This window comes from Akebia trifoliata, chromosome 3 (genome assembly GCF_017979445.1).
Source record: "Akebia trifoliata isolate Shusen 1 chromosome 3, ASM1797944v1, whole genome shotgun sequence".
In the NCBI taxonomy this organism is placed as follows: Eukaryota; Viridiplantae; Streptophyta; class Magnoliopsida; order Ranunculales; family Lardizabalaceae; genus Akebia; species Akebia trifoliata.
Window position 1 is genome coordinate 3,884,061 of NC_141377.1, and position 60,706 is coordinate 3,944,766.

At 32.0% G+C, this 60,706-nt stretch overlaps 4 protein-coding genes across 7 annotated transcripts; 2 read left to right on the plus strand and 2 right to left on the minus strand.

The window, feature by feature from the left end:
- The first annotated feature begins 1,554 nt into the window (after positions 1–1,554).
- LOC147405602 (uncharacterized) lies at positions 1,555–2,768 on the plus strand. Its single transcript, XM_086433398.1, has one exon. The coding sequence runs from the start codon at positions 1,618–1,620 to the stop codon at positions 2,518–2,520; it is 903 nt and encodes a 300-aa protein (XP_086289524.1). The 5' UTR covers positions 1,555–1,617; the 3' UTR covers positions 2,521–2,768.
- A 5,190-nt stretch (positions 2,769–7,958) lies between these two features.
- On the plus strand, positions 7,959–14,584 carry CA2 (carbonic anhydrase 2). The gene is made up of 9 exons (XM_086433399.1): positions 7,959–8,113; positions 8,659–8,728; positions 9,155–9,298; positions 9,671–9,719; positions 10,988–11,104; positions 11,246–11,299; positions 12,270–12,355; positions 12,863–12,968; positions 14,215–14,584. The coding sequence occupies exons 2-9, from the start codon at positions 8,676–8,678 to the stop codon at positions 14,377–14,379; spliced, it is 774 nt and encodes a 257-aa protein (XP_086289525.1). The 5' UTR covers positions 7,959–8,113; positions 8,659–8,675; the 3' UTR covers positions 14,380–14,584.
- A 4,716-nt stretch (positions 14,585–19,300) lies between these two features.
- Positions 19,301–25,025, minus strand: LOC147405604 (uncharacterized). Its single transcript, XM_086433402.1, has 9 exons — positions 24,866–25,025; positions 24,669–24,743; positions 23,963–24,049; positions 23,193–23,249; positions 21,208–21,300; positions 20,316–20,388; positions 20,073–20,148; positions 19,853–19,943; positions 19,301–19,711 (listed from the first exon to the last, which is right to left on the minus strand). The coding sequence occupies exons 1-9, from the start codon at positions 24,917–24,919 to the stop codon at positions 19,592–19,594; spliced, it is 726 nt and encodes a 241-aa protein (XP_086289528.1). The 5' UTR covers positions 24,920–25,025; the 3' UTR covers positions 19,301–19,591.
- A 909-nt stretch (positions 25,026–25,934) lies between these two features.
- Positions 25,935–35,391, minus strand: LOC147405605 (protease Do-like 1, chloroplastic). 4 transcript variants are annotated; one of them, XR_015176009.1, is made up of 9 exons: positions 34,886–35,390; positions 34,395–34,517; positions 30,678–30,849; positions 28,999–29,036; positions 28,659–28,857; positions 27,950–28,102; positions 27,694–27,828; positions 26,639–26,766; positions 25,935–26,193 (listed from the first exon to the last, which is right to left on the minus strand). XR_015176009.1 is itself a non-coding variant. In XM_086433400.1 (8 exons), the coding sequence occupies exons 1-8, from the start codon at positions 35,320–35,322 to the stop codon at positions 26,116–26,118; spliced, it is 1,335 nt and encodes a 444-aa protein (XP_086289526.1). In that variant the 5' UTR covers positions 35,323–35,390; the 3' UTR covers positions 25,935–26,115. The 4 variants fall into 4 exon arrangements, 1 of the variants encoding a protein (XP_086289526.1); XR_015176010.1 differs by lacking the exon at positions 26,639–26,766 and having other exon boundaries at positions 27,921–28,102; positions 34,886–35,391; XM_086433400.1 differs by lacking the exon at positions 26,639–26,766.
- Between the last annotated feature and the right edge of the window lie 25,315 nt (positions 35,392–60,706).

Consider the following 60,706-nt stretch of genomic DNA (forward strand, 5'->3'; position numbering starts at 1 on the left):
ATAGCGAATTAAATCAAAATTAATTATTAAAATGATCAATTTAAAACTTAATTGAGTTCGGCTAGGGTTTCCTGGCAAGAACTAGATTAGGATTTTGGCGTAGTGTCGTTATTTGAAATTGCTAGGGTTTTTATAGGGTTAAAAATGTTTGATCTTATGATAAAAAGGTACACTTCAATATGAACAATTTTAAATCTAGAAAAATATTGAACTAACTTCATACAACATTGTGTTGACGTGGCAGTGTGCATAGAATCATAGATTGTTTTCTTTATCTCGAGGAAAAAATTATGGTTTTGTGCACACTATAACATCAACGTAATTTTGAAATTGATTGTGGTTCTCTTTCAACTTTCCAAAAATCCAATCTTGTTTTTAAGGTTTAAATGTTAAACAAATTAGAAATTTAAGATCGAACATAGATTGAAAGTACGGAGCATTGGAGAGAAAGATCAATGATTTTTGATAAGAAGTTGAAGATAAGGGCATTTAAATCATTTTCCATTTGTCTTATACACAAGAAAGAATGTCTATATCACCCAATTTATTTTATATAATATATTGAGTCTAATAACTCACAAGTTGAATTAGGTTAGTTAATAAAGTATATGTTAAAATTATTTTCATTTTATCCTATTTAATATTTGAGAGGTGCTATTAGCATCCCAACTTTTACTTATTATAACCCAATTTTTTTTAACGTTATTTATCACACTCCAATTAAAGATTAAAACACTTTTCAAAGTCTAAAAATTGCAAAGGTTTTGCTAAATTATAGACTAATGTAGAATTGACCTCAAGATTGTACCTTACATCACACATGTTGACGTGAAAGTGTGTAGGAATCATAGATGCTTTTTGAAAGTGTGTTGGAATCATTGATGGTTTTTGACTCGTATCTTGATAAAAATCATCTATGGTTACTTCACACTTTCACGTCAAGATGTATGATATAAGGTACAATCTTGAGGTTACTATAGCACGACCCCAAATTATAATGCAAGATTATAGTAGATTAAGAGCATCTCCTATGCAACACCATCTACGTCTTTTAGGTACTATGGGTAGTAATTATGGGTATCCATGTGATATGCATTCTAGTCGTACTACCCATAAATTATTTAATAATTTTTTAATTTAATTCAGATTTAAGTTTTTTTGAAATTAACTCATTTTTAATATAATTACCTGAAATTTTTTTCCTCCAAAAAGGATGGGTAACCAAGTGGAAGTATCATTTTTAGGTATCGAAAATATCAAGACCCAAAAATTGGCGAGGGATGGGTCTTGGGATGGAGACACTAGTTTTGGACTTCATTACCCAAAATAGCAATTGGGAGGGGATTGTTAGAGGGATGGGTAATGCGTTGGAGTTGCTCTTATAACATGTTCAAACAATTTCAGGAGTTGTTTACAACTATTTATTTTTAATTAGCCTGTAATAACTAAAAGTTTTGGTGCCAATAGAAGCTCTCTAATTAGTAGATTCCTAGGGATGAGTTTCCATTGAGAATCCCTAGAAACTATCTTCCTATAAAGCCTCCTGCATCTCTTTTCAACCAATATACTATCTGCCCCGCCAAATTTAGAGGTTTTCCTCTAAAACCTTCGCTCCAAATGCAAGAAAGTTCAGTTCTCACGTTTTCTCCAAGCTTCACCAATTACCCCTCAACCAAATTTGCAGAAATCGCCGCTAAAATTAGCGAAGAATTCCTCAAAGAAAGGGAAGAATCGGGATTACAACCTAACATCAACGCAAATGGCGCAAAAACAAAGCCAAATCCATCAAACCATAAACAACATGAAGAAGAATCAGAAGCACAAGCGGAAGGAGACAGCAAAGATGATTTCGAATTCTCCTTTGTTTGCAGAGATCACGAAGCGTTAACGATTTCCGCAGATCAGATCTTCTCAAACGGTCAGATTCGACCGATTTTCCCGATTTTCAATCGAGATCTTCTCTTCTCCGAAGAATCTAAACCTACAAATACTTTATCTCTTCGCTTTCCTTTAAGAAAACTCTTAATGGAAGAACGAGATCGTCGGTCACTATCTTTGTCCGAAGCCGAAGAACTCAAACAAATCCCAACAGAAACTTACTGCTTGTGGACTCCAAAATCGGATACATCTTCTTCTCCAGAAAGATGTAAGAAAAGCGATTCGACTGGAACTTCGAAGCGATGGAGATTGAGAGATCTTATTAATCGAAGCAACAGCAGCGATGGGAAGGAAACTTTGGTTGTATTAGCTCGTTCATCGACTTGTTCAAGATCGAAGAAGATTGGTGATGAGAAATGTGAGATTTCGAATTCGAAAGAGATGAGAAATTCAGGGAAATTGGCGAAGACGAAGAGAATCTCAGCAGGAGAGACTTTAGGTTCAGCTCATGAGATTCATTATGTGAAGAATCGAGCTTTGAGAGAGGTTGATCGAAGAAAGTCGTATCTTCCGTACAGGAGAGATCTTTTAGGCTTCTTTGCGAACATGAACGGTTTGAGTAAGAAACTCCATCCATTTTGATTTTTTTTTTTTTTTTTTGAGCATTATATATAGTTATATTTATATAATATTTCCTCTATTTTAGTTATTTGTTTATAATATCTATTTATATATTAAATTTTTTTTTTTTTTCTGTTTAAAGGTTTTTGATTGGAGCAGAATTGGCTTTTTAATGTTTTGTGGTGATTTATGGGCTGGAATACATGACCAAATATTGTTAATTAAGGGAATTTTATTGGTTAAATAATCAACAATGGGTTCGATTTGCATTTTTGATCCATTGGATGGGATCCATAAGACTTACGAAAAAAAATCATATGTTCCCGCACATCATGATCATGTAAATTTGAAATCCAACTAGTTGGATAAAAGATGTATCTCAAAAATATTTCACAGATCTCTAGGATAAATTTTGATTGTTAAAATTTATACCCATCATGATATTTATATGTAAGGCTGGTAATGAACCGATTTTTACCCAATATCTGATCCGATCCAATCTGAATAAATAGGATCCGATCAAATTTCAGATTGGATTCGAATCAATCCCAATCCAATCCTTGGTTTTATATTAAATATAAATACCTTTAGTCTCCCACGGTCCCACTTTGTTAAAAAGTGATTCTTTTTTTTTTTTTTTTTCTTGAAACAGCAATGATAAATTGACAACCCCATCACTCTCTCAACACGGCATGTGCATATAACCATACAATTTTTTCCTTGGGACACACAACTGCACGTCACCATAAATATGTGAAAATATGTATCTCGAAGAAAAATATATGATTTTATGCACATATCACGATAAGAGAGTAGAGGGGATTATGCAGAGGGGGAGTTAGAAAATCACGACTTTGATCCAAAAGGTAGGGGTGTCAATGGGTTGATTCCGGTTTGGTTCTTAAGGGATTTAGAACCATAACCATTAATATTAATTCGGTCCGGTTCTTGTTGGTTTCAGGTCCGATTCCAAAATAAATGAAATCGAAACCGTAAAAAATCACAGGTACCCATTGGTTCCGAATCTCTAGAATCGAATGAGAAAAAAGTATTTCAAATCATTATAACAAAAAATTAATATATTATCAATAAAATTATTAACTTAGTTATAATTTATTATACTAAAAATACAAACTAATGATTTTTTTCAAAAGAAATTTTTTTATCTTTATTAAAAGTAATAAATTTTTAGAAGAGACAGCTTCAATCGATAATTTATATGAAAAATGGAAGAATTGTATATAACATGCATTTATTTTGAAATAAAAAATACTTTAAATCTTCTATAGTATGGAAATAAATGACAAAATAAATCGATTTTGGGTACCAACGGTTCAGTTCCGGTTCCATTTATTTTGGAACCTAACGATTCCGGTTCCGGTTCTTATCGATTTGGTTTCATTTTAGACCTGGTTCTGATCAGTTCCAATAAAAAGGGATCTGGAGTCGAGGTTTTCGGTTCTTGTTTGATTTCGGTTAAATGGGTACCCATTGACACCCCTACCAAAAGGGTAGAAGTAATAAATACAAGTAATAATGATTAGGCTGAGTTAGAAAACCTCGGTTTTGGATTCCATTTTATTAGAACGTATTAGAATTGAATCTCTTGATTTGAGAACGGTTTGAAAATAATTTTTGTGACGAATATGTCCCATTAATTTGAGAATTGGAACTGATAAAATTTAATGGTTCTGGTTGCAGTTAAGATTCCGATTTCTTGAGAAACTGGCCCATTCCCAACCCTAGCCCAACGAATTTCGATAATTGGTGTGAATAGGTCATGTTGTTGGAGTGTGATCACCTAAAAATGGCAATAAAGACAAATATATGGATCTATTGGGCTGCAGGACTGGGCTCTAATGAGACCTCAAAATCTTAGCCCCAGCTTGACCCATCTAATGGTCGGGCTGGGCCAGGTCGAACCATATTAAAATTCACTTATTTCCAACCCAACCCATCTCACAACTATTCGTTCTATTTACGGGCTAGTACAGGCCAAAAATTATATATAATATTAGTTTTTGGACCAAGCCATACAAGAGTTCAGCGCTATGGGCTTAATCCTGCCCAGCTAATTACCAAACAGGGTTTGGACCACTACCCAAACCTGATCCATGAATTGTCCAAAATCTGGCCCATTGACAACCATGGACTATCAAGTGAGAAATAGACTTTAATTTTTTTTTATTTTTTTTCCAAAAATGTGATCTTACGTGATAAAAGTGTTATTTTTTTTCCAAAAATGTGATTTGAACTTGACAGTGGGCCACCTCACATTATTTGGTGTGAACACGACATTGTTGGAGTATTTTTGTCTTGAAGCAATAACAAATTTCTAAAAATAATTAAATCAGATGGTGGACCACATTGCATTATCTGGAGTGACCTTTGATGGAATGTTTTCACTTTAAAACTATTTGACAAGTTTGGACCTTTTAGACTAAAGTGAAAAATCAAAATTACAATCTTGAAAATTTTAATTTAATATTTCTTTAAAAAAAAATAATAATAAATGAACTTGTAAATGGCCCACATTGCCGCATCTGGTGTAGCCAAGTAGTTTCCTTGCTTTAAAATTAGAGGACTATTATTGTCACACCAATTTTTACTAATGCCACACCACTTATGTGCAATTCTTAGATGATTTACATAAGAATTGGTGTGGCATTAGTAAAAGTTGGTGGCAATAGTAACTCTCTAAAATTATAATAAAGGTACATGTGTTGGACCTATCATGTATTAGGTGGTTACCAATATTTATAATTTTGGGAAAGATAATTAATTTTTTCTTAAAAGTATTTTGAAAAGGTCGTGGACTACATTTCAATAATTAGTGTGACATGTGGTGGTAGGGGCGGAGTGAGGATTTTGCTTATGTAGGGGCAACTAAGAGTGGAAAAAATTTTGTGGGGGCAACAAAGAATAAAAAATTAATTTGCGAGGAGGCAAAGGTTGAGTGGAAAAAATATTTGTGAGGTTAACTGAGACATAATTTTTTATGTGCCGTTGACATATGCCACAACTGGTATAGCTCTATAGACTTTAAAAATTTTTGTGGGGGCAATTGCCTCTACATGGTGGTGAAGTATTTTTTTTTATTTAAAATATTAAAAAAAATTATATTTTGATTTATTTGACTATTAAAAAAAGAAATTACCTTTTTAAAAAAAAATATTTCAACAACGTTATGGGCCATGAATTATTTATGTCCAATTAAAGTTCAACGGATTGGATTATGACTTGTTAGGTGGCATACTCAAATGACTTCATGACGTGACAGGTTCGGGTATCGTAAATTTGAATGTTTTAGGTTTCGGGATACATGACTGCACTTTCCCATAAAAAAATATGTATCTCGAAAGAATCGTGTATCTCAAGGTGTACGTGTCCATGTCATTGAGTCATTTGAGTATGCCACTTAGTGAGTCATATTATGAGGACTCAATTTAATATTTTCAAGAAAATATTGGGCATAAATTGAGAATTTAGATTCCAATAAGTTTGATTACTTATCATATCTGTACCATGTCCCAGTCCAATGGGGCCGTTCGGACAAAACAATAAAAGTAAAACAAATATATATATATATATATATTTTCTGGATAAAATGAAAATTTGGCATCGTCAGCCACCCCGATGTATTCTAGAATTTACATGCCCAAACGATGAAGCTAGGACTGCACCTTTGTTTTTACGAAGTCAACGTTCGACATTGGTAATGACTTGACTTGACTACCGAGAAATCCGCAAGCCATATTCATCACGTGAGAGTGTCTATTTGAGTGGTGTTGAAGTGACCTCATATTGCACATCCTGATGTGAACGCGTGTAGAAATCATAGATGCTTTTTTAAGTCGTATCTCAATGAAACACATCTATGTTTTATTGACTTTCACGTCAGGATGTGCAATACGAGGTAGAATCTTGAGGTCAGAGTTTAAATCAGCATTATTATTTTTATTAGCACACCAACTTTTACTTGTAACGTACAAATCTATATTTGGAAAATTGACTCAATTTCAAAACGATTAACACACCAACTGACCAACTATATTTCAAGTTGACTTGACCATCGAGAAATCCGCAAGCCATATTATTCACATGAGAGTTTCTATTAGCTCACCAACTTTTACTTATAACATACAAATCTATATTTGGAAAGTTGACCCAATTTAAAAACGATTCACACACTAACTGACCAACTATATTTGAAAACAAGTTGGCTTGACCATCGAGAAATCGACAAGCCACATTATTCACATGAGAGTTTCTATTATGCACACCAACTTTTACTCATAGCATACGAATCTATATGTGAAAGTTGATCGTTTCAAAAGGATTGGTGTGTTGATCGTTTCAAAAGGATTGGTGTGTAGCAAGTAAAAATGAGTATGTTCATAGTTCTCAAATTCGAGTTAAAAACTTGAGTCAAGTTAAAAACTCGCAAGTTGACTTGAATGAGTCAAATGCATATATCACATTTTTTTAAAAGAAGATTACTCATCCAGGTCCATGGGACATGTATTTGATGATTCCATTCTATATAATAAAAGATTATAGTGAGCTTCACTCCTTTCATCCTCGCATGCAAAGTATAAAACAATTTAGTAAAAAAAAATAAAAATTGCATACAACACAAGAATTAAAGTTGTTCGGCATTGGGCTTACATCCACAAATCAGATCAAGAATAATTACTATTTTCTTTTCTTGGTCTTACACTTTTAAAGATATTTATTTATAAAATTAGGAATTGTTAAAATCCGTCTATCTCGCTAAAAAATATAGAAAATTTCTTTAAGAAAATATTACATAATTACCTTTATAATAACCCTAATTTTTTTATCCAAGGATATCGTAACTTAATGTATCACCAACAGAATATAAGACATTTGCACAATAAATAGGGGTCATGATTTAATCTAACGATGAATCTTGAGAATAATCTTTAATTTTAATTTTTGTTTTTATGTTCTTTCAATTTTATTATCTTTCCCTTTTTACCCTCTTAACACTAAACTAGATTGTTTAGTCGATAGGTACAATCAAACTCCATTACGATGATCTAGATAGAAGATATCGGGTCATTTATTATTTCAACGAAAGATTGACGGTTTAAAATTAAAATATTTGTTCTCGATCCAAGTGGTGCATTTTCAACCTGACTCAGTTGACTTGGTCATTTGATGAGTTGACTCATTAATGATAAAAATTGAATTTTGAGGTCCAGTCAAGTCACCTTAAAATCAAATTGAGTCGACTAGACCTAGTTCGAGTTGAACAGGCGGGTTTTAAAATTATTAAATTATCACGCCTTTTAAACTGGATAGAAGAATTGATAGAAATGGAACGATTGAGATTCTCATTCACTGATCTCTATGAAAGTAATTACTTTTTTATTTCCTTTCAATCTCAGCCGTTCGTCGAATACTTGAAAAAGTCCGAACTGAAAATGACTATAAATAGAAGACTATTTGATGGGCGAAATAAATGTGATCCGATTTGTGTGCATGTGTGGTTGCTGAGGTGAGTCTATAAAGTAAGGATTGGGTGGCAGAAGATTATCCTCTGAAATTACAGACCGAAATCTCCAGAAAGAAGTACGATTCAGAGAGGGTAAAAAATTTCTGACTCAATCATGGCGTCTGTTTGTTTGATCTTTTTTTGTCTGATTCAATTTAGTTTTTAGATTAGATTCTTCAAGTACAAGTTTGTTTTTTTAGATTTTTTTTCCTCCATTTTTCTTTAATTTTATGAATTTTTTGAGAAAATCCTACCGTATTTGATTTGATGAGATTCAAAGATACTTTCGTTCACTTGTAATCGTCTCAGATCATCATCTTCATCTTTGTTTAATTCTGAGATTTTTAAAGCAAAATTGATACGGTTTTGATGATTGATCTCTAAAGCAACCTAAAATACTCGGATTTTTCAAACAATTTGTCGGTGGATTTCGCCAAAATTTCTCGTGAATTAGTATCGAAAAATCGATTAAAAATAGTTCAATTACGCACTTTTGAATTCGATCTGATAAGCAGATCACTCCGCTTTTCACAATTTCAGCTTTAAATATCATAAATCTGGTTAAATTTCATCATTGATAATTAACTTTGATTTTCTGATTTAAAAAAAAATTATATCCTAATTTCTCGAAATTGCAGAGAGACAAAGAGAAAAGATGGGGAACGATTCATACGATGCAGCCGTTGAAGGACTAAAGAAGCTTCTTAGGTAATAATACATAAATCTGGTCAATTTAATTCAATAATAAAATCGAAAATTCATTATCTCTAGGTCCGATGTCCGACAATAAAGTGCAAATTCATGTCGGAAAATTATTTTTTTCTAATTAGAAACTGAAAGATTTCTGATTTCTCGGCTTCTTCTGTGAGAAAATTATTGTTCAAAGTTGTTTGCACGCTCCGCGTCTTTTCTTAGTTAATTGCAGACTTTTGTTGACCAAAGCTTTCCGTGTGGGCCCAGCTGAGAAACAATTGACGTCAGCCGTTCGTTTTGTTTCTTCTGCAATCCCACTCTGATAGACAAATGTAATCGTTCCATGTGAACCGTAGCTAAGCGTGTTGCCTCGATGGGTCGTACTAGGACTGACTCATGTAATAACTCGGTCTTGATTTTGGGCTTTTGTTTCGGTTTCAGTGAGAAGAAGGACCTCGAAACGGTCGCCGCTGCAAAGATTAATCAGATAACGGAGGAATTAAACGCGGTCAATGGAAAAGAAGTGTTCGACCCGGTCGAGAGGTTGAAAACCGGGTTCACTCATTTCAAGAAAGAGAAATACGAGTAAGTACAGCTGTTACAGTACTTTTGCTCTGTTATAACTGAAAAATTCTCGAATCTTCGATTTTTTTTTTGGCCTTTTTAACCTGATCTAGATTCCATTTTATAGGGTTTTTAAGGGAAATTTTTTTATAAAATCCATTTAGTGGACCCCACTAAGAAGTGTCGATGGTTGGGATGATTCAATATCTAATGTTCTTTTGGGTTTTGCCCATAGATTCTACAAGCTTTTTTGTTAGAAAAAATGCCAATCTGGGAATTAGTTCTGAATGAAATGACCAAAATGACCTTTATTTTCGTCATAATGGCAAAAGGTTCGGTTACTGTAACATGCAAAGTTTCTTTTCTAATATGTGATTGTGTTGAATTTTGCAGGAAGAATCCTAACTTATTCTCCCAACTTTCGGGGGGACAGAGCCCTAAGGTAACCCTCGGACACTCAACTTTTTATTTTCTAGATTCAGTGGTACTTTTGTCATTTCACATGATAATAGTTGAATTTTAAAATATAGATCATTGATTATTAAGGTACCGTTTGTTTGTTAATGCGTTTGGAATCTTGCTTTCCTATTGGTGGTGCTCATAAGTGCATTTGGCATTTTATTCATAAAACGCTTACTACCTTATAGATTCTCACTTCCATCCAAAGCCAAAAAAGTTAAAATTGGATAGAAGCTAATAAGTGATTAGAATTGTTTTTCGTGTTGAGTCGCAATCGATGCCCCGTTCCAATGGCAAGATACTATGTCTATAAGTGATTAGAAGTGTTTTTTGCGTTGAGTCGCAATCGATGTCTATAAGTGATTAGAAGTGTTTTTCGCGTTGAGTCGCAATCGATGCCCCATTCCAATAGCAAGATACGGTGTTCATAAGTGATTAGAATTACTTTTCGCATTGAGTCTCAATCGATGCCCTAGTCCAATTGCAAGATATAATGTCTACGTGATACTTTTTGATTGGAGATTAAACACATTGGCTAATTATTTCGCTTTCGCATTTGAGGGAAGTAATTTTCCGGTCAAATGTACGTGGAACTCCAATTTAACCCTTTTTATTGAGAGCTTCTATTAACACAAACTTTACTTATAACACACCAATCTATGTATATACAAATATTTAATTTCAACAGGATTGTGAATTATAAAAAAAAGGGTGCGTCAATAGAATTACTTGTTCTATTTCATAAAAAAATATATCTAAGCCCATATCATCCATTATTATTCACATCTTTCTTCAAATTTTAAATGAAATTACTAAATTATCCTTTTCATCCATGATCATTCTAATTTTTCGGGTCATAAGTAGCATTAATGTTATTCTTACACAATATAGCGTACGTGAAGTAGATTTTACTAGACGATCAATCTCGTTTCTAAAGCTCAAAAAGCATTTTCTAAGCATGTTTACCATATAACCAATTATGCAACCAAAATTCCATTGGACTCACCACTGCCCCCAAACAAGGCCCATGTCACTCTAATGCAACAATTGCATTACCATAGATGGGTGAGTCTAAGTGTAATTCCATCCTTTCCTAAATTCAAGAATTATGTGTGTTTCTCCACCAAATATAACCTTACCCAGTCGATAGCCTGTTCATCAAATTATCTCGTTGACTTAAGCTCTCTATATTAAAATACAAAATTATTGTAACTGATTAATTAATTTTTTGTTCATTTAAATTATGTACAGTTCATGGTGTTTGCTTGCGCTGACTCGCGCGTGTGCCCCTCGCATGTTCTCAATTTCCAACCAGGGGAGGCTTTTATCGTCCGAAACATAGCTAACATGGTCCCACCTTACGATCCGGTTTGAACAAACAATCCATTTTTACTGTATATATATTAAATGCAAAGTTTTGATTTATATTCTTCTATCCTTCCTTGTTTTATATTTATGATTTTAAAATTAAAATTCTAAAGAAACTGGTGTGGACTTGGTTAAATGCAGACAAAATACTCCGGAACTGGGGCTGCCATAGAATATGCGGTTCTGCATCTCAAGGTTTATTTTTTTATTATTATTATTTATATTTTACTATTTTGGAGTCTTCTTTATGCTTATTTATTGGAGGAGATATTGTGGACGGAAGTAACGTGGGGTGTTCAAGTCTGTAGGACCACCACCATCACCACCTTCGTTGCATCCACCTCATACTCAACTAACCCCAAATAGAAAGGTTGGTCTTCTTGGTTGTAAGGCTTTGTCTAGTATATGGATATAATACAACCAAGGTCATGATGTTGGGCCCACACCACTTTATCCACTAAACAATAATTAGAAGGAAAAAAAAAAAAAAAGGCTAATTTAGACATACCTCTTCAAGTTTTGGAAAATATTTGGAAAACCTCTACATTTTCGATACGGAGAGATACCTCTTTGATCATGGTCTTGTGTGAGAGACTTAGGGAGAATGACTGAAATACCTTTGTGTTCAACCTCTTGCCAACAATAAGCCATACACCCTTTGTCTAAAACTTTGGATTTAGGTGACAAGAAGCCACTTGCTCTCTTGTTCTCTGCATGATTTGACTAATTACTTGATTTTCTGTAAAAATAATTGGTCTTCAAAATCAGTGAGAAAAAAAGATAAATAAAGTTTTTATCTTGAATGACTATCAAGTAAATCAAGAGTTTTTAGGTGAAAAAGGTCAAAGATTGCCAAATAAATCTATGTTTTTACTCTAAAGACTAAGAGGTTGAATAGACCACAATCAAGGCAATATGTCATTAGCTTGAAAATGTAAAAGTGTATCAAATATTTATAAAAACGATCTCGATGAAAAGCATCTATGGTTCCTACACACTTCCACGTAACCCCCCCCCCCCCCCCCCAATGTTACCTTAGCATTCTTTCTCATAATATACACCCAATTGGACTTTCTTTGTTTTTTTTTTTTTTTCATTTTTTTTAATATATTTTATTTGGGAGGAGTTTTTTGACTACTAAATGAAGGAGACTATGTGGGTTTAGGTGGAGAATATAGTGGTGATGGGACACAGCTGTTGCGGTGGGATAAAGGGCCTCATGTCTATCCCGGAGAATGGGTCCACTTCTACGTAAGCTCTTATCATCTTTCACAACTTATCATTTAATTTTATTTATTTATTTTTCGTTCTAACTTTTAGCTTTAGATCACTTTTATAATGTCTCCCCATCCACACTTTAGTAATGAAAAAGTGTGTTTTCGTGATAACCGGTCCAAAGTTAATAAATCAAGTACTTATAAATAAATAAATAAAAGTTTAAGAAAACAAGTGTTTCTAACTTTAGCTTTGTATTTTCATGGTCTATGAGCTTTTGCCATCATAGATGGAGTAGAGAGTATAAATGAGACATTCCCCACTAAGCATTTGATTCGACTTTTGTTAAAGAAATAAACTTTCTTTGAGAAGTTGCAACTTTCATCTTTTCCTATCTACAATCCTTCTATACGAAGTTCTCAACATTACATAAAAGAGCATTCTTATATATATAGATAGATAAGAGAGTAGTGTTAGCAAGAAAATAACAATAACTTATAACTTACTATTAATTTCTTGTTTACTGTATGTGAATATTTGCAGTGAGTTTATAGAGGAGTGGGTGAAAATCTGCTTACCTGCCAAATCCAAGGTGAAAGCAGTGGCTAGTAATTCTCCTTTCCACGAACAATGCGACAAATGTGAAAAGGTAACCCCACCACCCATATGTCTTGAGTCGTTGATGGGTCAGTCTAGGGTTGGGCTTTTCCATTAGACCCACTTGTCTTGGTGCGATGGATAGATTGTTTTTATAGTCCACTAAATGATTGGCCAAGATTGGGCCTTTCTTATAGTCAAGTAAAATAAAATAATGCTTAAAAAGTGACCTCAAAGATTGACCACATTTGACACTTTCCTGACGTGGAGGTGTGTACGAATCAAAGATTTTTTCACTCGTTTTTCATCATTGTTGTGTGCACCTCCATGTCAGGAAAGTGTGAAATGAAGTCACTCCAGCATGACTTAAAAAAATAATAGAGATTCTATTGGCACACCAACTTTTACTTTCAACACACCAATCCTTTTGTTGAGATTACATATTAATTGGTGTGTTGGTAGAATCTCTCAAAAATTTAAAGGGAACTTTTATTGACACAATAGCTTTTACTTTTAGTACATTAAAAAAATGAAATTAAATATTAACCCCAAATGAGATTAAAGAAACACCAGTCACCTCTAGGATTTCTTTAAAATCTCAAAAAAGGGGAATGGTGAGAACATGAACATGGAGAGAAAGAAGGAATTTGACATCAAAAACTATTACACTAATGCTGGGGTGACACAGGATTTACTGTGATTCTCACAATTTCTGACATGGAGGTGTGTAGATAACCGTAGTTTTGTTTCCTTGTGATACAAGTAAAAACCATCTACGGTTATGTGCGCACCTCCACGACAGAATTGTGATAATCGCAATAAGTCCTGTGTCACCCCAGCATGACTCAAACTATTATTCCATTAAGGGATTTAATTAAAAAATGTTTGCCTGTTGTAAGTAAAAGTTAATATGTCGATAGAAGTTATAAAAAAAATAAAAACTTTAATAAAATATATTGAAAATTCTGGAATGACACAAACAGAGATACAAAGGTGACAAAAATGATGTGGTGGCGTGCACATAACCATATATGATTTTTTCTAGTATCTCGCAGAAAAGCATCTATGGTAATGTGCACGACACCACATCGTTTTTGTCATCTTTGTGTCTCCGTTTGTGTCACCCCAACATGACTCAAAATATATATAACCTCTAACTTAGTATCTTGAGATAAACTAACCAATAATTGGGCTAAATATTTAAAAAAAAATGTTTAAATAAAAAAACTATATCCCCAATCTAAGGGTTAGAGATCACTATTTTATTTTAATTTTTGCATGTAAATGTAATAATACAGGAGGCCGTGAACGTATCGTTGGGAAACCTACTGACATATCCGTTCGTGAGAGAAGGCCTGGTGAAGAAGAGCCTAGCACTGCAGGGTGCTCATTATGACTTTGTTAAAGCATCTCTTGAGGTCTGGTGTTTGGATGTGGGCCTTTCTCCTCCTCTCACCGCATGAATGCATGAAGATGTAGAGATTAAAAGAGAGCATAGCATTACCCTTGCTTTGATGAAGCTCATGTAAAATAATAAGAGAACTAAAATAACCCTACTTTTCTTGTTTTGTATTTGTATTTGTATTTTTTTGTTGTGCTAAGTATGAATGCTTTGTATGTGAAATAGCTTAAAATGAAAATAATATAAGGTGGCTCTCTTCTCTTTTATTAATTGGTTTATGGACATTACAAGAATTCTTCCTATCATGCATGGTTTCAAATCTCGGTTTGACATTTCCTCTTGTTCACAGACGAGAACAAGTTATCTTTTAAGACTCATTTCTTCTCAGACAGACCATTCAATTAACTTGATTTACAATTATTTATTGGGTATATTTACATATAAAATATGTTGTTGCATTATAAGATAATAGTCACAAGATCATTTTTTTATTATTTTTAAACTATAAATATAAATATTTAAAACATAAAAATAGTTATTTAAATAAAAAATACAAAATTCAAGTTGATGTAGTCGAGTTTTACTGATTAGGCTAAGATTTTCAAAATATTACCCGAGTCATCTCATTTGTCTTGCAGTATTTTTTTTATCATCTGTTTCAATAGGATAAATCTCAACCACATATCTCACAAATCAGATTAACTTTTTAAGCCAAGATTTTTAAACCTTTACAAAATAGCAAAGTCTAAGGTCAACCATTGTAACACAAAAAGATGGTGCCCAACAGCTTCCCCTCATTGGTAAATGAACCTATTTACCCTAATCACATTGCTACAATATATGTACATTACAGGAAAGTCCAAAATCAACTAATTCCATGAGATTTAAAAAATCTACATTACTACAAATACAATTAGGGCTGGTAATGGGTTAAGATAATATCCACCTACCCAACTCATTCTACCTAAGTTATTCGAATATGAATACAAATTTTTTATCCGAATATTTTTAGGGTTAGATATGAATATTAGTCATATCCAACACGAATATTCGTTTATCTAAGTTTAATATCCTAAATTCAAAACAAAATATAAGTAAAGTTCAGGTTTTTCCATCATCTTTACAATAAGGTATATATATCCGACTTGGATATCCGCTTGAAATTTGGGTGCAAGTTGGATATGGATATACTTTTAAAAAGTGAATAAATAGTGGGATATGGATTTTCATAGCATAAGAAAAAAAAATCAGATATGGATAATCAAATATAGAGTTGGATAAGGATATGGAAATAGTTTCATCCACCCACACCCGACCCATTGCCAGCCGTAGCGTACATTATAGGAGCATGAAATACAAATTTTTACACTTGTGTAAGCATGTGTGAGTTAAAGCATATTCTGAAGCTGAGTATTTCTTTAAGATTAATATTGGAGTGACCTCAGTGGGGAATACATGAGGACATCTTGATGTGGTGGCATGCGTATGCCTTTAGATGCATTTTCTCCAAGATATGACTCTTCTTTTCAAGAATTAAGGTGAGTGATTTCCTTCATCGCGATCAGTGATTCCAACCTACCACATTGAGTGATTACTGGTTATCTACCTTGTTTATGCGAATTTCTCTATACAATTTTCAGGTTTGAACTCTCTTATCATCTAAGATAATTTTTCTTCATCCCTCACTGTCAAAGTTACAACTCATAAAACTAATTACAGTGCAAACCTGTGCAATGTTTTCCCAACACTCTCGAGTCAACCACTTCATCTTAGCATCGTATGATCTAGGGTGACGTGGATGTCATTTTTCTAATTTAATAGATTATTGGTCCAATAAAAAAGAGTTGTAAATCTTTTGTCATATTTCTTTTTAGGGAAAATTACTTAAAGGACCCTCGTGGAAGGTTTTCTTTCTGAATAGTTCCTAAACTTCGACGGTAGCTTGGGAGGACATTTAGTAAATTTTTTCTTTTTAAATGGTCCCTGGACTTCATATCCCACATTTCTCACGATTTATTGTCCTAACCATTCGAAATCATTGTTTTCATCAAAAAATTGGATTTTTGATATCTCAATCGAGTTTCAGAGACTCCATTCCGTCGAAAAGAATTTAAGAAAGAAGAAAAAGTCATTTTCAAGGGGTTTTTTTTTTTTTTTCTTAGTTTTTGAATGAAAATCTATCAATAATAATTCTTTTCAGTTGAAATCATCTAAACAAGTCGTTATCTCAAGCTTTTGGTCGATCTTTTCATGTATTTTACTTGAAAAAACTCAAAAATTGAAAATGGGTGTGAGTTTTACCAATGTCGAGGTCTACATTTTATTAAAAACATGGTGATCTCGACAGTAAATAATAGTGAGTTCGATAGTAAAAACTGTGAACTCGACACTAATATTAAAAACAAAAGCGTCAAGTTTGACCATAATAAAAAGTGGTGAACTTGCCAGTAAATAAAAAAGCGGAGAGTTTGCCAATAATGAGGGACCATTAAAAAAGGAAAAGTTTAGTAAATGTTCTATTGAGTACGGTGCAAAATTTAAAAACTATTTAGAAATAAACCCTTCACGAGGGTCCTTTAAGTAATTTTCCCTTCTTTTTAGAAGCAGTGGGTATCATGTGCAAAGTACATATAAATTTGGATTTATGCACCATAAAATATTTTTATAATTATTTTAAAACTTTTAAATAGATAATCTGATTTTATAATTTTAGAAAATTAGATTAGTGAGAGAGGGCGAAGAGGCCTTTACTGTTGAGAACGAAATTTGAAAGACCAAAAAGGCCGAACTTCACAATAAACCATACTTTTCTAATGAAAAAACATTTGAAAAAAAAAAAAAAAAAAATTTCAAGTTGTCCTTCATATATTCTTCATTTCAGTTCATTGTCAATGAAAGTTCACTAGACATACATATTTTATGACTAATTGATTTTTCTGCAATGCCATCTTCTCCACAAAAGAAATTCATTCCGATCTTCTACTGCACAAAGGAAATTCATTCTGATCTTCTACTGATTATTTCAACAAAAGAAATTCATTCTGATCTTCTAATGATTATTTCAACCCAAGATAATAAAGGGTTGAGCGGATTTGATCCTTTTCAATAAAAAGTTATTTATATTGCATTGAAAAAGAACAACAAAAAAAAATTGGGTTATTGAAGTAAACCAAATGAACCATCCATTGGTTCTTTAATGAAATCAATTTATTACTGATTAATTTTTTTCGAAGAAGTGAAAATATTAAAGACATGTATTAGAGAGAATGATGAGTGAATAAGAGTAAAAGAACTAAAGACATGTATTTGAGAGAATGATTGGTGAAAAAGAGTTTTAAAATTGCAGAAATGATTGTTAAGTGATTTCTAATACCGCTGTTTGCAAAATTTTTAGTGATTTACCAATTGGTAAAAGTTGGTGTGGCAATAGCAATTCTATAAGTAAAATAGCCCTAAGTGGTCCATAAATGGGATTTAGAGGAGTCGATTGAAGGATTTAACATATTTTAGATCTATATATTATGTAGAAAGTGGACATAATAATAATAATAATAATAATAATAATAATAATAATAATAATAAATGCATGAATTGAATTTCTTATATAACCCAAAAATCAACCAAAGCCAGCCCAGGCCTGCTTGAGCATAACCCCCAGTATCGGGTTAAAGACAGTAGGAACTCCAATATTAAATTTTCCTTTGCTTACATTATTCTTCTAAAAAAACATCAAATCAAATTTCTAGAAACATTACAAAATTATTTTTATTAATTTATATAATACATACAAATAATATAGTAGCAAGATCTCAATAAGAATTTTCTAATAATGTCGTTTTATGGTAAATGGAAGTTAATGAAAAAGAAAAAGAACAAAAAATAACACTCTTAAAGAAAGCAAGAGATGGGTAGATGTGGTTGATCAACATAACAATTTTGTTCAAATTTAGGCGGTTGACTATCCAAAGAAAATTACAAAACTACCTAAAAATATTACTGCAAGTACAGATCCCTAGATCTAGATTTGTATCGATGAACGACCAAAAACAAATTGAAGAATCACAAGTTTTACATGAATTCAACTAGACTAGACGTACATCCCCTATGTTTAAGAACTATGAGTTATAAAACCATAGGCTTCCTAATCCAAAATCAGTTCTCCCTAAATCAAATTTTTTATATTTGTGCATACATCAAGAGAGTTACTATTGCCACTGCTATCTTTTACTAACACCACACCAACTGTGTGCAATACTTTGATGATTTACATAAGAATTGGTGCGGCATTAGTAAAAGTTGGTGTGGAAATAGCAGCTCTCTACATTCTTATTAGAGTTTTATTGGACACCCGAAGTTGGGTACTTCATGAGGAGTCATGCTGGAGTGACCTCAAGCTGGAATCTCATATCGCACTTCCTGATGTGAAAATGGATAGGAACCATAGATGCTTTTTCACTCGTATCTCGATGAAAAGCATCTATGGTTTCCCGTACACTTTCAAGTCAAGAACCTACCAGCCTGAGGTCACTTCAGCATTATTCTTTCATGAATAGTACTACCAAGACAGTTAACCAACAATAGTCATTAGATTATAATGACTTCCTAAGGTTAAAAGTTACAATGAGCAATCATAAGGGATGCAAGCTTATAATCATCCTGGCAAGTTCTAGTAATCCATGGAGATCTTAAACTCCAATATTTTTTCTTTAGAGTCGTGCTGGAGTGACCTCAAGATTGTACCTCATATCGCACATCTTGATGTGAAAGTGTATTGGAGCCATAGATGCTTTTTAATGACTCGTATCTCGATGAAAATCATCTATGGTTCCTACACACTTTCATATCAAGATGTGTGATATGAGGTACAATCTTTGAGGTTAATTCAGCATTATTCTTTTCTTCAAATGACCTATCAATTAGCCATATTTATTTATTTTACTTTTGTAGCACTAAACTCAGATGCCAACATAAACTGTATAAGATGGAGGGGGAAAAAAACACTGAATTAAAAATTTAAACAGATACACTGTAAGTCACTCTATCAAAAAGACCCAATAATCAGAACTCATTACATCTGGGACTTGATCATCGTAACCCAGATGGTTCCTCTCACCATATCAAAACCATAATTAGGACTTGTGTTCAAAACCCCTAACTTAAGTAGAACCACCAAAGAAATAACAAAAGGCCAAACTCCAGATGTCAGTGAGAAACAAAATTATATGAATCCGATTTTCTCGGATAATTGGTTTGGGACCAACTTACCAAGTTGATCACTGAAGTCTCTGCATAAGTTTGTCTACCATAATTCTTTGCTGGACCCCACTTAGAGACTCTGAAGTGGTAATCGCATTAGTGACAAGGATGACTGTGGATGGAGAGTCAGCATTCACCTATAATTTGATAAACAAATTGGAATTAATAAGCATTTTGAGTAGGAAATCTAGGATTGAAGTGACGATCATAAGGTCGCGGTGAAATTTAACAATGGAGGCAAGAAAAATTGGCAACACGAAGGGTTTCAAGAATCATACCCACACTCGGCCGTTTAACCCAACGGCTATCTCAAAAGATAGCTTCTTCCCAAGAGCCTCAAGAACCGGACATGTTGGAGAACTTAGCAACCTAATGATGTCGAAAGGGGAAGAAAAAAAAGTCATTCTTCATAATCGTTGAAAAGGTGATCTTTGCTGCATTTCAGAAGTCCTTTAAATGTGTAGGGACAAAAGGAAATTTTAATGTGAGGGAACTCACGTTCGTGATAGACCAGTGGATGATTCAAACATGTAGCCATCTTTTAGAGGGCCAAACTCGGCAGCTTTCCCGCTGGCTATTGAATGAGAGAGACAAGAAATGAATTTTGGGAATAATTGCCCAATGCAACAAATGGACTAACTAATTCTCCCTAAACTAATTGATTTAATAGTAAAAGAATAAAAGAACCTCAAACATGAAGAATCGCATAATGAAATTACAACAGATAAAGAAATAATATACCATCAGTGCATGAGAGCTCTGGATTCATGCCAATATTTGCTTTGACCACTCGGACATAGAGCAATGTACCTACCTGAAGTGCAAAGGAGATAATTACTTATGCAAATGGAACATTACTGAAGAGTGCCTGTTAAAAGCACAGATTATCACCACATCAACAAATCCTTATCCCAAATATCTGGGATCCACTAAACGAATCTTGTTCCTCCATTCCACTCTAATTCAAAGCCAAGTCTTCTACTACTAAGAGTGAGTACATATCTATCTTCACTATCTCCATGTATGTTCTTTTGGGTCTTCCTCTCATTCTTTTAGGGACCTTCAACCTGAATATTTCTTTTAACTGGGATCCAAATCGGCCTTTATTGAACATGAACAAACCATCTCAGCCGACTCTCCTAGTTTATCGCCTATTGGAGCTAACCTACATGTTCCTAAATGCGTTTATTTCTAAATTTACATTTCCTAGTCTTTACACTCATCCATCTCAACATCCTCATCTCTACTATGCTCAAATTATTATTTACCAAAACAATATAATATAACTATAGCAAAACTATAAGGAAGTTTAGGAAGATCAAAGAGTACAAGAAATGCCAATAGGAAATCCAAAATAATTCAATGAGGAAATTTGACATCATAAAAGGATGAGAACAATTGTAATAGGTGATGGATACAAGTTGCATGTGATAGCGCAATCATAAGCATTTATAGTGAAGTACATAACGAATTGGGGTAAACAACATGAATATTTAGGTCAGAAGCATCTATGGCCCTTTGTGAGCCTATTTAGGTTGCAAAGTTGCTTAAATGTATCCCCTACGGAACAAATAGAAAGAAATGTGGAGTACATAGATCTAACACATATCACTTGAAATTTTTGGAGCTGTACCTCAAACTTTGGTATGTTTCTCCTCGTTCCTCCTTCAAATGCAAGTACCGGTAAAAATGCCAACGTAGGTCCTTTTATGTCAACAAGAAAGTTCTGCACATAAGCAGGGCACGAGCTTTGTCATAATTTAGTATTACTGAGTCAACGTAGATTACATACATATGTTAATGAAGATAACAACTCCAATGAATGTATTGAAGATGTTACAGTTTTATGAAAAAACTTAGCTGAACATACCGAACAACATAAGATAATTTTCTTCTATTGAAACCACCACATTAAGATCAATCATAAAGAAAAATAACAGGAACAAGGTGTTCATTAAAGATTACTCATTTTGATTGTGTGCAAGAAGGCATAGACTAGAGCACTTAACAAAGTACATAACTTTTTTAATAAAAGGGATGTATTCATTCTTTTTTTTTTTTTTGGGTATGTTTGTAATTAAAAAAGTGGAAATAAGCTCATCATACAAACTTCAAACAATTATAATCCATGTGCCTAACCAGCATTCAAGATTCAATTACCAATCAGATTCCATATGGATATATTGCAAAGGATGTATGGCCAGTGTACAAAATACAGCATTCATTGCAATTTTATAAATTTCATTTTTATCTCTAATGAAAGTGAAGGAAAGATGCCTCAGAATATCAAACAATTTCAACCCTCCATAAGAAAATTAACCTTCCATACACACAAAAACCCATATATCTGAAACAAAATAAAGAGATACCAAGAGTAAAGCACACAATAGTGTGAGAAATTCAGTGCACAAGTCAATAATACAAATATGATTGAAGTATTAAACCATCGTCTAGGGAAGCAAGGAAATTATATTTGCACCACATTTAACTAAGAGTTCACCACCATAACCATACCGCATAATGTATGGAATACAAAGAGAGCCTCCACAACAAAAAGAAACAAAAATGTGAACTCAACAGATCTTGAGACCTTGGATAAAAGCATTGTGTCATGGACCGAGCGTCCCATTGCATAGCACTTGAGGCAATTTGAATGTTCTTAGAAAGAAGCTTTGATAACAAAAGACAAAGAGAGGGTGAAAATATTATTTTTTTCTCTTATCTTCTCTTTAATTAACTGATGTGCATAACTGAATTCCCTAGAATGTCCTCGTGCTCACAAAAATAACCCCCCATTACATATTTTCATTCCATCTATAATTTTGAAAATAGTTAATAAGCAAATAATTCAACTTAATCTTGTGTTAGCATAAGAAACATAAACCATCATTGGCCAAATCCTCCCCTTTGGTAGAATCTAACTTATGACACAAGACATGTGAATTTGGAATTCAACAGCTTGGATACAAAGATGAAAGTACATTATTTATAAATCAGTATCAAGTTCCCTTTGGTTTCCCTGAAAATTATTCTCATGGTAACTCCTATGGCATTCATCACACATTTAGAAGAACCAACCAACGACTCTAGGAAGCTGCATAAGATTTCATTGACTTGGTGACATTTGAGACACAACTATGTTTTCAATCAATGGTGATGCGTGTAAAGGTAGCAAATTCAAACCACATTCATACATTGAAGGGGTAGGAGGAAAGCAATAAAGTGGGGTCACTATAGCTGGATGGAATGTTTATCCCCCACAAGTGACCCCACCGTTGTGTTTTATTATATAGATTTCATATTTGCATTGTGTTTAAGTAAATATTTCCACTTTGCCAATGTGTATAAGCTTAGGCAAGCCCATGGCACATCAATAAAAAGATGTAGAAGTAACATAACTCTATTAAGAAACTACTTTTACCATGTTCTTAGAACTAATAACCTTATAATTGTCTTAAAAATAGAAGAAGAAGAAGAAGAACAATGAGTTAGACAATGTCTATAGTTCTACAAATTTCCATTCACAGCTAATATGTAGGAGCAATCCACTAACACATTTGAAAAAGAAAATAAGAATTTGAACTCCAGTTGTAGTGAAGTGTGTGAAAAGATGCTTACATCTGCCTTACAGTCTACCACAATACCAAGAATGGTATCCTCCACACAAGGTACATACTGTAGAAATAAAGTAAGAAAACCAAATTATTAGTTTGTAGGGAGAATATACAAAGAATAAAATGTGCATACATAAGAGACTAAAGTGATCAGCAATTCAAGATCATAATGTTATATATTCTCACATTTCAACACAGCAGCATAGGCATAAAAGTATGAAGATGCAGTGATATTTGCCAAACTAAATATACTCTTCAAACAGAATAACAAAAGCTTGTCCAAAATGTTGTTCCAATTTTAAAGACCTATAATCTAAAAAATTCCATCAATGACATTATTATAATTATGTAAATCTTTTAGAATTTACTTTCTGTGAAAAATGATGAATGTTGAGGTAATTAAGGGGTGTTTGTGTACAGATATCATTCTATGTCCGGGACAGTATAAACTCAAGACGATAGATCATCTTCTATTTTACTTAAATGAATAATAGGGATAATCACCCATTAGAACCTGCATTTTCCTTGAAGTTGATGTTCTCCAAAACTATAAGAATTATGCTAACAGAGAAATATGAAAAAAAAAAAAAAAATGCAGAAATAGCCATTAATTTTCTAAATAGTATAAATCTCATCCACCAAGAATATGGGTTTGGACATGTATTAATATATATCTCATGTGATTAGCCTATCCCCTAATTGAGAGGTATTAAATTAAGAGAACTTTCTAGAAAAACTTTCTACAACAATAATTGAAACTCAGTAAAGACTGACCCTCTTCTGTGAGCTTTCAACCCAATACTTGTTTGGCTTTGAGAATCTCAACTTCCCAGTCTTTATCACAGTAATAGCATCACAATCCTGTAAAATTAAGGCGTTTGGAGCAAATACCAATTTTCTTTCCATTAGTGTAGTAGAGGCAGAATCATCAAAACCTACTTTCAACCAAAAAAATATGACTAAAAAACAGAAGAAGAAAAAAAATTCTCCTTGGAATTCAATTCCACAAATCCAGTTATTTCCAAATATTATTTTAAAAAAAGAAGAAAAAAAACTTCCAAAATACAAGAAACATGCCAAACCTACTTCTAATCAAACAAATATGATTAAAAATCAGAAAATTGTATTTATCCTTAAAATTGTATTCCTCAAAAACTTCCAAAATACAAACCTACTTCTAATCAAACAAATACGATTAAAAGACCAGAAAATTGTAGTACGCAAATCCAGTCATTTTCAAATATTAAGCAAAAAATGCTTCCAAAAAACAACAAATATGATTAAAAAACAGAAATTTTTGTTTCTCCTTGGCATTGGATTCTACAAATCCAGTTATTTCAAATAATAAGGAAAAGAATTCTTCGAACAAAAATAAATATAAATATGTCGTTCTATGACCTATGTAGATTTCACTAAGATTATAAATAAATAAAAAAACTTAAAAGCAAAAACCCTAACTGTCTCTGTTTCTGTATCTCACCTGACGCAATCCTTCTCCTAACTTGATGGTTTGATTAGCCATGTTTGAGAGATCCAAAACCACATCTCCTGGAACCTAAAATACAATAACAAAAGAGAGAAATCATCAATGAGATGGAACATCAGAGGTTTCACTTTCAGTAGCTATGATGAGGGGTGCGTATGGTGCACTGTGCGCATGTTAAGAGGGATTCTCACCACTATCTGGTCAACGAAGCTTGTTGGCGAGTTCGAGAGCTTCTCGTCCACCATCTCTTACTCCCAAAGAACCAAAGCTTGTAATCCTCACAGTCACAGACAGTTAATTGTTTGCTTTCCGTCGAAACGTGATAGATGATTTAAAAACCCTGTATAACATTAACATGAACAGTCCAGACTCCAGTGTTTACTATAGCTGACTCGCCCGCCAATATACCGAGTTGACTCATTTGACACACATCCAGTTTACGAGACAAACCCTTTTAAATATTAATCTTTATTTAATTATATTTAAACAAGTTATAATATTTTTATTAAAAAAGCAGAATAATACATGATCAACCACAAAATAATAAATATTTAAATTACTAAAACCTTAATTATTTTACATTAAAAATCCAAATGACTTGGTCAAAATTTCATTAACTCAAAAAAAATATCATGAACTAGACTGATATTTTCAAAATATTGGATGAGTCATCTTGGATCTTTGACAAGTCAATATGGTGGATGATTCACATTAGAGCCGTGATAAATTGACGTGGCAAAACATGCGTGATTTGTACACAACTGAGATAGCTAAGGCACATAACCATAGATCTTTTTCTTCAGGACAAACGAGGAAAAGGACCAACACTTCTGTGCCCATGCCACTTGATCACCTCTTAGATCTTATTCTTCGTCTTAATGGGTGATGCATCCACAGTTTCTTGATTCTTTGTCTCAATCTTTTACGACTTATAACTTGAATATTTCTTCTAACTAAAACTACAATCAACATTTGTTGCATATGTTCAAACCATCTCGATCAATTTTCTGATAATCTATTACCTATTGGAATTACTAAATTTTCTTAAATATATTCATTTCTAATTTTATCTTTTCTAATCTTTCTACTCATCCATCACAGCATTCTCATCTCCCCTACTTTTAATTTATTAACACAAACTTCTTAACAACCATATTAGAAATGTCCAGGAACCCGTGCTCTCTTTTGCAGCATAAAGCGCGCACCTTCAATACCTCACCACCAAAATAAAATAAAATAAAAAGTTATGTCCAAATGCGCTTGACACACAATTGATTTAACTTTGAAATCAAGAATATAACTGTGGCTGGTATATATGTACAAGAAGACCCTGTTTCAATATTACAATTTATACAACAAAATAATAAGCACCTATACATCTTACAATGCAAGGGGAGATGATGTCCCTGTTATCGCCAAGAATTCTTTCTCGGACTGAATTTTAAGACTCATCAGCCTTCGTTTCAAGGATCACAGGGATTTTCTCTTTTTGGTCACCACGCAGCACCTCCACAGTCACCTGAATTGCAAGAAATAAGTTTTTCTCATAAATAGAGGATTTGATCATAATCAGTCATTTATTTTAAAAGAGAGGATAGCCCGCCCACATTTATCTTCCCACTAAAACAACAGATTCAGTCTTTTAGGTGTAGCGGTCACACAAATAAAAATTCAAACTTTGATATGAAATTACTCACACAAAGACAAGGCTAACCCATCTGGCACGGTTACTTAAAACAGCCTATGAAATCCAAAGCATAATGCTTTGAATTTGTTATGGAAATTTAAATGCCCTAACAATGTTCGGAAGGTGGCAAATAACAAGCTTCCAGTTTTTATGGCGCAAGGGTCTACGGGTTGACCTCTGCTACCCTCTTTGCCAAACTGATTCAAAAACTATACTGAATATCTCTTAAAAAATTGTGTTTTCAATCAAGCCTTCTGGGAAAGAGTCAAAATCTCACCGTGGTGTAGAAATAACAGGAAATGAAATGTTGACAGTAAGTTGGTAGGCTCTAAACTCTCCAAAAGTGAGAACCGGAAGGACTCCAATGGCACATTATGTTCCCTATGATACTTTAGCAATTCTCAGCTGTATATTTGAGAACAAATACATGGACTTTAGATCACATCATCCTCATTGCCAAATAGAGGAAGGAATGCCTTGGACAATAGGGCTAAGAGAACTCAACATTAAAAGTCACTACCTATTCCGTTAAAAGTTTTAAAAGGATAGAAATATTTAGTTCAAAGATGTATCGATAAGGGCTTTCCCCAAACCTGTAATGCCCAGCTAGCTGTCTGTTGATACATTACTATTACCAAATAAAACGGCCAAGCATAAGAATATTAGTAAGAGTCGTGCTCTCGGGTGACATTGGATTTACTGCAGATTTTTTTATTTCTGACATGGAGGCGCGCACATAACCCTAGATGTTATTTCCTCGCAAAATGAGTAAACACATCTACAGCTATGTACACACCTCCACGTCAGAAATGTAAAAACCGAAGTAAATCCAATGTCACTCCAGCATTAATGTATTACTAATCATCAAGGTTTTAAATCTCGTCCGATACCGAGATGACTCACCCAATTCATCTCGGTATCGTTCAGCAACGATACGGATATACAGGGTTCTCAACAATCACATCATCTCACGAGAGAAACAAGATGTCTTAAAGACGATATTGAGAAAATCTCGGTCAAGTCAACTGGGATTTTGATTTAAAAAAAAATAGAATTTAAATATTTATTACGTAAATAAAATATGATTTATAACTAAACATCTTCTAATCTACCTTATTTTATTAATAAATTATAATTATTTTAATTTAAATATATGTAAATCTATATGCTGAATCGAGTTAAATGGTTTGTCTCGTCTGAGACAACTCAGTCTTGTCCATGGTCGAGACGAGACGTCAAAGCAAGTTTTGAAACCATGGTAATCATTACTCTTCCATCAAGGAAGGCAAAACAAAAGAGACCACAGCTAAGAACATGAAACAAACATCATACCTTCTCACCCACTTTACATTGATCGAGGATTCTGTACAAGTCGCTCCCATTACTGACCTTCTTCCCATTCACAGATGTTATAATGTCACCCAGAATAAGTCTGCCATAGGCATCTCGTTTGGTTGATAGCAAACCCTGCCAAGTAAAGATTAGTCAATTATGCTTGAAAGCAAGTCACGTGTGAAACATTAAAGGAAGAGAGGAAAAAAAAAGAGTTGATAACTAACAGATAATCATTAATAATGACAAAGTATACCGCTTTGCCAGCTGGACCATTTGGAGGAGCATCAAGGACAAGCACGCCACTAACCCCGAGTTGCTCCACTGATTGATCGGGTGCAAACTTGATTCCTAAAATAGGTCTTGTAACTTTCCCAAACTTCACCAACTGGTCAACAATGCCACCAACCTGGACAAATAAGGAACAGAAGCAGATACGTGATTTATCAGAAACAACGGGAAAGGGAAGAATTTTTCGAGTCCCAAGAAAGAAATGATGTGAAGCCTCAGCAATGTATGGCTGTCAATGGATTGGGTTTGGATTGGGTTGATTTGGTACCAATCCTAGAAGGATCAGATTCAGAACTATTCCGATAAGTATCGGGTCAGGTTCTTAACGAATCAGGTTTTTCAGATCTCAATTTTGACATCCAAACCAGATCCAATAAGGTCCGGATCAAACTAAACTAGATTTGATGTACAAAATCTAGCACAAATATATAATATAATATAATTTATATAATTCGGATCCATATCGGATCAGGACATGGTCAATCCAGATCCAATCCAATAAGATATCAGATTGGAACCTTAACAATAAGGATCCTTACCAGAATCTAAATCATCGATCCATACCCGAAGTTATCGAATCGGATTTCAGGTCTAATCTGATCCATTGACAGCTCTACAGCAATGTTTACTTCTAAAAAAGTGAAATTCAGAACAAGGAATAAGAATTAACCCACAGTATCAACTGGGATTGAAAATCCGACACCAGAAGATGCACCCGATGGGGAATATATAGCGGTATTTATCCCTATTAAGCTTCCAGAACTATCAAGTAGAGGCCCTCCACTGTTTCCAGGGTTTATGGCTGCATCAGTCTGTATAACATCCTGAATCGGACGCCCCGTGGCAGCCGAACTGATTTCTCTACGAAGTCCACTGCACAGCATAAAGAACGCCTTAGTAACATCTGAAAATGATATTCTTTATCAAATTAAATGAAAAATATACACGAGGAAGATATATGTACCATAAAGAAAAAAAGTATGTAAAGAAGATAAACTACAAAGATTTCCCTACCTGATTACTCCAGTTGTAAGTGTATGGTCAAGGCCAAACTGCACAAATATACAAATGTAAACCCAAAAAAAAAAAAAAATACCCTCATAAGGGAGCGTAGAATTATTTCAGTAACCACAACATATATAAATTACATTCAGTGCATATGATAAAATATGTCTCAAATGAACTGAAAGACATTGAAAGTTCAAGGCAGCTATTATTGTGATAACAGGTCCTACAACACTTGGGAGCACTAATTATTAAACATGTACATCACAGTTCATTCGTTCTCTAATTTAATGCAAGCATATTTCCTTTACTTTATCATGTACAGAGAAAATATATCTCTACTTAGTTGTATCTAAGAGGTTTCAGCATAATATCTGATAGAGAATTCAACAACATTTTAATAAAGACTGAAGAAGCGTGTATTTAGGCATTCTGAACAAACAAGGCATAACATCTGTAAGTACTCGATTTTTCGGTGGGTAATATCGGGTTCGACATACCCACCTTACCATAATATCACCGAAAATTAAATATTTACAACCGGGCATACGTACAAACCCTACATCATCCTCAACAAATCACTGAGGAGGATCTAACAAAATTTCACCTATATACTCGCAAAAGGTAGGCATTGCATCCATCAAGTTACCAACTGGAGGGGAGACTTTTCTATAAGTCTCAATAATTCTTTATACATCTTAATATTCCATTTAATAGTTTTGTTTCATGCATTAATATAAATCCAAATGTTCTTCCAATCTTCATATAAAGCAAATACAAGCAATTTCTTGAGAATCTGTTTGGAATCATCTTTGAGAATCGGATCTTTTTTACCTCATGCGGAAATGTAGATTGCTTGTGAATATTAGGCAGTCAATACAGACTAGTCCCTACGGTTGCACGGCACAACCCCACAGAAGTTTCGCAACTATTAACAGAGTATACATACCAAACCAAAGATGTTGTATCAAGCTTAACTACTCAAAAGAACCCCCCAACCAACAACAACAACAAAAAAAAGTGAAATGCAGTTTTACAACAGATTTTATTCAATCATGTGTTGTACATCAGTAAAAATGTGATTGTTTTCAACTAACATTGTCGATATATGAATGCATACCGAGTTGTAGTTGTGCATGTTTACTAAACCATATAGCTACAGGTTGACTAACTGAATACCCCAACATTATCGTGGCAACAGAACCCTGGGTGGAGTTCTAAAGTTTTACAAAGAGTATTGTCTACCCAAGACCCACCACCATTTACAAATTGGATAATTTACATTACTAAAGTGTGAATGATATTTACAGAACACTGACTTCAAAGTTAAATAAGCCCAATTTATGTGTGTCTCTTAAGAGCAGATATTTAACTGTCCCATAATTGACTAAGAAAGTTCATTGAAGTATACTTGTGTAGTTGGCCCTAATAATTATGGTGAACACTAACAAAAAGAATATTAAAATATGCAGAACGTAATTCCAGTGAAGCTTCAAATATGTGGATAGAAGGTATACATCTATTGATAGCTTAAGCAAACACTACCACACACGAGAGTTTCCCCAATAAAAGATAATTCAACTACGCAAAACAAATTCTTACTCATCAGAGTAAAAAAAAATTTGTCCAATAAATAATTTTTAAGCTACAGAAATATCTAATATTACTTGACTTAAAACCATACTCACAGGATTTCCAATGGCATATACTTTCTGACCAACAAGCAAGTCTGCAGAGACACCAACAGGTATGGGTCTCAATTTATCTTTTGGTGCATCAACACGTAACACAGCAACATCCTTATCTTGATCAAAGCCAACAACTTGGGCTTCGAAAGTTGACTGATCAGCAAGAGTGACCCTGTTTAACCAGCAACAATTTGATTTGAAACCATATTGACAATAAATATGTTACAAAAGATGTTTACGAACCACTTTTGGAAGAAAAAAATTATATATATATATATATATATATTATATATATATATATTTAAGGCATCCAAAACATCATAACATAGAATTAGAATATTTTCCAAGGAAAAAAAGTGCAAAAGACTACTAACAAAGCAAACAATCAGCGGAGGACAAGCAATAAGCAAGTTAACTATGAAATGAAGATTGAGGTCTCAGGTGTTAATGGTTCAATCATACCTAAGTGTCAAGCAACCAATGTTGCCTGGGCACAGTAATACTACAATTAAATAACCATTTTTCAAGGGATCAAGGTTAAGCTCATTCTCTTGGCGCAAATAATTTTTTATATTATAGGTAAATGCAAATTTCATTAAGAGTGGTCGAGATGACTAGCAAGAAAAAAAACAAAGGAGAAAATACAAGTGAAAACAGCAAAACAAAAAAGCACAGTCCACACTAAGGCAATCTGTAATCCAATCCCATCTCCCCATAAAGTCCTCGAAGAAGACACCCTTAAACTTGTCAAACACTTTACACCAAAAGAATAAGAAACTTTTGAAAGACACTAGAAGCTCCTCAACCACCAAATCTTTCCCGTCGAAGATCCTCCGATTCCTTTCTTTCCAAACACTCCAAACAATTCACAAAAGGCATAATGGACCACAAAATTTGCTTTGCCGCCATGAAGGAGTAACCCAGGGTCAGCAACGACACAAACACATCGTTGACTGCCCTAGGCATACAACCCACCACTCCAAAGAGATCCCAAAAACGCATCCAAACATCCCATGCCAAAGGGCAATGCACAAGGAGATGACTAACGGACTCCTCATCCATCCTACACATTGGACAAAAATTCGGGGTGCAAAATCCTCCGCACTTCTTCTCAGCCGGTGATCCACAAAATCCTTCCTTTTGAAATGCCATCTCCTAACTTAGTTTGATACCCTTATATGGGGTAACTGAATGGAATGATTTCTCTAAGAATTTTAAATGAATCATTGGAAAAAAAAAAAATTGAGAGAGAGAGTCTATTGCCAACCAACTTTTACTAATAGCACACCAATTCGTATGATATCATCAAAGAATTAGCACACATCTTGGTGTGCTCTTAGTAAAAGTTGGTGTGGCAATAGAAGTTCACTTTTTTCCTTTTTCTTTTCTTTTGCCATTGTGTCACTCTTACATTCTTTTTTTTTCTTTCTGATTTTGTTGGTGGAACATGAAAACTAGTTGTAGGATGCAAGAATTATAGTTTCCGCTCAACTTTAATATTTTTTAAAAACATTGGTACACCTCTTATGGTTGTAATAATGATCTATAGAGCATCAAAACATCACTTATATAAAAAAAAATTCCAAGTTTTAGTTCACAAAGGCGAAAAGTGCTTCTATACTTCTACTATCACACAAATTAATGAACCAGAAAACCAACCTCAAATCTTAATTCACATTTTTTTCAATAATCCAATTAAAAAAATAAAATAAAGAATCAAACCTTAAATCAAATGCATTGCGAATTACATGAAAATTTGTAACAATATGACCATTTTTATCCCAAACAAACCCCTTGTTTGGGTTTTCACTTATTTGGGTCAAAATTTATTTTTTTATCATTCAAAATTACTTTAGACTAATTATTTTTTTAATTTTGAATTATTTAAGAGTTTAACTCGAGTTTAGGTAATATTCACGTCATTTTTATTTAGGTCCTAGTTTGAAGGGTCAAAACTTGTCGCATTGGGTTGATTTTTATGTCAGTTCAAAAACCATTCAATTATCTACCCAAAGAGCCCAAGATTTCACAATTCTGATGAGTTTTGAGAAAGTTATGGCCAAAATACTGGGATATCAGTTATACATGGGATTAGCTTATCAAAGTCAAAAGTGTCAATGTGTATGTAATTTTAGAATTAGGGTATGTTTGATTACACATGAAAAATGATGAAAAATCACAATTTTCATGTGTTTGATTGGAAATTTCTATGAAAACTGAATTTACACCCTCATCAAAAAGTCCAACCAATGCTGGATTTCATTTTCCCACCTTACCCCATGGGAAAATGAAATCCACCCCCCATCCAGCCTAAAAAAAAAACCCTAGATCTTTTTCTTCCTATTTCCCTTCTTACCACCACCACCGACATCAACACCGGCAACGTCACTGTCAACGATACCTCTCTCTCTCTCTTCTTATCCTATTCTCTTCCTTGCCTCCACTTCTGCCCCTAGTTCATCTTCGTCGTTGTCCCTCTCTCCTCTTCTTCTTCTTCCTCTTTATAGCTTCACTGTAGTCTGCCGCCACTCCGCCTCCTCTCTCTCTCTGATTTGTTTTTTCTAATATTTTCCTAATGCAATCAAACACTCAAAATCATTTTTCCACCCTACCCATTTTCCACCACCAAGTTCCCATGGATTTCAAAGTTAATAGAAATTGGATTTTCATGCTATCAAACAAACCCTTAGGGTTTTCAATCTAGCTACATATACATGGCTATTGTAATTGATTTAAACAATTTTTAGAATAAAAAGAAATTTTACAACTCTTCTAGAGATTTCTACAATGATTGGAGATCATCCATCTTGGTGTGAGACCGAGATATCATCTTCTTTTTTTTATAGGCAACCAAGGCATCATCTATCTTTTCTATAATGTTCTTCTCAATATTTCCATTTTTTTTTTCTATTTTATATCATCTTTAACCCTTATCCATTGCCTACCAAAATTAACACCCTATTGTAAAAAAAAAGTTGTAATGAACAAAATTTATGATTCACCTTTAGGATATAGCCAATAGGGATTTCTAAAACCTTGTTCTAATTTTGTTTTTCTTCATCACCACCTAATTAGCCATTTTCCACCAACCTTCCCAAAGTAGAACAACCTTAGAATCGAACAAATTTAGGCTGTCCTACATCAATTACAAAACCGTTTTTAGAGAATGAAGATTAAATACATTCTCTGGTGCAAACAGAAATGTCTTCTTCTCATCCGATGATCCACAAAATCCTTCCTTTTGAAATTCCATCTCCTGACTAAATTCGACACCCCGATATGGGATAACTGAACGGGATGATTTCTCCAAGAATTTTATATGCATCCGTACCAAGGAAGTCATTTGCAAAAGATTTTTTTCTTTTTTCCTTTTTTAGCCATTGTGTCACTCTTACATTCTTTCTTTCCTTCTTTTATTTCTCATTCTGTTGGTGGAACGTCAAATTGTAGGATGCAAGAATTATAGTTTCCACTTAAATTTAATATTTTTTAAAAACATTGGTACACCCGTTATGGTTGAAATAATGGTCTATAGTGCATTGGAGCATTGATTATATAAAAAAAAATTCCAAGTTTTAGCTCACAAAGGAAAAAAGTACTTCTATACTTCTGCTATCACATGAGTTAATGAATAAGAGAACCAACTTCAAATCTTGAAGAAAAAAAAAACTTCACATTTTTCTCAATAATCCAATTAAGAAACAGAAACAAACAAACCTGAGATCAGAAGCATTGCGAATTACATGATAATTTGTAACAATGTGACCATCTTTATCCCAAACAAACCCCGATCCCGACCCTTGCGGAACCTCCAATACATCCAAAGTAAATGCATCCTGCCTAAATTAACACCAATCCATCAAAACTAAATCCACAAAAAACCAAAAACAAATTGAAAATTTCAGTCAAAAAATAAAATAAAAACGACTCTCGAACTCTCAAAAAACCAATTATACCTTACCGCGAGGTTAGCACATTGAAAAACTCAGTCAAAGATCAAGAAACTTGACTCTCGAAACTTCTCAAAAATCAAATTATAACTTATGGCCAGGTCAGCACATTGAAAAATTCAGTCAAAGATCAAAAAGCTTGACTCTCGAAACTTCACCAAAATCAAATTATAAGTTACGGCGAGGTCAGCACATTGAAAAATTCAGTCAAAGATCAAAAAGCTTGACTCTCGAAACTTCTCAAAATTCAAATTATACCTTACGGCGAGGTTAGTGATGTAGACAACAGAAGGAGTGTTCTCTTTAAAGAGACGAACAGTAGCAAGTTCATCCGTCTGTAACTTCCTTGGAGGAGTGACGACGAAGGCTGATGCCGCATCGACATCAGCTATTAAGAAACAGAGCGACAAAGCAAGAGATGTACAGAAAATACAGAACGAATCTAGGGCAGAAGAGGAGAAATTGATGTTCGTGAGGATGAATTTTTTGAAGGAGAAGGGTTTGGTGGTGATGGAGAGATTGTTTTTGCGACAGTAATTGTGAAAAACATGAAGAAGAGGAGAGATTATAGTGAAATTAGGGTTTCTGTGAAGGAGAGATTTGGGGAGAGAGAGGTTTTTACGGCTTTTGATTGGAGATCGAGAGATTTTGGATGTTGGAGCGATTGCAGAGGAAATGAGGGAATAAGCAGCCATTGTTACAAGGACAGCTGCTACGACTAAGAGGAGATTGATTCTGTGCGTGGTTCAGTTAGTGGTGTGTTTTGAGATTTAATATCTTTATTAAAGTGTTTCCAAGATGTTCGATCCTATAATCTTGTTACACGTGTCTTATTTGTTTTTTGATCCGGATCATTCCACTTGTGGGTCATTGAATCGAACCGGATACTTTTTGTGGACTCCATTGCCCACAAAATAACTCTATTAAAAGGGGGTTATGGATCGAATTGTCTGGAATCTGGATCAAAGGATACGTATCTGAAATTGAAACAGTTGAGAGATGTTAGTGGGTATACACGTGGCATTTATCGCATATGGGCCTAGATTTTGAAGTCCAAGCGTGGTTCAAAGGCCGTCTCATGGCATGGTTTTTAGACTTGTTTTGACGTCTGATCTCATCCATCGACGAAATCGAATCGTTCGATTTGTTCAAGTCGTCTTGTTCAATAATGAGACAATGGAAAGTCTTTTAATCTAAATATTTTAAGGTTTTTGAGATGACTTGTCAATCCGTCTCGTTGGTAAGTAGACAATCTTGAGATGAGTCGTCTTGATCTTGGATGAGATTTAAAATCATGAATCATTTATCTAGAAGTTAAAGGTCTTAATCTTTTAACTAAAAGTCTAAGACTTACAAATTCTAGTCTTTTATTTAGTAAAGTTTCAAAGTTACTACCATCTAAAAAATAATTCGAATCTATTTATATGTTTTAGATTTTTTTGCATATTTATAATTTATTTAGTTTTTCTAGATTAAAAACCAACCACTTTGCAAACCGGGGATGAGGCACATACTAAGCCCGAATTTGATTGTGATAAATTTACATATAATGACAGATTGGTGTGGAAGAGTTTGCTAATACAAATCTCTTATCTCAATAGCAAGGATGGTTAGATGGATAATATGCACTGTTATAAATTTTAAGAAAATTAATTGGTTTCCTATTCTAGCATTTTCTTATAACTTTACTAACTATTACAAAAGTGATTTGACCCCAAAATTTGGAAGACCTAAAATGCCCTCACATTTGCTTTTAACCTTGTTATTATTTTCAAAGTCATTTTCGTCAATAACAATAAAATTATAATCATACTTGTTACTAGTTAGTTTTCTAAATTAAAAAAAAAAATCATTTTATTATACTATCTTCAAAATTTTCTTAGTTAATATTTTAAATTATAAAAAGGCCCTTCAATATAAATTACAATCCCACAATGGAGGGACCCACTTTTGGGGGATAAACATCTCATCCTGTTACTGTGATCCTACTTTATTGGTTTTCTCCTCCCTCTTCAACTTTATTGTCATTACTCTATATAATAAAACACAATGGTTGTTCCAGTCATTTTGTCTCAAGATTTATATCACTTAAGTCAATTTTTTAATTCCCACCCCTTCTCGCTCTCTAATTTCATTTCTAGACCATACGCATGTCCATCTCAACAACTCTTTAGGTACCTCACACTATTTCTTTTTCACTCTCAAGTTTCTCACACTATTTGGAGTTGGAGAACCTCCCACTCACACAGTCTCTCTCAATCATGATTTGGAGTTGGAGACTCTCATTGGTGACTCTCTCTCTCTCTCCTACACACACACACACATACATACTCTTAAAGTTTTTTAGGGATTGTATGGAATTAGGGGGAGGGGGGGGTTTGGTAAAACATACCTTCCTTCATCACATTAGCACACGTCAAGGTAAATTGGAGCAACCCATATGTAAACGGAAGCTATCCATGGCGAATTCAATAACCAAAGGAATTTGAATCAATTCTAGAATCACAATACCCTTTCGAGTAATCCATGGCGAGTTCAAGAATTAAAGGAATCTACATTGATTCTGGAATCACCATACCTTTTCCATCATACCCACCAAATCGATTTTGTGATTGCAATCTTTAGTTGTTCATTTTATTGAACATTAAAGTTGTTATATATAGAGGGAATGCTAACATTCAAGACCTCATATGGACATTGCCATTTTTCACTAATTTTTTTTCAATAATACCCATACCTGTTGTTTTTTTATGACAAAGATAAGATTATGTTAGTCTTTTACATAATAAATGCTTGTTTGCATTAGTTGTTAATGCATTTCTACAAACAAGACATTTAAATTCGAAGATTAAAATACCTTTAGCATTTATTATGTAAAAGACCGATATATCATTGTATTTTAAACTAAAAGACAATATGGGTAGCGGTATTATTGGAGAAAAAAATGTGGTGGAGAATGCTAACGTCCCCACAAGGTCTTGGATGTTTTATATATATATATATATACAATAAATACACCTTTGGAATAAGTATTTGATGGTATTTTGGTAAAAAATAGATTTTTTAGGGGTGTTTTCGGTACAAAACTTAATTTTCCAGGTGTATTTATTGCACACATTAACAAGACATATATATAAGGTCGGATTCAACAACCAAAATTTGTCTTGTATGGGCTAAAAGTTTCGGAATGAGCTAATTTTGTGTGAGGATGATCTCTATGGTGAGGAGATCATCTTCACAAAAAATTTAGCATATTCTGAAACTCCTAATCCCATCAAAAGTGGTTTATAACCTAAAGGTAAAAGTCGACGGTCCACAATTCTTCAACTTATAAATTGGGACTAAAAGTTTCAGAATTGCCTGATTTTTTATGAGGATGATCTCCTTACCATAAATATCATGATCACAAAAAATAGCCCATATAAAACCAAACACTTTGTTGGGTTCAATAACCAAAGTCCTAGACAAGTATTTTGTCCTATGTGGGCTAAAAGTTTCAGAATGTGATGATTCTCTGTGAGCATAATCTCTATGGTGAGGAAATCAATCAATTCTGAAAGTTTTAACCCCAAATTATAAGTTGAAGAATCGTGGACCGTCCATTTTTACCCTTAATTTGTAAATCACTTTTGATGGGGTTAAAGGTTTCCAAATAGATCTCCTCACCATATAGATCATCCTCACAAAAAATCAACCTCATTGCAAAACTTTTAGCCCATATAGGACAAAACTTTGGCTCACATTTTGACAACTGAAATATACATCGAATTATGATATTCTGATGTCGTGGTGAACACATGACCATAGATGATTTTCACTCGATAAACATATTTTTAATGAGTTCATTAACTTTGTGCTAGTAAGATTGAACCCAGGTCTTTAGTATAATCACCCAAAGACTACCAACTAGGCTAGCTGGCAACTGCATATTTTATTAATGGGTTAGGATCCTTTTACTCCTAAGGATGACTCATGAAAAAAAAAACACATGATCCCAACCCTTTAAATGCAAAATCCAATGGTTGAGATTCAACTTTAGGATAGGATAAGTATCTTCAAGATTTGAGTTATCAAGATATTCATATATCTCAACCATTGGGTTTTGTGTTTAAAGGGTTGGGATTATCTGTTTTTTTCATGAGTCAACACATCACAAACACATTATTAATTTATATACAATTCAATATATATATATATATCAAATCAAATTGGATTATAATCAATCTAAAATATTTTTTTTGGATCTGATCTAGAATAATACATATTATATCAACGTGGGTTTGGAGGTTAAAATGATGAACCCGATTGGGTTTAGGTCTAATAAAGATAGTTCCGTATTATTATTATTTTTTTGTCAATTTTTTTCGATCTTACCTATGGTGGTACCAAGATTGGCAGCTAGATACTGAATTATGAATGCGCAGATCAAACCGACGAAGATCACCCATAATAGTTGTTAACAATAATAACAATATATCATCATGTATATAAGTAATAATGAATTTGATTAATTAATATCTCATAAATTTAGAGAGAAAAATAATTTTGGACTTATATCTTGATTCTCTACCTCATATTTGTGATGTGCTCCTGCTTGTAGATATGTTTTCATTGTTTCATAAAGCTTTGTTAAAGAGAAAGACTTACACTTGCTTGGGTCGAGATAAACTAAGGATACAAGAAACCCAGGATCAACAAAGAACATAAATTTCATCTACCAAGCTTGCCAATCATCAAAAGAACGTAAAATATAATATAATATATATATTATAATAATATATATTATAAACATTTTAATGTTTTTTTTATATACAATGGTATTTCCCATAGACAACGGGCCCTAATATCGTATCTGAGCTTATATTCAATCCATAAACTATTAGGCATTATCCGACAAACTAGTCCATTGGGCATTGGTTCGATCCACACAACCCTTTTGTTAGGTAAGTCAATAGGTTCGAACACATGATGAGGGGCAAGCCCTACTAGTGTCTTACCATCTCACCACATATCTGGTGGGTAACTTTAATGCTTTTATATCATATTTCATTAATAATTAAATAATATAATATATTATATATTATAATAATATTTATATTATAAGTACGACTTACTTATAAATATGTATATATAAATATTATATATATATATATATAATATATATATATATATATATATATATATATATATATATATATATATATATATATATATATATATATATATATTTATTGTCTGATGGTCTGCTATTAGAGGTATTGTTTGTTCACAAGTTTTTATTGTGTAGTCTGTTTTTGTCAGAAAGCTTCCTTTTGTATAAATATTTTCACATACCCAAAGACAAAACTCATACAACTGATCCAAAAGAATAAAACCCCACTCTTCACTCCTTATGAAATACCAGAAAAATTACGAAAGACAATTCCAGATAAACAAGAAATGTTACAAGAAGTAAGTGAAAAATTAGCCAAATTAAGTATAGGAAAAGGTAAAGAAATCATAGTAGTAAACAAGATAGAAAAATCAGATAGTGAGACAAGTTCTACAGGCAACCAGGAAGACTATACAGAAAATGACCTAGATCAAATAACAAACTTAAAAATAAAATACAAACTTACCAATGTTCATGTATGCAACCAAGGAATTTGTATAAACACTCATTTCATCTTAGTAAGAAATCTGACTAAATTTGTAATATTAGGTACACCCTTTCTAGCATTAATCCAACCTTTTACAGTAGACTCAAAAGGAATAAAATGTAAATTATTAGACCAAGAAATACATTTTGAATTTATAGAAGAACCCCAGGACAGAGAGTTAAACATCGTAAAAGATAAAGTTATTACAAAAACAATCAACTTAATAAATATAAAAAGAAAAACAAGTAAGATTTCTAAAACAAGAAATAAACTTCTTAAAAACCCAAGAACAATTAAATAACCCTGAATTAAAATTAAAGATTGAAAGCGCCCTCGATCCGCGGGGTGCGCGGATCCGCTTTTGACCCTTGAGGTTTGGGAGTCGCCACCTAGTTATTACGGTCTAGAACCGATCAATGACTCTAAACGGATAAAAACTAATCTAAAACCAAAAAAACTGAATTCGGGGATCAAGTTACGGGGTTGGAAGGTGTTAGGCACCAACCCCGCCCGGCCAAAGCCGCGGTCTCTACTAAATTCCCAAGTAAATTACATTGCTAAAACCTAGATAAGAAAATAAATAAAAATAAAAGGTTTACCTTTCCGATGGCAAGGACTTGGTTCCCTCAGATCTGACAAAAAGGGCTCCTTGTACCGTGCTCCCTTGCTTCGTTCTGTTTCCGGATTTGACTTCGGATCTCCGAGGCATGTATCTCCTTGTTTTTTGAATCTGAACTCTTCAAGTTCGTTGCGGATTTAGGGATGTTTTTAGAAGGCTTTTGGGTGTTTTCTAGACTAAAATTGAAGGATGGATGTTAGCTAAGGAGTTGGGACTCCAAAACTAGGGTTTATGGGGGGTTAGGGGAGCTTCTAGACCTACTTCTTTTAGGGTTTATGATTTGATACGAAAATAGGGTGTGAGCACCTCTATTTATAGATGTTTTTAGGGGTTGATTTGGATAGAGTTAGTGTTTAATTAGAGATCTTTTAATTAGAGTTGTGTTTTAGTTTGACTTGTTTTAGGTAGAATTGTGTTTTAATTAGAATTGTTTTAGGTAGAATTATTTTTAAGTTAGAACTCTATTAGATAGAGTTATTAATCAATTATAATTCTATTATGACTTTTGGTCTTATTTGATTGACTTTTAATGTTTTGACTTTAGTCTCAATTGATTGACTTTTAATATCTTGACTTTAGTCTTGCTTAATTGACTTTAATTTTGACTTCAGTCTCACTTGATTGACTTTAATACCTTGACCTTAGTCTTGCTTGATTTACTTTTAATTTTTGGAGAACCCCCTCTAAAATATCTTTAATTCTTTGGACCCCCAAATGGAGGGGTCCTTAAAGAAATATCCCACGAACCCTCAACAATTTTGCTTGAGAGTCCGATTAATCGATTTTTTAGGTTCAAAATTTTAAATTAATTTCATTAATGTTTAAATTTAATAATTTAATGTTTTTTTATTAATTTCGGAATTTTTTATCATGAAAATTGTGAATTATTATCGTTTTGCCCCGAAGAGGACTTTTCACATTTTAAGTCGGTTTTTAATGTTCTAGGATGTTTTAGAATCGATTTTTCGTAAGGAATTCAATGGAAATATTATTTTGTGTCATTTATGAAGTTTTTTGTGTGAAATGGTTGTGAACTTTATGAGGGGCATTTTCGTAATTTTGTCAAATCTGTTAAAATTGGTGAAATGATTTATTTGGTTCCAATTTGTCATTTTATGTGTTCGAATGGGTTTTCCTAAGCGTAACTTAGGCTCTAAGGTTGTTTTGAGGTTAGGGGTATTTTGGTAATTTGGTAATTTTTAGTGATTTTTATCGTGAAGCTTCTTTTTGGTCTGCCAAGATGATGATTTCTATGTTTCTGGGGTCGTACTTTCCTAGCGTAGCGTGGTTTCTAAGGTTTTGTCAATTTGAGATACCTCATCTGGATTTCTGAAACAAATCTGGTAACAAAATAAAGCAACGGAATACACATCCATCATTAGGAATCCTTGCGATCGGGTTGACGAGTTGATTAATCAGGCGGATGCAAAAATGGGGTGTCTACAAAGATCAGAAGTTTCAAAGAAAATCTTGAAAAGGAAGTGTGCTTAAACCTACCCAATGCCTTCTGGCACAGAAAGCAACATGAGGTCAGTTTACCATATGAACCAGATTTCATAGAAAGAGAAATCAAAACAAAAGCAAGGCCTATTCAGATGAAAAGGGAAGATTTAGAATATTGCAAAAAAGAAATACAAGATTTACTAGACAAAAAATTAATAAGATCAAGTAATTCCCCCTAGAGTTGTCCTGCCTTTTACGTTAGAAAACATTCAGAAATAGAGAGAGGAGCGCCCAGATTAGTAATAAATTATAAACTTTTAAACAAAGCCCTTAGATGGATAAGGTATCCAATTCCAAATAAGAAAGATTTATTAAACAGATTGTATGAAGCTTCTATTTTTTCAAAATTCGACATGAAATCAGGGTTTTGGCAGATCAAAATAGCAGATCAAGATAGATATAAAACAGCCTTCACAGTACCATTTGGACATTATGAATGGAATGTAATGCCGTTTGGATTGAAAAATGCACCCAGTGAATTTCAAAGAATTATGAATGACATCTTTAACCAATTCTCAAAATTCATCATAGTATATATAGATGATGTCCCCATATATTCAAAATCAATAGAACAACACTGGAAATATCTAGATGCTTTCATCAACACAATAAAATTTAACGGATTAGTAATATCAGCCCCAAAAATAGTTTTATTTCAAACTCAAATTAAATTTTTAGGACACAATATCAAAGATGGAACAATAATTCCAATAGAAAGATCATTACAGTTTGCCAATAAATTTCCTAATGAAATAAAAGACAAAAAACAACTTCAAAGATTCTTAGGAAGCTTAAATTATATAAGAGATTTCTACCCCAATCTTCATATTATAGCAAAACCTTTGTTTCAGAGACTAAGAAAGAAAGCTCCAGAATGGACCAAAGAACACACAGAAGCTGTTAAACAATTAAAACTAAGATTACAAGAATTACCTTGTTTAAATATTTCAGATCCCCAATTACTAAAAATAGTAGAAACCGATGCAAGTGATATAGGATACGGAGGAATATTAAAACAAGAGACAAATAAAAACAAAGAACAATTAGTAAGGTACACTTCAGGGATCTGGAATCCTACACAGCAAAAATACTCCACAGTCAAAAAAGAAATTTTGTCTATTGTTTTATGTATTTCCAAATTTCAAGATGATTTACTCAATCAAGAATTTGTTTTAAGAATAGATTGCAAATCAGCAAAATTTGTTTTAGAAAAGGATGTCAAAAATATTGCTTCAAAACATATTTTTGCAAGATGGCAAGCTATATTATCTATATTTGATTTCAAAATAGAATATATAAAAGGAGAAACTAATTCTATACCAGATTTTCTTACCAGAGAGTTTTTACAAGGCAAACAAGATGAGTGAAAATCCCATGAAACCTAAATCCAAGAGTTCTTATGCAATGGCTACTGCCACACCAGCCAAAATAACTCCGGTAAACCCTCTCCAATTTGGTTCTCCAAGTAACCTGTCCAACAAATTCCAAGTCCTAGGAACTACAAGTCCAATAAAACCCCATTCAGGGTCCATAGCATCTTCAAGTCAAGATCCAGAGCCAACATCCCCTTTCTCATTAAGGCCTCAATACATTTACAAGCCTAATCTAAGTCCAATAATGACAATAGAACCGGAATTAGAAAAGTCATGTCCAAGATCAATCGCCCAATCAATCTTTGTCAAGCCAAACCATTTTATCTCCTCTGTTCATACCAAGACTTAAAAATTTTATGAATTCATCTTAGTAGACTCAGATTCTACTCTTATTACCCATACTCCAGACAAAAACGACCCCAATAGAATTTCCCACTCTAAATGTCAAATTCTGAAGATCCTTTCCCTCACAACCTGGGGACAAAACCCAAATACCATGAAGAAGTTGTCTCAACCCTTCAATCCTCAATATTACAATTACTGGGACTATCAAAAGGCATGGTTCAATACTTTTACCTTCCAGAATGACCAATATAACCATTCTTGGTTTTTCCTATTCAACAATCAAATCAAAATCCAATTTCCAAATTGGTTGCAGAATGGTGGAACCAATATGGACCTATTCCAGCAATCCTCCCTGCACCCGTACAGGAGGGATTCCAATATTTCATTCAAAATTTCCTGACCCCTGAACACCTAAGTCAAACTCCTAATCTTTTAATCTTTTTTGCTCAATTCTCCCTAGCATGGATTTGTTGCTGGGAATATTGCACAGGTTCAATATCTCAATTCCATCCATTACCAGCATTTTCCAGAAAATTCAAAGTTAAGTGGTGGGTCAACCTGCAATTCGACAAAGCTACTAAGGCAGGGGTGACAGCCTGGCTGCACAGTCATCCTCAACAGTCAAGAATAACTGCACCAAGCTCTTCAGATTTCCCACTATCCAAATCACAGTTGCAATCCAAGCTGGCAGGAGCCTCTTCAAAAGCTGAAATGCGCAAGCATCTGCTCGAAGCCCTATCTCAAGTAGATGAAGATGAAAATCCTTATGAAGACTTCACACCACTCAATGAAGATGATTGTGAAGGCATCCTCCCTTCATGCCATTTCCCAGAATTATGAGAAAATCAAGAAAGTCAAGAAGGCCAGAATTCAAGAAAAGTCAAGAATGTTCAAGAATCTTCAATATAGTCAAGCAATCAAAATCAAATAACTGCAATAATTGAGAATGTCCAAGAACCTTCAAGAAAGTCAAGAAGTCAAAAAATCAAGTCATTGTCAAAATATCCTCTCTAGTGGGAAACCACCCAAAGGCAGCCGCCCATGTGCTGTTAGAGATAAGGAAGAATATTTAAATAGTATATCTTATTTAGATCTTGGAAAACCTCTGGTCCTACCTGCCAAAATTTTCCCATAGCCTTATCTCTTATCTTTCAAATCCCAATATCAAAATTCCCTTTATGTCTTTCAAGAGCCTTATCCTCTAAAAAGTATAACCCATTATCAAAAATCCTGTTCGGACTCCAAAGAATTTATTTCAAGTCCGTAGTCTATAAAAGGAAGAAGAGACTTCATTTGCAAGCATCCGAAAAAAGAATCCGACCTTCTAAGCCCTTGAATTTCTTTCTAAGCCCTTGAATTCCTATTAACCATCCATCCAATCCTTTAGCCAATCATCTTCTATCAAAGATCCAGAAAAGGAAACTATTTAGGTAATCTTTTAACTTTTAAGTTTGAAATATAATTTTCCAAGTTTTCCTTATTTTGTAAGCTTTGTAAGCAAGTTTTACTTTGTAAAGCAAGACTGTTTAAGAAAGCTATCTGCTTATATTACTAGTTTTATCTTGTTTTCAATGCCTCGTTATAACTTCAATAAGAAAGAAAGACTAGAAATATTAAAGATGTATTATCAAGAATTATACAGCATACATTTATCTTATATAAGAGAAAACCCTGATTTCATGTCGAATTTTGAAAAAATAGAAGCTTCATACAATCTGTTTAATAAATCTTTCTTATTTGGAATTGGATACCTTATCCATCTAAGGGCTTTGTTTAAAAGTTTATAATTTATTACTAATCTGGGCGCTCCTCTCTCTATTTCTGAATGTTTTCTAACGTAAAAGGCAGGACAACTCTAGGGAGAATTACTTGGTCTTATTAATTTTTTGTCTAGTAAATCTTGTATTTCTTTTTTGCAATATTCTAAATCTTCCCTTTTCATCTGAATAGGCTTTGCTTTTGTTTTGATTTCTCTTTCTATGAAATCTGGTTCATATGGTAAACTGACCTCATGTTGCTTTCTGTGCCAGAAGGCATTGGGTAGGTTTGAGCACACTTCCTTTTCAAGATTTTCTTTGAAACTTCTGATCTTTAATTTTAATTCAGGGTTATTTAATTGTTCTTGGGTTTTTAAGAAGTTTATTCTTGTTTTAGAAATCTTACTTGTTTTCTTTTTTATTTATTAAGTTGATTGTTTTTGTAATAACTTATCTTTTACGATGTTTAACTCTCTGTCCTGGGGTTCTTCTATAAATTCAAAATGTTTTCTTGGTCTAATAATTTACATTTTATTCATTTTGAGTCTACTGTAAAAGGTTGGATTAATGCTAGAAAGGATGTACCTAATATTACAAATTTAGTCAGATTTCTTACTAAGATGAAATGAGTGTTTATACAAATTCCTTGGTTGCATACATGAACATTGGTAAGTTTGTATTTTATTTTTAGGCTTGAACCATCTGCGGTAGATACTCCTTCTGTAGTTTTCTCAAAATATTTTATTGGTATTATTCCTTCCTGTATGCAATTCAAATCTGCTCTTGAATCTATTAAAGTAACAATTGTTATTGTAAACTCTTTATTTATTACTAATTCTATATTAACAAACCATTTTTGGTATTGAATCTTTTGATTATTGGGATAAAATTTTCTCCCATTTGTTCTTTTTCTACTACTTCCTTTTTTTTTTTAATTATTAAGTTTAATAGATCTATTTGTTTCTTGTTGTCCTTTATTGATTAGGTGTAATCTTTTAATTTCTTCTTTTATCTGATTTACTTCTCTTTGTAAGTCTTGGATTGTTACTTCTTTTTCAGGTTCCTTAATCCTTTTGAATATTTCTTGTAAGTTATAACCTTGAAAGTTCTGAGATCTTGTATCCTCCTATTTTATTGTTTCTCTTAATTGTAATAAATATCTTTTTTGTAATTCTGGATTTTCTATTTTATCTATATAGTCAAATAAGACTCTTTGTTCTCTGGTTAAAGTATTTATTGACTTGCATCTACATGTTGTATTACAAAATTGAAATGAATCTTCTACTTCTTCTGGTTCACTGGAGCTTTGTATTTCTTCTATCATATTATCTTCTTGGCTGCTGCTAGTGTAGTCAGAATTTATCATTAAATTTGCTAATTGTTCCTTTAGATTTTTATCTATTTCTAATTCATTTATCTTTGTTTTACCTTATACTGGTTTTTTATAATGTCCTATTTTTCCACACTTGAAGCATGTAGGTGTTTTCTTCTTTTGTTTTGTTTTGTTTTAAACGTTCAAAAGGCTTCTTTTGTTGCTTAGAGACTTTCTTGTAATAAGGTGTTTTTGGTTTGATTTTGTCTTCAGTGTTCTTACTCTTACCACTCTTACCACCATATCAGGGGCGAAATTTTTTTGAACGTTTGGAGAGTTTAGAAGGAGATGATTTAAAAGGTGGAGGTAATCTACATTGTTCATAGAATTGTCCTAATTCTTTTCTTGTAGAGTACCTATCTTGTTTTAATTTATGTTGAAGTCTGAGGTCATTGCAGAGTTTGAGGCCTTCTGAGTGTATAAATCCTATTAAATGACCGTAAGTAAGATCATCATAGGGGATTGTTCCATTATGTTGGGTTTTGATTCTTGTTCTAACCTTCTCTGCGAATAGGGTAGGTAATCCTGAAAGGAATTTTTCTTTCCAAAAGCTATGTCCACAATCTCTTCTTTGCATTACTTTGGTAAGGAAAATATCTTTATACCATCTAAAGTCATGTAGTTTTGGCATCTTAAATTTGTTAATAATTCTAAGGCTCTATCTCTATATGGATATGGATCTCCTATAAAATATCTTGTTATGGCTAGTATGAGGGTGTTGACAGCGTCTCCTATGTCTCTTCCTTGTTCATCTTTTATTAATACTCCTGCTTCTGTTGTCTTTTTTTGGTAAGAATAAAGTTTCTCTGGTCTTCTGTAACATAATGATCCCACCATCCTTTTAATTGACCTGTGAATCCTGAACTAGTCTTTGGGCTATTTGATGGTCTGAGGCATATGGTTGTGCAGCTGTGCAAACCATGGTCATTTTTTGTAGTAGTAATATAATATTGTATTCTGTTAACCCATCTATGTTCCATTCATATAAAGATTTTCCATCATAAACTGATTGGATCATCATGTTTTTTTCTTCATATCCTATATCTAATGGTGTGGGTCTACTATAATAGTTGGGTATACTTGGTCTAATTCTTGCTCTGTGTATGGTAGATGCCATGCTTATCTCATTATTGAATTGGCTTGTTATTTGATCTAGGTCGTTTTCTGTATAGTTTTCCTGGTTGTCTGTAGAAATTTTACAGTAGTATTTAGCTTTCTGGGGTCATGGTCTTTATCTACTGGAATTACTATTTCGTTTATGGGAGGAGGATGGATAGATTGTATTTGTCCGATTCTAGGAACATCCCATAGATTTGACTTTATTACATCAATTTCTTTTTGTATTGGTTTTTTGAAGTATTTATTATACCATGTGAAGAAAGGAATTTGTTTCTTTGTTTTATTTAAGTGATCATAATCATATTTCCAAACTTGTTCTTGAAAGTTTTCTGATCTTTCTTCAAATTCTTCTTTTTCTTTTGAAAGGAGATATTCTAGTTTTATTTGGGGAATATTTGGCTTAAATTCTTATATTTCCATCAGGATATTGGATTATTGATTCTGGTTCCTTATTTTCTGGTATTTGTGATTGGCCTTCTCCTGTAAGGCTCCATGTTGATGGTAATTGAACATCATTCCAGGAAATTCTTTTGGGGACTAATTTATTTGACTTATATATGTTACTCTGTAATAAAAGAGTTTCTCCTTCTATAGAGGGTTTAGACAGAGCTCCTGGATTTATTGTTGTGGTCATTGTTTTGTATACTATTCTGAATACTAATGCTAATGGTTGGGATCCTGGAATCATACTATATCTTGAGGTTTGTATGTTAAGACTTAAAGGGAATTTTGATATTGGGAATTGAAAGATAAGAGATAAGGCTATGGGAAAATTTTGGCAGGTAGGACCAGAGGTTTTCCAAGATCCAAATAAGATATACTATTTAAATATTCTTCCTTATCTCTAACAGCACATGGGCGGTTGCCTTTGGGTGGTTTCCCACTAGAGAGGATATTTTGACAATGACTTGATTTTTTGACTTCTTGACTTTCTTGAAGGTTCTTGGACATTCTCAATTATTGCAGTTATTTTGATTTTGATTGCTTGACTATATTGAAGATTCTTGAACATTCTTGACTTTTCTTGAATTCTGGACTTCTTGACTTTCTTGATTTTCTCATAATTCTGGGAAATGGCATGAAGGGAGGATGCCTTCACAATCATCTTCGTTGAGTGGTGTGAAGTCTTCATAAGGATCTTCTTCTTCATCTACTTGGGATAGAGCTTCGAGCAGATGCTTGCGCATTTCAGCTTTTGAAGAGGCTCCTGCCAGCTTGGATTGCAACTGTGATTTGGATAGTGGGAAATCTGAAGAGCTTGGTGCAGTTATTCTTGACTGTTGAGGATGAATGTGCAGCCAGGCTGTCACCCCTGCCTTAGTAGCTTTGTCGAAATTGCAGGTTGACCCACCACTTAACTTTGAATTTTCTAGAAAATGCTGGTAATGGATGGAATTGAGATAAAGATCCTGTGTAGAATGGTATTCCCAGCAACAAATCCATGCTAGGGAGAATTGAGCAAAAAAGATTAAAAGATTAGGAGTTTGACTTAGGTATTCAGGGGTCAGGAAATTTTGAATGTATAATCTAATATATGTATAAATCCTATTAAATGACCGTAAGTAAGATCATCATAGGGGATTGTTCCATTATGTTGGGTTTTGATTCTTGTTCTAACCTTCTCTGCGAATAGGGTAGGTAATCCTGAAAGGAATTTTTCTTTCCAAAAGCTATGTCCACAATCTCTTCTTTGCATTACTTTGGTAAGAAAAACATCTTTATACCATCTAAAGTCATGTAGTTTTGGGCATCTTAAATTTGTTAATAATTCTGAGGCTCTATCTCTATACGGATTTGGATCTCCTATAAAATGTCTTGTTATGGCTAGTATGAGGGTGTTGACAGCGTCTCCTATGTCTCTTCCTTGTTCATCTTTTATTAATACTCCTGCTTCTGTTGTCTTGTTTTTGGTAAGAATAAAGTTTCTCTGGTCTTCTGTAACATAATGATCCCACCATCCTTTTAATTGACCTGTGAATCCTGAAACTAGTCTTTGGGCTATTTGATGGTCTGAGGCATATGGTTGTGCAGCTGTGCAAACCATGGTCATTTTTTGTAGTAGTGATATAATATTGTATTCTGTTAACCCATCTATGTTCCATTCATATAAGGATTTTCCATCATAAATTGATTGGGTCATCATGTTTTTTTCTTCATATCCTATATCTAATGGTGTGGGTCTACTATAATAGTTGGGTATACTTGGTCTAATTCTTGCTCTGTGTATGGTAGATGCCATGCTTACCTCATTATTGAATTGGCTTGTTATTTGATCTAGGTCATTTTCTGTATAGTCTTCTTGGTTGTCTGTAGAACTTGTCTCACTATCTGATTTTTCTATCTTGTTTACTACTATGATATATATATTAGATTATACATAAATGCAATAACTTATATATTATCTTGCACTATTATCTACATTATAATATAATAATCTATATTTATAATATGATAATATTTTGAACATTATATAATGTATAATATCTTAAATTACAATATAATATGAAAATGTCATAATAATATAATATAATAATATCATATTCAAAGTCATTAAAGCTTTTCAAAAGGGACAGGTGTCATTATAATATAATAATTTATATATTATAATATGATAATATTTTGAACAATATTATTTTCTATTAATAATTAAATAATATAATATATATATATTATAAGTATGACTTACTTATAATATAATAATATTTATATTAAATTATACATAATGCAATAACTTTTATATTATCTACCTTATAATATAATAATCTATATATTATATATGATAATATTTTGAACAATATTATTTTCTATTAATAATTAAATAATATAATATATTATATATATGAGTATGACTTACTTATAATATAATAATATTTATATTAAACTATACATAATGCATAACTTATATATTATCTACCTTATAATATAATAATCTATATATTATAATATGATAATATTTTGAACAATATTATTTTCTATTAATAATTAAATAATATAATATATCTCTATATATATATATATATATATATATATATATATATATATATATATATATATATATATATATATATATATGTATATATATAGTATGTTATGCTATTATATTATATATAATGATAATAATATTTTATAATATTAACATGTTGTTATACTATTGTATTAATATATATTAATTATCTTACATTATGTATATTAATATATTATATTATATTATTATAAGATAATATTATTATAATATGATGGTTTCTATGTATATATAGATATATGTGTTATACTAAACCATCATATTATAACAATACATTATATTATAAGTGCACCAACTTATATTTGATTTACAATATTATATATGTAAAATGTTGAAATAACATTGAAATTAACATCATTTCAGACATTGTTGACATGGATGTGTCTATAAAACTATAGATGTTTTCATCGAGATATACAAGTGAGAAGCATTTATGATTTTGTGCACACCAATGCCCCGAACAATGTAACTTTCAATGTTACAAGCAATGGTGTGTCTGGATTTTCTCACAACTAATACAAAGCTTACGAATTTATTTTTACTTGGACCCACCATAAATTTTGACAATCTCTTCTTCTTCTCATAATATTCTGATATTCTTTTCTATTTTGTTTTTCTTCTTCTTCTTACCAATTTGTACCAGTAAGTCATCTCCACGTGTATCTCACAAGAACAATAACTATTCAAAGTTATAATTTTCTTGTTGTATTATATTGTCATAAATGTATTCATTTTAATTAATCACATATTTCTTACTTCATTTTTACAATTGATTTTAATTAGTTTCAATCTCTCACACACACATGCGTACACGTACTAGTAGATGTTACGAATTTACACATGCAACTCAAATAAAAAAATACAATTAATTTGACATATATTATAATTTTTTTCTCACTTTTGTATTATAAGAAGAAATCATGTCAAACAACGCATCACAAGAACATCAACATCATTATTATTTTGGGGTTGAGGAGGCATATATATATATATATATATATATATCTATATATATATATATATATATATGTCTTCTTTTATTAGGAAAGTTGACACTTGTACTCACCATAAGATTTCTATGTAAAATTACTTGACTAACTTCAAATGTACCTGCTAGAACATATGTTGACACCTGATCCAAATAATCAAGTTCCACATGATCTAATTCATGTTGAGTAACTAGCTAATGATATTGAGCAAAAAGGGCTTGAAGTCGATTTAGCAGTCTCCGAAACATTCCCATCTTCAAATGTACCTGCTAGAACACATGTCGACTTACTTGATCCAAATAATCCAGTTCCACATGATCTAATTCATGTTGAGTAACTAGCTGCTGATATTGAGCAAAAAGCGCTTGAAGTCGATCTAGCAGTCTCCGAAACATTCCTATCGTTATTTTTCATGTCAAAATAGGAAAGCGTTATCCCTTTTGATGTTGGAAACTATGTTATCTGTATGAATGACTTTATCCTGAAAGAGATACTGACAAAACTTCTTGCATGTGAACATGTATTTCATGCAAGTTGTATTAACACACATATAAGTACGTTAGATATTCACGAAAATTTAATGGAGCATATTTAAATTTTTTATTTTTCTGTTAAATAGTAGTTTGTTGGAACTAAAACTTTACTTACATATTTTTCATTGGAGCTAAAACTTTGGTTATAAAACCTATATTGACTAGCATTTGTTTTCAAATAATAAATGATTATTGAAAATAATATTTTAAAAAGCAAATTGATAATCAAATAGAAATTTTGCTTAACAGGATGGATCAAGCTTTGACCGAGGTTCAGTTTGGTCAGACTGATTTATAGTTATTATATAGAATCTCATTCAACAACCAACGTGGGAGCCAAAATTTGTCCTATATGAGTTAAAAATTTCACATTAGGCTAATTTCTTATGAAGATGATATCTATGGTGAGGAAATCATCCTCACAAAAAATCAACCCATTTTGAAACTTCTACCCCACCAAAAGTGCTTTACAAGTACTTCTAACCCCATCAAAATTTGTCTTATATGTGTTAAAAGTGTGAGGATGATCTCCTTACCTTAGATATCATCCTCATAAAAAAAAAAAAAAACCCTATTCTAAAACTTTTGACACATATAGGATAAATTTCGTTTCCCAACGTTCGTTATCAAATCCAACCCATATATATATATATATATATATATAATATATATATATATAAAATAGTGAATGAGAGGTTAAAATATTAATATATGATAAATAAATAAATAATATAAGATTTAAGAAATTTAATTCTTTTAAATAAAATACAATTCTAATTTTTAACATTCTTTAATAAATATAAATAACAATCAATATCCCAAAAAAGTAGAAAATTTGATGTCATTCAACTCTTTAATGGATTTTGTTAATGCGGCACATGTCAAAAATCATTTAAAATTGGAAATATGCTTTGAGGACATATTTTTTTTTAAGTTCATCTTTTAAAAAGATGAAAATTGTGGGTGGCAAGAATATCAATGTGACAAAAATTACAGAGTCATGTGCTTTAACCAAGTTTTGGAGTGTATCTAACGCGGGTCCCCTTATGGCATATTTATATAAAGTGATTTTTTGCTTACGATTCAACAACCGATTGACATATGGCATAGATGATGTAAGAAATAGAGAACAAATTTCTCAATCCTGCCATCATATCCTTTACACCATATTTTAATTTTAAGTTATCAAATTTTAAAAATACTAGTGGGGCCCACATGGATTATCATATTGGCAAATCGAACACCACAACTACTAGATTTCATTAAAAAACTCATGATAATTTTTTTAAACAAAGTCTTTCGACCTTGATCAAAGATCTTAAAAATAAACTGCTATCGAGCACCGAGCACTCAAATTTAAAAATAAAATTTAATGGTAAAAAATAATTTTTTTTATTCATGGAATTTCATCATCTACAACATTGTGGTATTGGATTATGTTTTTAAATGCCACAAAATGATCTAATTAAGAAATTTCATTTTTTTCACCATGGTGCCGATGACGTAAGCAATAAGAGAGAAAATATCTCTCCGGCTCTCACATCTTCTACCTCGAATTTTAATTTTAAGATTTTGAATTTTAATTTTAAGCTTTCAAATTTTAAAAAAGGTCATGGGACCCACATAGATTATTATATTGGTAATCAACATCATAGCCATCTAGATTTCATTAAAAACTCATGGTAAAAAAAATTAAAAAAACAAAGTCTTTCAAACTTGATCAAAGATTTTGAAGATGGATAGCTACCGAGCATTCAAATTTAAAAATAAAATTCAATGGTGAAAATTAACTTTTTTTTGTTGTTGAAATTCATGGAATTTCGTCCTCTACAACATTGTGGTATTAGATCATGTTTTTGAATACCACAAAATGATCTAATTAAGAAATTTTATTTTTTCACTATTGGCAAGAGAGAAATACTCTCTTATTGCTTACGTCATCTATGTCATATATCAAACGAGTGTTGGACTATAAGCAAGTCCTCCACACCCTCTATCCCGAATTTTAATTTTAAGATTTCAAATTTTAAAAAAGGTCATAAGGCCCACATGGATTATCATATTGGTAATGGAACACCACAACTTTAAGAGTATTTCTTGATTTTGATGATTATATTTTTTCAACTTTGGGAATGATTCCATTGGAATGCCTTAAAATTTGTGGGACCCATTCTATACTAGTTCAGTCATAAGATTTTTCAACTCTTATTTCTTTATTTCTTCACCGTTTAGTATTATTTAATTTTTATATACTCTCATCATCTTTCATATAGTATCATGATCAAAATTTTCTTTTAAAAAAATTTAGGTGATCTTTGGAAGTTATTTACGAAGTTTTTCCTTGAATCAATGATTTTTTAATTATTTTGAAAATTTTCATTTGTTTAGATTTTATTATTTGTTCTAATTTTTGTTGATTATTTATTTAAAGAATTTAACTTCGGATTATTTTTTTGCTCAAAATTTTAAGACGAAATCTTGAATTATTTTTTGTTGCTTTTGATTATTTCTTGTTTTGTTTGATTTTTTTAAATGTCTTACTTATTTTTTTATTTGTTAAGATTTAATCTTTTTAACTGTTTGAATTTATTTCATTTTTTTTTTAAAAAATATTTTTATTAACATTGATAAAATTCACAATCTTTTAAAATTGATTTCAAAATTTTTATTTAAATATCATTAAAGTTTGTGAACATTTATATTTTTGTGCAAATAAGGGAAATTATTATTTTACCCCCTGAGAAAAGGGTTTCAGATTGTGCATTGTTTTCAAAGTTTGGGGTCTTTAAAATTTTGATTTTCTAGAAGAATTTATCAATTCGAAATTAGTCATAAATTTTTATGTGGAGTAGCCAAATGTTAGAGTAATTTGTTTCACGTTGAGGTTATTTTGTCAAAATTTTAAATTTTGACGAGAAGCTTATTTGGTTCAAATTGATAGTTTATATGTCCTAGAGTCAAATTTCCCTACTGTTGCAAGGTCTCTAACATTATCGAAATATATGACAATCCTAAGCATGCGTAATTTGAGCATCGTGTGTGTCGAAGAAAGAAATAATTTATGAAACACATGAGGAGAAATGAGAATAGATTTGATGGGGATTTGAGGAACATAGAGAAGATGAAAAGAAACATTATTCAAATTCTCGATCTTCTTTAATTATTTTTTTCGCTCATCATTAAGAATCCACAACTATCAAGGTGAAAAATTGTTAGATCTGGTGTTTACAAAATAGGGTGTGTTTGAAGTAAATTTAATTAACTGTTTTTTATTATTTTTTCTGTGTTTCAGAATACCACTATATCCTAATTTAAAGGCATCTGCCTGAACATTCTTAAAGGCTTTAGAATATAAATTATTAAGACAATGTAATTCTTTTAACCTCTATTTTAATATTTTAACAATATTAGTATGTTTTGGGGTTCATTCTTGTGATTTCTTCTTAAGTCTAACAATAATGGTTTAATTATTTTATGCAATTTTTTGTAAAAATAGCTTAAATAATTCATACTTCTAAGAATCTCTGTAATTATCTTTTATCATTGATTTCATCTAGAAACTTGTCAGCAAACTGAATTTATTTTTCAATTGGCATTATTATTTCATTTTGTATGTAATGACCCAAGAATCTAATTCTTTTTTGGAATAAAATAAATATTAGGTATGAAGAAATAAATTCATGATATTTTATTATACTTAAAAATATATTAAGATGCTTTTAATGTTGATCAATCGAATTAAAATAAATCAACATATCATTAATACAAACAATTGAAAGTTGAGAGTCGAGATTTAAGATATCATTTATAATATTTTGAAGAGTCATGCTAGAGGAACATTGAAATATACAAGCGATGTACATTTTAATGTTAATTCAATATTATCCAAATTTTAAATTCACTTCTAGTGTTCTTAAGACTAAAAGTCATTGCATTCCATTAAAAGTGTCAAAATGGAATTGTAAATGTTATTTTATATCTATATTTTTCTATAATTGAAATTTGCCAAAATTCAGACTCCATATTAAACTTGGTAAAGATTGAGAAATCATATAATCTTCCTAATAAGTCATTTTTATTAGTAATTTGATATTCTATCCATCTTAATGCCTTATTAAGAGGTTTGATAACCAATGTTTTTAAAATCGAACTAGATCGATTGGTTGGATTAGGTTGGACCAGACCCTACCACTAATTTTTACAAGAGCCAATAAAAAATCTCAATTTTAAAAAAACCAATTGGGTTATCCAGTTTAATCAGTTTGACCGATGACCTAACTGGATTAAAGAAAGGACTAATCTCATTTTTAGGTGATTTTTAAAATATCCATCCAAGATTTGGTGAAGGTTTGAGATGTCTCGTGTTTTGAAATTGTTCTCTTATAATCTAATGAAAAAATATCTAACTAAGTTAAATTTTAATGTTTGACTAACACTGATTGTCATGTTGGAAAAATAACATCACAACTCTTTAAAACTCATGCCTAGACCAGATAAAAAAAAAAAAAATTCTGATCAATGCTTTGAAAATAGATGACTACTAAAAAATTCAAAGTCAAATCCAATGGTAAAAACTTATATTTTAAAGTATTTTTTTTTATTCTTAAAATCTATTAATCTATATCCCTAAGGAATTAGATCATTTTTTTTAAATTTGAAGCAACCTAATTTGGGGAAGAACCCAAAAAAATTATTTAATTTTTCATTTTTGCATTTGATCGGTTTGGCCCGTAAGTCAAACCAATTTATACCAACCTGATTAGTCAGATTTTTAAAATATTGTTGATAACAAGTCTTGGTGTTTCTGTTTTCATTTTAGAATGAAGAGCATAAAAGACAACACAACTTCAAGGAGAATTGTTTTTTCTTATATAACATTTGTTTAATAATTTTTGGATTTCTTTTTTACAATATTCAATTAATTCTTTATTCATTTGATTAGATCTTACATTATACTAATTTGTAAATCATTAAAATTTGACTCATTTGATAATTTAAACATATGTTTCTTCCTATGCCAAAAAAAAAAAAGGTATTTGGATTATATACAAAAACTTTTTTTTTCTAATTTTATCTTAAATTCTTGAATTTTTTGTTGTAATTTTATATCTTTTAATTGTTCATCAATTTTTAAATGACTTAATTCTTACTTCAAATATTTAAGATTACTTTTTTCATAACAATATTATTGATTAAAGTTGGAAAGGTATAACTAAGAAAGATGGATAAGAGGAAGAATAATGATTTTTTAACTAGAAACTCTTCACTCGATCAATACTTGGCTGACATGTTATGGACATGAAGTTATAAATCTATTTTCTCGGGATACACAAATGTAAATCTCCATAAAATATGTTGTATCCCAAGAAAATAGATCTTTGATTCCGTGTCCGTAACACATCAGTCGAGTATTGATCGAATGAAGACTTTCCAGTTAGAATGTTAGCACTCTAAGAAGAAAGATAGTAAAGTGAGTTAAATGGGTAAAAAAAGAAAAATAGTAAAGTTAGAGGGGTATTATTGAAAAATAGGGTAAAATAGTAAAAATAAAAGAACATTATTGAAAAATAAGAGAGAAAAGATAATAAAATTAGAGGGGTTGAAGAAGAAAGGCAATAGAGTGGATCCCACTTCATTGTAGCAAAGTGGGACCTATAGTAGTGTTTTATTATTAGTGTTGATTTTATAACTCAACTTGACAAGGTAACTCAAAAACTCACTGATGTGGCAGGTCCAAGAATCGTAGATTTGTTTCCCTTAGTATGCACAACTGCAAATGTTTTATAGAGATTTGCAATTATATGTATCCCGAGGTGAAAAGTTTACGATTCTTGTAGAGTACACGTTAGGTGAGTTTTTGAGTCACTCTATAAGGTTCAGTAACAAAATCATTATACTTTTATTATATAGATATACATATAGATAATATTATCATATTATGATATTAACATACTTTTATTTTATAATGTTGTTATTATTTACATTTTTTATAATATTTTAATAAAAGAAATATAATGATATTAAATATTATTATACAATAATAATAATATATAATTATTATCTTACATTATGTATGTTAAAATAATACATTATATTATCCTACATATTATATATATAATGTATTATTTTAAAATTGGGGTCAAAGGGATAAAAGGAAACAATATATATATATATATGATACTCTATTATAACAATATTTTTTCCTTTTATCTCTTTGACCCCAATTTTATTATTGGCTTCCCTCTTTACCCCTTCAACTTTATTTTCTTTAATCTCCTTCCTTTTTTTCAACAATACCTCTCTAACTACTATTTTTCTTCTTTTGTCCTTTTAAGTCCAAATATTTTTTAATAATACTCCTCCAATATTATTATTTTTTCTCTTTTACCCCCTTAACCCTCAAATAGGAAGCCCGTGTCACAGGCACTAGCAAACTCTAGTATGTATATATATATAAAAGGTTGGAAGTTAAAATATAAGTTATATACTTATATATAAATATTATTATATATGTTATATATTATGTTGTCTATTATTTAATTATGAAATTATAATATAATAATATATGGTTTTTATATTATTATAATATATATATATATATATATTGTAGGATAATATAATGCATTATATTAACTAACCTACAATTATTATATATTATTACAATAATATAAAAATATGTCAATATCATAAAATGATAGTCAATAAAGTTTAAGAGGTGAAGAAGGAAAGGAATAAAGTGAGGCCTACATAAAGGGGCAGATGAGACATTTATCCCTCATAAATGTAGCAATTGTGGAACTGACAATTATATTTTATTATATATATATATATATATATAATGTTCGGCAACCTACGTGTTTTGTCTTACTTGAGTTAGAATTTTTGGAATTGACTGATTTTTGGTGAGGATGATCTCTATGGTGAGAAGATCATCCTCACCAAAAATCAACTCATTCCAAAACCTCTTGCCTATGTAAGACAAAACATGTAGGGCAAAACATAGGGTGTCGAACATGACCCTATATATATTAATATGACAATATTATATATATAATATAATGTGTAATATGTTAAATTACAATATATAAAAATAGTATAAGATAAGAATAAAAAAAATATCAGGTAAGGATGCAAAAAATTCAAGGTCAATAAAGAACATGAAATTCATCCACTTGAATTTTTACTTATCAAAATAAATGTAAAATATAATACATTATATTATAATTATATATAATGAAATGTAACAAATAAAAAAAGTTTTCTTGACTAAACCTATGGTTGCGGTTTTCCATCAATTATTAGGATTTGTAATCATTTATGAACTTCTTGGAATTAACAAATATTTTCTTAGTATTAGAGGATTAATTAATAAGATATGCTTTACTGGTTTCCTACAATATCGCATTCCTCACATCAACGCAGTGTTGTAATTAGTCATTATAGCCTGATTTTTTTTTAATTATAAGATATCTTCTATGTATACGCTTAAACTGACGTCCGCCATCATATTTACATTTCATGCTTAAAATGGAATGTTAAACTTTCCTTTAATGACCATGAGTATTTATTTTTCAACAATCTTTTCTCTTCAAATTGAGATTAGAAAACTAGGATTACAACTTAGACGGACAATATCCGAATCCATTGGATACAAAAAAAAATGCCCGACTCAAATCGGGTTGGGCGCAGGCATAAGTATTGACCAACCCGATTTGTCTATACCCAAACTTAATATAATTATAATTTAAAAATATATTTTATCTTGATTTCTTTCACACACATAATTCATATTTCAATATGTATATTTT

Excerpts from the sequence above, each read along its gene's own strand:
- LOC147405602 (XM_086433398.1), top strand. The coding sequence starts at position 1,618 with ATGCAAGAAAGTTCAGTTCTCACGTTTTCTCCAAGCTTCACCAATTAC.
- CA2 (XM_086433399.1), top strand. The coding sequence starts at position 8,676 with ATGGGGAACGATTCATACGATGCAGCCGTTGAAGGACTAAAGAAGCTT. Across the intron at positions 8,729-9,154 it reads GGACTAAAGAAGCTTCTTAG|TGAGAAGAAGGACCTCGAAA; the intron begins GTAATAATACAT and ends TTTCGGTTTCAG. Across the intron at positions 11,105-11,245 it reads TGGTCCCACCTTACGATCCG|ACAAAATACTCCGGAACTGG; the intron begins GTTTGAACAAAC and ends GGTTAAATGCAG.
- LOC147405604 (XM_086433402.1), bottom strand. The coding sequence starts at position 24,919 with ATGGTGGACGAGAAGCTCTCGAACTCGCCAACAAGCTTCGTTGACCAG. Across the intron at positions 24,744-24,865 it reads GCTTCGTTGACCAGATAGTG|GTTCCAGGAGATGTGGTTTT; the intron begins GTGAGAATCCCT and ends ATTGTATTTTAG. Across the intron at positions 19,712-19,852 it reads GGTTAAACGGCCGAGTGTGG|GTGAATGCTGACTCTCCATC; the intron begins GTATGATTCTTG and ends ATCAAATTATAG.
- LOC147405605 (XM_086433400.1), bottom strand. The coding sequence starts at position 35,322 with ATGGCTGCTTATTCCCTCATTTCCTCTGCAATCGCTCCAACATCCAAA. Across the intron at positions 29,037-30,677 it reads TATATGCCATTGGAAATCCT|TTTGGCCTTGACCATACACT; the intron begins GTGAGTATGGTT and ends ATATTTGTGCAG. Across the intron at positions 28,858-28,998 it reads CTTACAACTGGAGTAATCAG|TGGACTTCGTAGAGAAATCA; the intron begins GTAGGGAAATCT and ends TATGCTGTGCAG.